Source organism: Asparagus officinalis, chromosome 2, assembly GCF_001876935.1.
Source record: "Asparagus officinalis chromosome 2, Aspof.V1, whole genome shotgun sequence".
Classification (NCBI taxonomy): domain Eukaryota; kingdom Viridiplantae; phylum Streptophyta; class Magnoliopsida; order Asparagales; family Asparagaceae; genus Asparagus; species Asparagus officinalis.
This window is the reverse complement of record NC_033795.1, coordinates 48,676,727-48,748,815: the sequence shown is the minus strand read 5'-3', so window position 1 is coordinate 48,748,815 and position 72,089 is coordinate 48,676,727. Positions and strand designations below refer to the sequence as shown.

General features: G+C 35.7%; 2 protein-coding genes and 1 pseudogene across 2 annotated transcripts; 2 read left to right on the top strand and 1 right to left on the bottom strand.

Moving 5' to 3' along the window:
* On the top strand, positions 37,226 to 49,805 carry LOC109831237 (serine carboxypeptidase 1). The gene is made up of 14 exons (XM_020398572.1): positions 37,226 to 37,438; positions 37,551 to 37,696; positions 37,810 to 37,886; positions 38,021 to 38,143; positions 38,233 to 38,335; positions 38,415 to 38,452; positions 38,567 to 38,668; positions 38,769 to 38,849; positions 38,931 to 39,170; positions 39,298 to 39,363; positions 39,450 to 39,571; positions 39,993 to 40,106; positions 40,359 to 40,404; positions 49,490 to 49,805. The coding sequence occupies exons 1-14, from the start codon at positions 37,290 to 37,292 to the stop codon at positions 49,571 to 49,573; spliced, it is 1,491 nt and encodes a 496-aa protein (XP_020254161.1). The 5' UTR covers positions 37,226 to 37,289; the 3' UTR covers positions 49,574 to 49,805.
* LOC109831230 (probable protein phosphatase 2C 33) lies at positions 56,927 to 69,211 on the bottom strand. Its single transcript, XM_020398567.1, has 5 exons — positions 69,084 to 69,211; positions 68,124 to 68,510; positions 67,859 to 67,976; positions 58,993 to 59,216; positions 56,927 to 57,946 (listed from the first exon to the last, which is right to left on the bottom strand). The coding sequence occupies exons 1-5, from the start codon at positions 69,192 to 69,194 to the stop codon at positions 57,482 to 57,484; spliced, it is 1,305 nt and encodes a 434-aa protein (XP_020254156.1). The 5' UTR covers positions 69,195 to 69,211; the 3' UTR covers positions 56,927 to 57,481.
* LOC109831231 lies at positions 62,870 to 66,361 on the top strand (annotated as a pseudogene).

The window sequence follows — 72,089 nt, the reverse complement described above, 5'->3', positions numbered from 1 at the left end:
ATTTTCTTTTTTAATCAACCATTGTTTTTGGACTCAAATCTTGATTTATGATTACATTTGAGTGATTTGTTTTCATTTGAAAACTTTTTTCATGGTTCTCATGTTTTCCTCATTCCTTTGTTTTTATAAATTTATTCATACATGGTTTATATGTTTGAGTAATGAGACATTATTCGTAATGACATTTTAATATATGTTCTCATTGTTTTGTTTGTATGTGAGTTATATTTAACATATCTTTCATTTATGCTTACTCATATGTTTTTGCCTTAGCATTCATTTCATATATCCATTAAGGCATTTTGATAGGGGGAGCAATCTCTATACTTATTTTATACTCACCCATGCTTATTTGTAGGGGGAGCTTTCGCTCTCTTCATCTTTTGTTTCCTTTTTGATGTTGTCAAAGAGGGAGAAATATTATGAGTATAGCATTTCTTGTTTATATGCATGATAATTATAAAATTGTATATTCATTTCCTTTCATGCATATATCCTTTTTGTAAGTTGTTTGAATATTGTGAGTATAGCATTTCTTGTTTATATGCATGATAATTATAATATTGTATATTCATTTCCTTTCATACATATATTCTTTTTGTAAATTGTTTGTCATCATCAAAAGGGGGAGATAGTTGGTCTCTTTGTTTTGATGATGTTTAACAAACAATTTATCACTAATGTAGTTTGTCTAGTATTTGTATTTTTTTATTTATTGTAGACAAACAACATATTAGAGGATGGATAGAATTACGCTATAACGATCATATCAAAAGGAGGTTGGTGGAATAGTCGGTGAAGCCTATGCAATTCAAGTTAAAGATCCAAGTTTTAGCTTCATCCGCAATGTGTACCAAATCAAGCTTATTGAAGATCAAGATCAAGTTTGGGTAACATTATTTTAGGTTTATATTATGTGTGTTGGTACTTTAAGCTCAATCATATATACACACACATTATATTGGTGTCCTTGTATATATATAGTTATATATACATACATACATATTTTAGTTTTTGGTTTCTATGTATATGTAGTCATACATATACATATATGTTTCTATGTATATATATAGTTATATTTACATACATAGTTTTAAGTTTTCATGCTTATAAATACGAGATTACATATTTATTATTATGTTTTGGTTTAACTATATAGACATGAAACAAATTTACATTCATATACATAATCATATGGTTCATACTCTATTTTGTTTTAGAATATTGCATAGTATATTCAATTTTTAGAAAATATTATTTTCATGGTTTATCGACTTAACAATCATTATACACATCTTTTATTAAGTCTACAAAATTATTTTGTAATGTTTCAAAACATGGTTAAGCTAAAATATCAAAACTCATGTGTTCACATTTTCATATTTTGAATTATTTTACAAAATGATGATATTTCTCATTTCGGAGGTCTTTATTTTTGTAGTATGTTTATTATCATGTCTACAATCATCTCCCTAAGTTTCATAATTTTTGGAATTTATTTGATATTTTTAAACATGGTTTAAAGTTAAGTTTTTCTGTGCATTTCAGATCTGTGCACGTTTAGTCGACTCATAAGTCGACTTACGAAGTGCAGCGGAGTTGTGATTTTTTGTCTGCTGAATCGACTCATATAAGTTGACTCATAAGTCGACTCATAAGTCGACTTATCAGAGAGTCGTTGTATAGTAACGGCTAGTTTCCAGATTTGATTATTTTAATATTTTTATGGGATTTTGTTGGATTCTTGGGCTGGTTTCTTCAAGCCTATATATACCCCTTTACATTAACTATTTTATCTATCCAAGAGAATGTTTTAACAAAGTTTGAGCAAGGGTTTAAGTTTTGTTTAGTGGTTGTTTAAAAAAGCTTTTAATTAATTGAGGGTTTGAGTTTGTGAAATCAATTCCACAAGAGCTTGAGGAGATTATCTATTGGAGTTTGAGCAATCAACTATTCTCCCTCCATCTCTTACGTATTTAAATAATTTTTCTAGTATTTAAAATGTTAATTTTTATCTTATTAATATTTTTCCCAATTTGGGAATTTTATGAGTTTTTAAAAAATAAATAAATAAATAAAATATATAGTCCTGAAATTATTAATTCTGTGAACTATTAAGAAGTTTTCTAAACTCTTTTCTAGCTTTATATTTATTTGTTTGATTATCATCTTATTAAAGCCAGTTTTATATTGAGTTTAGATTTGATTAATCTCATTGTTACGCACACCCACTTGAGCTATTGTATTTGCATTCATAATATATTTGGGGTTGTGAGAGATAGTAACATTGAGTTGAGCCTAATTGAGTTCTCACCTTGTTTAGAGAACAATCATTTGTTGTGTGCCTAATTGTGAAGTTCACTTTGTAATACACTTGTACACCAAGAGGAGTGTGTGGTGAGGACGGAGTCAATACCGAGAGGAGTGGTGTCGGTGACCTAGTAGAGGTGATAATTCCGAGTACTTGAGGGAGTCGATACGTGAGGACCAACACTTGAGGTTATAGCTTGTGTATGTACTTTGTGAGGATTTGTGAGAGTTGTCGGTTGACTTGATAACCTAGTGTGTAGAGTTTTCGGTTAACTAGAAAACCGAGTGTGCAGAGAAGTTCCGGCTTCCAAACCGGGTTGTGTAGTGGATTCTCCCCGGGAGTGGGGAGCGGAGACGTAGGACGGAAAGTCCGAACTCCGTGATCATTTTCTTGTGTTTGGGTTTGGTATTGGCTTTTTTATTATTACATATTGTTATATCACCATTGTTGCGTGATCATATTATTTACCCTTGTTTATATTGTATATCCTTGCACATATCTTGTAGCATATAATACTTGCTAGGATATATTTGTTAATTGATTTTAATTAGTATAAAATTTGATTAGATTTGCATAAAACCCTAATCACCCCCCCCCCCCACCCCCCCCCTCTAGGGTCTAACAATTGGTATCAGAGCTTGGTGCTGTTTGATTTATGGTCTAATCGCCTTGAGTTAAAGATCCAAGTTATCTTTTTTGCTAATCTTATTTTGATTGCATTTGTCTTGCTTGCACATATATATATATTTATCATGGACATGAATTGTGCACCTTTGTTAGGCTATGAATCAAATGTTTCTCCTAAATTCATTAATTTTTCCTATGCACAATGGGCTTCTAGATTTAAACTATTTGTGCAATCTAAAAATATTGATTTATGGGGAGTTATTGATAATGCTTATATTGTACCCACTATAGAGCAATCCAAGTGGAGTAAAAATGACAAAAGATTGTTTACCATAAACAAGATTGTGTTAGAATATATGCTTAATGCACTTGATTCTTCTATTTCTAACAAGCTTGCTCATTTTGATAGTGCTTACAAATTGTAGATATTCATAAAAGCACATCATGGTAACTTGGAGGAGATCCAAAGGATTCCGGCGGATTCTTCCTCAAGTAATATTGGAGCTTCATCATGCACACGACCACTAGGCGATACCCCTAGTGTGGTAAGCGATTCGGAATCCGATAATGATATATCTATTAATGAACTCGCTTGTACATATGATAGATTAGCGCATGCCTACAAGAAATTGCAAAATAATTTTATTGATTTAAAAAGCAAGCATGATAATTTGAAATCTGATCATGAGTTGCTAGTGTCCAATTTTAATGTCATTGCAAAAGAAAATACTATGCTTAAAGAAAAAATGATATGTTAAATTTGGAAAATGAAAAATTAACCTCATCCATCACTAGCTTATCTCATGCTAAAAATAATGCTATGTTAGAAGTAGAGAACATACAAAATGATACTGCTTCTTTCATAAATGACTATTTATGTTCTACTTCTAATGTTAGTGCATATGTGCCTAATAATGAGTTGAATGATGTTAAAAAATGTATTATCTCTTTAGATTCAACTCTTAATTCATGCATTATTAATCATAAGAAACTTGTGGATATGTGTGCCAAGTCTAAATCATCCACTCATTATGCGCACATATATAGCAAAGTTTACAAGTGTTTAATTTACGGTCGAAAATATCATATTGCTAAATTTTTCTATGATGCACATAAACATAAGAATATTAATGCTTATTGTGCATCTCATCAAGTTTCTTCATCATATGTACACGCACATGCACATAAAGTACATCATAAGCATGCTCATGTGTATCAATGTGATCTTTATGGTCATTTTGGTCATTTGGCCAAATATTGTTTTGATTTAAAAAGAAAATCTTGTTTTCCAAATGCTTCTAGTAGACCACATATTTTTAAATGTGATGTTTGTGGTAGGTTTGGACATCTTGCTAAATTTTGTTTTGATGTGCAAAAAACTCCTATTTTGTAAAATGTTCCAAAGAGACCACCTTTGTTTAATGAGGTTTCCCATTTGCAAAATGAATTTAAAAGACAATCTTTATTTGCAAATGATTTTCATGCACGCTCACTTTGTCAACACAAATCTTTTCACTATTTCCATTATACGAATTGCAATCGAAAGGGTCATTTGAATGAATATTGTTTTGACCGTGTTAGTGCACCACATGCGCCCAAATGGGGTCATAACCCAAGAGCTTTGAGCTTTATTGATAGGGGTCATGTCCCTAAACCCTTTGGTACCAAGAATACTTGGGTACCAAAATATGTTTACTTTTTTTTAAACCAAGAATTTTAATGTTTTTATTTTTTTTATGTCTTGGTCTTGAAAAATGTTTTGGAATTCTTGTAAATGAAAACAAATTTTTTTGGTCAATTCTTTTGTTTTCATTTTATTAACTTTGATTTTGATGGGAGGTTTATATTTATATAACCCCCGGGTTTATTAGGTGTTTATTTCCAAATCATGTTTACCAGATGCTAGAATGATTATATGGGTTAGAACAAGCTTAAGAGCTTGATATATTATTGCCTCTCTTGAAATTTTTTTGTCAAAGATTTGTTTTGATTTGTTGCTTTGAATTCATTATATTTTACTTTTATGATGATATTTATATGTTTGTGTTCATGGATCATCTATTCGTGCCTTATAATATATTCTATGAGTGGTTTGATCAAGTTATACAAAGAAAATTTTCTTTTTTAATCAACCATTGTTTTTGGACTCAAATCTTGATTTATGATTTCATATGAGTGATTTGTTTTCATTTGAAAACTTTTTTCATGGTTCTTATGTTTTTCTCATTCCTTTGTTTTCATAAATTTATTCATACATGGTTTATATGTTTGAGTAATGAGACATTATTTCGTAATAACATTTTAATATGTGTTCTTATTGTTTTGTTTGTATGTGAGTTATATTTAGTATATCTTTCATTTATTCTTACTCACATGTTTTTGTCTTAGCATTCATTTCATATATCCATTAAGGCATTTTGATAGGGGAAGCAATCCCTATACTTATTTTATACTCACCATGCTTATTTGTTGGGGGGGAGGGGGGCGCTTTCACTCTCTTCATCTTTTGTCCCCTTTTTGATGTTGTCAAAGGGGAAGAAATATTATGAGTATAACATTTCTTGTTTATATGAATGATAATTATAATATTGTATATTCATTTCCTTTCATGCATATATCCTTTTTGTAAATTTTTTGTCATCATCAAAAGGGGGAGATTGTTGGTCTCTTTGTTTTGATGATGTTTAACAAACAATTTACCACTAATGTAGTTTGTCTAGTATTTATATTTTTTTATTTATTATAGACAAACAACATATTAAAAGATGGATAGAATTACGCCATAATGATCATATCAAATAGAGGTTGGTGGAATAGTGGGTGAAACATATGCAATTCAAGTTGAATATCCAAGTTCTAGCTTCTTCCGCAATATGTACCAAGCCAAGCTTATTGAAGATCAAGATCAAGCTTGGGTAACATTAGTTTAGGTTTATATTATGTGTATTGGTACTTTAAGCTCAATCATATATACACACACATTATATTGGTTTCCTTGTATATATATAGTTATATATATATACAACACAAGTTTTGGTTTTCATATATATATATATATATATATATATATATTAGTTTTTGGTTTCTATGTATATGTAGTCATACATATACATATATGTTTCTATGTATATATATAGTTATATTTACATACATAGTTTTAAGTTTTCATGCTTATAAATATGAGATTACATATTTATTATTATGTTTTGGTTTAACTATATAAACATGAAACAAATGTACATTCATATACATAATCATATGGTTCATACTCTATTTTGTTTTAGAATATTGCATAGTATATGAAATTTTGTGAAAATATTATTTTCATGGTTTATCAACTTAACAATCATCATACACATCATTTATTAACTCTACAAAATTATTTTGTAATGTTTCAAAATATGGTTAAACTAAAATATCAAAACGCATGTGTTCACATTTTCATATTTTGAACTATTTTGCAAAATAATGATATTTCTTATTTCGGAGGTCATTGTTTTTGTAGCATGTTTATTATCATGTCTAAAACCATGTAAAACCCCATAAATTTAAATATTTTATGATAAATAATGATAAATATGTTATATGGTAAAAAATAATATATTTTGATGTTTGGATATGATAAGAATTGATTTGAGATCAATTCAATGTATATTTGTGAAAATATGAGTGCAAATGCACAAAATATGTAAAAAGGTCAAAAGAGTGAAAATATGGGAATAATGACTAGTTATGATTTTTTATGTTTTGCACACCAATGTAGTTAGAATTTGGAAAAATGTAAAAAACCAAAGTTGTAGGTCTCTTTTAACAGCTTTCCAAAAAGTCTTAGATCACCTCATTCCGAGGTCGGATGAGAAAGTTACAGCCAAAATACAGAAGGTTATTTTCCTAGTCAGACTAGGTTTCCTAGTTCGGGTCTAACATGTTTGTTTCGGGTTTGCCTCTATAAATACATGTATCTTTCACGAAAATTCCTTTCTTTTATCATATCTAAGAACCCTAACAGCCACCAAAACCCCATAAACCCTATTTTGAATTCTTGGAGAAGATTGGAGGCTTTCAAGTTGGGTTTTTGTTGATTTTTAGCTTTTGGAGTGGAGATCTCCTTCGACGTTGCTTCTAACAAGTTTTTCCTTCAACCCCAGGCGAGTATCATCTCTACTAATCCCCCTCCCAGTTTTTTAAATATTTTTGAAGAGTTTTTAATGAGTTTTATAGAGCCTAATCAATTAATTTGTGTATAAAAATTGGATCTTTTGTATATATGTATAAAGACTAGGTCTTTTCATGTTAAAGAGATTAAGCACGAATTTACAAAAGTATTTTAAGATCTAAAAATAATTTAAAATATTATTTATTTGAATTTAGATGTCTTATTCTTTGTTTTAAAGTTTCGTGCATGATTGAAGGTTTACATATGATTTCTTGTGCAAATAATCATGCTTGTTATGTTCTGCTGAAAATCTTTTGCACATATATACTATTGAACTAGAAATTTGAAATAACAAATGAAATCCAAATTAAACCAAACTAATTCCAATTGAAATATATGTGAATCTAGTTTTCAAAACAGAAAACCATACCTAAAGATAGTTTTCTTAGAGAAAGATATGCTCAATTTACTGATGATATATTCTGCAGAAAATCTGCTGCACATATAAAATGTTTAACTGGAAATTAGAAATATCATATGAACTCCAAACTGAACCAAATCAGTGTCAAATGATAGCTATGTGAGTCTAGTTTCCAAAACGAAAAACTATTCTTAAAAGAGTTTGTCCAGAGAAAGATATTCTCAAATTACTAATGATATGTTCTGCAGAAAACTGCAGATGTGCTGATTTAAAATAAATTGATATATTACGTAAAGGTTTCTTGAGTTTCGCTCTTGTTTGTTATTTCTGAGAGAGTTTCTCGATCTTGTACTGTTATATTATAATGATTAAGAGTTGTTTTAATACCTGGGATGATGGTGGACTTTAGATGTGGACACGCACACCAAGATTTATGCATGTATGCTATATTGCATTAGATTGACACACTTTTGACATGAGTTAAATTGATAAACACATATGAATAATGATGTTCTATACGTATCCGGAAATAGGAAGATGAAACATATTTGCCGTAGAACGATTGAGTAAAAGTAATACAATAGTATCGTTATTACATGTATCCGAAATAGGAAAATAATAAACTTTATTGTCGCAGAACGATTGAGTAAGAGTATTACAATAGTATCATTATTACATGTATCCAAAATAAAAAAATAATAAACCCTATTGCCGCAGAACTATTGAGTAAGAGTATTACAATAGTATCGTTATTATATGTATCCTGAATAGAAAAATAATAAACCCTATTGCCGAAGAGCGATTAAGTAACGAGCATTACAAAAGTATCGCTATAGTACAAGATGATGCACACATAGATAATTGATCAGTTGTAAGTTTTATTTCCCAGATAGATTGCCCGCGAGTAGGGTATTTCCTTTGAGAATTTGATACACACGTTATGGACGGCAGATATATTTGTTTTAGCTTAGTTGGTATCCTTTTATATTAGAGCAGGTCACTCGGACGTAATTCGAGATGAGATGATTATTCTTTATGTTGGAGATTGGAGTATTTATCATTGATTATTTGTTTTTTATTCATAGAGAGTTATATGAATGATTTGATATATGTATGTACTGATTCTATTTTCTTACATACTCCTACCCCTTCCCCTGGGGAGAGGTAGTGATGATCTCGCTAGCGCTTTGACGTTCGTTGTTTTCCCCCTTTCAGGCAGCGAGTCTGGCGCACGGAGAGTTGCAGGTTGATGGGACTTCTTAGTTGTCCATTTAGTTACTTATCATATTTTGTAGTTATTGTAGAACTCCACATGTAGTTGATTATTTTCAGAATCTAGATTGGTATTTTGTTTCATAGAGTTGAGAGCTATTGTGAGACTTTGTTTATATGACTCATTGTATTTGAGATTCAGTTCAGACTCAGAGATATGTTTATTTTATTCCAGTTAGGCTCATTATTGATTTTTCATATACTTCTTCTGTGTACATTCGGTGTTGTTCTATTTATATTTTTGCTTGTCCGTACCTTCACCTATTTATTGTTTACTCTAGAGAGATAGTGATTGTGATGGTGAAACATGTCGTAGCATGGTGTTTGGTGCTTGGCAGGTTTGACAATCCGGGTTTCACCTGGGACAACAGCCTTGTGTGAACCTTGGGGCATCACAGTTGATATCAGAGCTCTAGTTCCAGCATCCTTAGGATCATTCATGTGTCAAATTGTGGAGCTAGGATAGAGTTTCTTAGGATTCACGTATAGAGTCCATTAGGAATTCCTAGAATGAGTGAGGACGATATGTGCGTATATCTCAAAATTTTAAAAAAAAATTATGACAATTATTTTATGTTGATTTAAAGTATTTGTGTGAATACTATATGTTATGAATACGTATTGTGATATGTTATATATATGTATATATGTTTGCGATCTCATTTACTGTGATTATAAGCTCTCCACTCGATATTATAAATGTTGGAGAGAGGATGCAGTCGAGATAAAACTCATACTCGGAGAGCTGGGCAAGCAGAGTCCGAGCCGCAGCAAGCTCCATAGTATTTGATCGACTTTATGGTACCGTTTGTAGAAACAGAGACTAGCAACACTCGAGGAGGGAGTAGCGAGCCACATTACATTTTCTGGAGTTCCACCACCCGTTGTACTAATTGTGCTAATTGAAGAGGTAATACTAATGATTATATTATCACAACCATTTGTTGATAGAGATACAGAGCAGGAGGCTTGGTTCTGTAAGAATAAGAAAGATGTAGGACACTAAGAACACTATAGTGTAGGGCACATTGGATTCATATGCAGCTTATAAATAAAAAGGAATATGTGAAAATTCCTTAACGTAGACTCAGTACCAAACCAGAGGTTAAATATATTCAGCACAGAGGATATCACCGGAGAATAGCAGCAAAGAATAGCTATGATTTCAAATTTTCGTCGGGACAGTGAATAGCACTTATTTGGAAAAATTTTGTTTACTTCTTCGACAAGCAGTTAGAGCTAGTTTGCTTAAAACAGTGAGATATGCCTCTAGTTAATTATGAAATTAAGACTAGCATGATGGCAATGACAAGGGCAAGAGGCCTATTATGGGATCTAGAGGACCCCAACAGCGGGGTAAGTATTTTTACTATCAGCAATTACAACAAGATAGCATAACATGATTTGATAACACCGCAGCAGCGCATGATTCGGGACATATGATACAATTATAATAAGATCGGACATAGAGCGAAGAATTATCGTAGTACACCAGCAGCAGACTAGCATGATAGAGATCAGGGCCAATAATCTTAGGGCAACAGTTACGGCTAGCATCGGAGGATAGATGTGCTACCGGTTATTCTGAGGATGTAGGGGCCTATAGGCTAAAATTACGCTATTTAGAGTATTCATCAGTGTCAGATGGACCCATATGTTTCACCGCCAGCAGCGTAGCAGGCGTCGGCCACTAGCAGAGTTTATAAAGTCACGCCACGTGATCATAGTGCGAGCAGAGTTTTCGTAGTAAATTCTTATCCAGCTCGAATCTTGTTGATTCAGAAGCTTCGCATTTTTTTGTCTATCATGATGTCATGATTAGACATCAGCTTGTAGCGCAGCGTTTAGGTGTTCCATAATCAGTTTGTACTCCTCTAGGAGAGGTGTCCCTATTAGAGAGTATATGTAGGAGATGTGTCATAAGTATAAATGAGTTTGAGTTCATCTTTGACCTTGTCGTTTTGTGGATGTCGAACTTCGACGTCATTCTTGGTATGAAATGGTTATCATCCTACAATATCAGTATCGACTGTTTTGCTAAAATAGTACGCTTGTGAGCATTCGTTGGGATTGTATAGATAGTAGCAACCACATAGGGTAACCAGAATGCGGAGTCATTTCTGGCATACGTCGAAGAGGTGATGATACAGGATCGGGGTGCAGTTTTGAGCGAGACCGGAGTTGTCTCAGTATATCAGGATGTCTTTCAGGACATACCTATGTTTTCTCCAGTGAGAGAGGTTGTTTCCCTGCATCGAATTGCAGCAGGCACCGTACCAATTTTTCGAGCACCCTATCATATCTTATGGCACCCGCTGAGAGGAGGGAGCTACAGACTCAGGTAGATGAGTTGTTAACTCAGGGCTTTATTTGTCAGAGTCATTTTCATGGGAGCACAGGTCTTCTTCGTGGGGAAGAAGGACTATAGCATGCGATTGTGTATCGATTATCGTGAGTTGAACAAGGTTATTTTCCGGATCACGGATCCACTATCAAGGATTTATGACTTGTTTGACTAGCTGTGGGGAGTGCAGCATTTCTCGAATATTGATCTTCATTCTAGTTATTTCCAGTTGTGATTGCGATAAATGGATATTTCCAAAACCGCATTTTCTGACTCGATATGGGTCTTTTGAGTTCTTGTCATGCCATTTAGGCTGACCAATGCACCCGCGGTATTCATAGATTTGATGGACCGGGTTTTTCGTCCATGTTAGGACTAGTTCATAGTCATTTTATTAACGACATCATTATCTCTTCGAGATCAGAGTCAGAGCACGAGCGGCATCCTCTATTGGCATTGCGGGGATAGCGGACAGTCGAGATTAGAGGCATCGGCATCCTCTATTGGCATTGCGGGGATAGCGGACAGTCGAGATTAGAGGCATCAGTGATACACTGAGTTTACCAAATACGAGTTTTGGCTATAAGAGATCAGATTTTTAGGCCACGTCATCAGCAGGTGGGGCATAACAGTGGATCCAGCCATTGTTGAGATTGTACTTGATTGGGATCCACTAAGAACCATTACGAAGATTCCTAGTTTTGGTATGGCAAGAGAGAAAGTTCATTCAGGACTTTTTGAAGATTGTGATACCACTTACATACCTTACAAAGAAGGGTGTATAGTTTGCTTTGGACACGGGGTGCCAGGAAACCTTTAAGACTATTAAGACTAGATAGACTACAATAACAATTTTGACTATTCTAAACAGTGATACGACATTTGTCATTTACATGGACACATCATTAGCAGGACTACGAGGTGTTTTGATGCAGACCCGGAGGGTATGGCTTATTTTGTGACAGTTTAGGTGCATCGTAACAGATATACAGTACATCCATGCACAAGAAAAATGTACAAGGATCTGAAGAGGCATTTTTGGTGGAGTGGTATGCGCAAAGGGATTGCAGATTATGTAGCTAAGTGTTATACCTGCCAACAAATTAAGGCAGAACATCAGAAACATGCAGGAACCCTACAGCTTTTACCCATTCCTGAGTAGAAGTGGGCAGATATTTCCATGGATTTCATAGTGGAGTTGCCTAAGTCAAAGAAAGAAAATGATTCTATTTGGGTTATAGTGGACAAATTGACTTAAGTCTACACATTTCTTACCTGTGAGGATGACTTATACGGCAGATATGTATGCGAGGATCTTCGTTCGAGAGATTGTTAGATTGCATGGAGTTTCGGAGACGATTGTATCAGATCGGGGCTCAGGCTTCACATCTCATTTTTGGAGGAGTTTCCAGGATGCTTTTGGCAATCAGTTGTCATTTAGCAGTGTTTTTCACCCCCAGACAGATGGTCAGACCGAGAGGGTGAATCAGATCTTAGAAGACATGCTGAGAACATGCATTATGGATTTTCAGGGTAGCTGGGAGGATCACATCCCACTGATTGAATTTACATATAATAATAGTTATCAAGCTACCATCAGGATGGCACCGTATGAAGCTTTGTATGGGAGACCTTACAGATCGCCTATATGTTGGGCAGAGCCAGATGATAGTTTATTGATTGGTTCAGAGTTAGTTAGATAGACCACAAAGTAGGTGGCATTGATTCGAGAACGCATTCTTACGGCGTAGAGTCGGCAAAAGAGCTATGCAGATCAGAGGAGACGACCTTTAGAGTTCCAGGTTGGAGACTCAGATATGTTGAAAATATCACCGATGAAGGGCGTTCAGCGATTCGGTAGACGGAGGAAGCTTGCCCCAAGATATGTTAGTCCTTTCAGGATCATCAAGCGCATTGGAGCTATTTCTTATAAGTTAGATCTTCCAGCATCGATGTCGAGTATACACGATGTCTTTCATATTTTGATACTTAAGAAGCATCTGCGAGATGATGAGAAACAGAGAGTGATTGATTCACCAGAGATTGAGATTCAGGATGACTTGACTACCGTAGAGATTTCGGTATGCATACTTGCTAGAGAGAATAAAAAGCTTAGGAATAAAGTCATTCCATTAATGAAAGTTTAGTGGAACCGGCAAGGAGGCTAGAGAGAATAAAAAGCTTAGGAATAAAGTCATTCCATTAATGAAAGTTTAGTGGAACCGGCAAGGAGTCGAAGAGATTTTTTTTGGAGCACGAGGAGGATGTTCATCGCAACTACCCACACCAGTTTGGACATGTATGATGTTGACAAATTCTTATGCTTATATGCTTTGATAGTAGTCTTTATCTATGTTGTTTAGCCATATTTATATTTATCTTTAGCACTAGAATGGAGATATTGTCACCTGATCCTTAATCATTTGAAACATATGGTATATACATGAGGGTTTTCTTGTTTGGATTATTTCGCTCGACGTACCAATTTCGTTTAATTAGGGATTTAGGGGAGAATGTTTGCATTCTAGGTTGTTAACTTTAAATATCATTGTGCTAATATTATGAGATGGGTGCAGAAGGAATTCTTAATATGAATTACACCTTCTTTTTGTGTTTTCCCAATATTTAAGCTTTGAGATACGATTGTGAAATTTTGGGGACGAAATTCTTTTAAGGGAGGAAGAATGTAAAACCCCATAAATTTGAATATTTTATGATAAATAATGATAAATATGTTATATGATGAAAAATAATATATTTTGATGTTTGGATATGATAAGAATTGATTTGAAATCAATTCAATGTATATTTGTGAAAATATGAGTGCAAATGCACAAAATATGCAAAAAGGTCAAAAGAGTGAAAATCTGGGAATAATGACCAGTTATGAGTTTTTATATTTTACACACTAATATAGTTAGAATTTGGAAAGGTGTAAAGACTAAAGTTGTAGATCTCTTCAACGGCTTTTTAACAAGTCTTAGATCACCTCATTCCAAGGTCGGATGAGAAAGTTACAGCCAAAATACAGAAGGTTATTTTCCTAGTCAGACTAGGTTTCCTGGTTCGGGTCTAACATGTTTGTTTTGGGTTTGCCTCTATAAATACCTGTATTTTTCACGAAAATTCCTTTTTTTTTATCATATCTAAGAACCCTAATAGCAACCAAACCCCCATAAACCCTATTTTGAGTTCTTGGAGAAGATTGGAGGCTTTCAAGTTGGGTTTTTGTTGATTTTTGGCTTTTGGAGTGGAGATCTCCTTCGATGTTGCTTCTAACAAGTTTTTCAACAACCCCAGGTGAGTATCATCCCTACTAATCCCCCTCTCAGTTTTTAAAATATTTTTGAAGAGATTTTAATGAGTTTTATAGAGCCTAATCAATTAATTTGTGTATAAAAATTGAATCTTTGTATATATGTATAAAGACTAGGTCTTTTCATGTTAAAGAGATTAAGCATGAATTTACAGAAGTATTTTAAGATATAAAAATAATTTAAAATATTATTTATCTGAATTTAGATGTCTTATTCTTCGTTTTAAAGTTTCGTGCACGATTGAAGGTTTACATATGATTTATTGTGCAAATAATCATGCTTGTTATGTTCTGCTGAAAATCTGCTGCACATATATACTATTAAACTAGAAATTTAAAATAACAAATGAAATCCAAATTGAACCAAACTAATGCTAATTGAAAGATATGTGAATCTAGTTTTCAAAACAGAAACACATATCTAAAGATAGTTTTCCTAGAGAAAGATATACTCAATTTACTGATGATATATTCTGCAGAAAATCTGCTGCACATATAAAATGTTTAACTGGAAATTAGAAATACCATATGAACTCCAAACTGAACCAAATCAATGTCAAATGATAGCTATGTGAGTCTAGTTTCCAAAATGAAAAACTATTCTTAAAAAGAGTTTGTCCAGGAAAGATATTCTCAAATTACTAATGATATGTTCTGCAGAAAACTGCAGATGTGCTGATTTAAAATAAATTGATATATTACGTAAAGGTTTCTTGAGTTTCGCTCTTGTTTGTTATTTCTGAGAGAGTTTCTCGATCTTGTACTGTTATATTATAATGATTAAGAGTTGTTTTAATACCTGGGATGATGGTGGACTTCAGATGTGGACACGCACACCAAGATTTGTGCATGTATGCTATATTGTGTTAGATTGACACACTTTTGACACGAGTTAAATTGATAAACACATATGAATAATGATGTTCTATACGTATCCGGAAATAGGAAGATGAAACATATTTGCGGCGGAATGATTGAGTAAGAGTATTATAATAGCATCGTTATTACATGTATCCGGAATAGGAAAATAATAAACCCTATTACCGCAGAACGATTGAGTAAGAGTATTACAATAGTATCATTATTACATGTATCCGGAATAGAAAAATAATAAACCCTATTACCGCAGAACAATTGAGTAAGAGTATTACAACAGTATCGTTATTATATATATCCGGAATAGGAAAATAATAAACCCTATTGCCGCAGAGCGATTGAGTAACGAGCATTACAAAAGTATCGCTATAGTACAAGATGATGCACACATAGATAATTGATCAATTATAAGTTTTACTTCCCAGATAGATTGCCCGCGAGTAGGGTATTTCCTTTGAGAATTTGATACACCCGTTATAAACGGCAGATATATTTGTTTTAGCTTAGTTGGTATCCTCTTATATTAGAGCAGGTCACTCGGATGTAATTCGAGATGAGATGATTATTCTTTATATTGGAGATTAGAGTATTTATCATTGATTATTTGTTTTTCATTCATAGAGAGTTATATGAATGATTTGATATATGTATGTACTGACTCTATTTTCTTATATACTCCTACCCCTTCCCCTGGGGAGAGGTAGTGATGATCTCGCTAGCGTTTTGACGCTCGTTGTTTTCCTCCCTTTCAGGAAGCGAGTCTGGCGCACAGAGAGTCACAGGTTGATGGGACTTCTTAGTTGTCCATTTAGTTACTTATCATATTTTGTAGTTATTGTAGAACTCCACATGTAGTTGATTATTTTCAGAATCTAGATTGGTATTTTGTTTCATAGAGTTGAGAGCTATTGTGAGACTTTGTTTATGTGACTCATTGTATTTGAGATTCAGTTCAGACTCAGAGATATGTCTATTTTATTCCAGTTGGGCTCATTATTGATTTTTCATATACTTCTTCTGTGTACATTCAGTGTTGTTCTATTTATATTTTTGCTTGTCCGTACCTTCACCTATTTATTGTTTCCTCTAGAGAGATAGTGATTGTGATTGTGAAACATATCGTAGCATGGTGTTTGGTGCTTGACAGGTTTGATAATCCGGGTTTCACCTGGGACTGCAGTCTTGTGTGAACCTTGGGGTGTCACAAATCATCTCCCAAAGTTTCGTAATTTTTGGAATTTATTCGATATTTTTAAACATGGTTTAAAGTTGAGTTTTTCTGTGCATTTCAGATCTGTGCATGTTTAGTCGACTCATTAGTCGACTCATAAGTTGACTCACGAAGTACAGCGGAGTTGTGATTTTTTGTCTGCTGAGTCGACTCATAAGTTGACTCATAAGTCGACTTATCAGAGAGTCGTTGCACAGTAACGGCTAGTTTCCAGATTTGATTATTTTAATATTTTTATGGGATTTTGTTGGATTTTTGGGTTGGTTTCTTCAAGCCTATATATACCCCTTTACACTAACTATTTTACCTATCCAAGAGAATGTTTTAACAAAGTTTTAATAAGGGTTTAAGTTTTGTTTAGTGGTTGTTTAAATAAGCTTTTAAGCAATTGAGGGTTTGAGTTTGTGAAATCAATTCCACAAGAGCTTGAGGAGATCATCTATTGGAGTTTGAGCAATCAACTATTCTCCCTCCATCTCTTGTCATCTATTGAGAAGTTTTCTAAACTATTTTCTAGCTTTATATTTATTTGCTTGATTATCATCTTATTAAAGCTAGTTTTATATTGAGTTTAGATTTGATTAATCTCATTGTTACACACAATTATCATCTTATTAAAGCTAGTTTTATATTGAGTTTAGATTTGATTAATCTCATTGTTACACACACACACACACTTGAGCTTATTGTATTTGTATTCATAATATATTTGGGGTTGTGAGAGATAGTAACATTGAGTTGAGCCTAATTGAGTTCTCACCTTGTTTAGAGAACAATCATTTGTTGTGTACCTAATTGTGAAGTTCACTTTGTAATACACTTATACACCGAGAGGAGTGTGTGGTGAGGATGGAGTCGATACCGAGAGAAGTGACGTCGGTCGCCTAGTGAGAGGTGATAATTCCGAGCACTTGAGGGAGTCGATACATGAGGACTAACACTTGAGGTTGTTGCTTGTGTATATATTTTGTGAGGATTTGTGAGAGTTGTCGATTGACTTGATAACCGAGTGTGTAGAGTTTTCTGTTAGCTAGAAAACCGAGTGTGTAGAGAAGTTTCGGCTTCCAAACCGGGTGGTATAGTGAATTCTCCCTAGGAGTGGGGAGTGGAGACGTAGGACAGAAGGTCCGAACTCCATGATCATTTCCTTGTGTTTGGGTTTGGCATTGGCGCATTTATTCTTGCATATTGTTATATCGCCATTGTTGTATGATCATATTGTTTACCCTTGTTTATATTATATATCATTGCACATATCTTGTAGCATATCATACTTGCTAGGATATATTTCCCCCCAACCCCCTCTAGGGTTCTTTCCTAGTGGCATTAGGGTCTAACAAGAAATAGTTAGCCAAATGAGACGCCGATATGTTCACGAGGTTCGGTCCTCTTGACCTACATTATCGACCACCTCTCCTGATGGTAATTCACTACACAACCTGGTTTGGAAGCTGAAACTTCTTCACAATGATCTCCTCAAGACCTAACTCACCACACAATAATCTCCTCGAGATCAAGCTCACCACACAAAACAAAATTAATGTTGGATCTCTCTTACAACAATCCTATATAAAGGATAAAGAGAGAAACAATTGAAGCTCAAGGATTTGTGGGTTATGAAAGTGAAAACCAAAAACTGGAAACTTGAGAGTAAGATGAAAGTTTAAGCTCACAAACAAAACACAAGTAGAAACTCTTGATATTCTTTGCTTGCTTAGTTACTGGATAAATGAGGGTTGTGAGATATATATAGGAGCTCAAAATAACAGCCCAAAACCAACACAAAATATCAAACCTCGAAAAATCAACAAAATCTAGAAATAGTCGTTATAGTGTCGTCGGTCGACTGATGTACTTTCAGTCGACTTACAAGCTAACAATTAGCTGATTCTAGAAAACTAACGGTCAACTAAAAACACTGCTTAGTCGACTGATGAAGGTCGGTCGACTGAGCATAAACTTTTAGCAATTGCAGAGTAGTTTTTCAGTGACTGATACATAGTGTCAGTCGACTAAAAACACTGTTCAGTCGACTGATGAAGTCGGCTGACTGAGCAGAACCTTTTCAACAATTATAGAGTAGTTTTTCGATCGACTGATGAATAGTGTCAGTCGACTGATGAACAGTGCCGGTCGACCGAAAAACGTGCACAACCCAGTTTTAAACAGAAATTCTGATTTTCAAAGGAGCTTTAAAAATAGTAAATAAATTCTAAAAATTATAAAACTTGGGAAAATAATTATTCTGATGAAAATAAACATGTTAGAAAATGAATTTCTTAAATATCATTTCCTAATTATGAAAACTTATCATTTTGCAAAACATTCAAAAATACGGTTTTAGAAGTGTGTGTATTTGATCCCCAAATGTTTCAAAAGTAATCTACTTTATTTCTTGCCTACATTATGATCTAGAGATAAAATAAAAATACAAATACCGCTCACAAATGTATACAAATCTTGAGACTCGATATTTGGTAATATGTTGATGAAGCTCTTCTTATATATACTATACTTGAAAGTTCTTCTTCATCAACTTGCCTCCACCTCCATGAATATGATCATTGAAGCTTAAATCTATCCATCCTCCTATTATGGCACTATATTGCTTAATAAAATACATCCTGCACAATACCACTTGACAAACAATTAGCACCAATAATAGGGTTTGTAAATCATCATAAAAATACGAGACCTAACAGATGTGTAGCAAATTTTACTTTAAAGTACCTTTTTGTTTCCTATGTAAGTGGTAATGTGATACTGATCTATTGGGTAAGTTGGTAACTTGGTGATTGCTATATTGTTGTAGTTATGTCAAGGATTTTAGACATGTTAAGAGCTTATGAAACTATGTTATTCTTGCTTCATTTTATAGGAATGTTTTTCTAATTATGTGCTACGTTTCCTATTGTAGAAGATATTATTGTGTTTGTGAGTTTTGAGTATAAAAAATACATTACACTGCTTTATTGTATTTTGATTGGTAGAATATAAAATTATATTTTCAAATTATTAGCAAATACATATCGAATATTTGACGAATAATTTGATATCAAAGTTGTAGAATAATGCTAATCGAATATTCGCGAATTTTTTCGAATATCAATACAAATAAACGAAGCGAATTCGAATTTGTATTACTATTCGTGTCGAATTCGAATACAAACATGAATAGCACCATATAAACCAAACTCGAATTTGAACCTTGCACTATTCATTCAAATTCGATTCGATTCCACCCCTACACTTGAGTAACCTTGGTTATGCAAACATGATGATTCCCGCCTAAAAATTCTTATACGACACTCACATACTATTTTTAGAATATTTTAATCCTTATTTATTTTTATTTTTTTTGTTAGATCTACTGCTATCAAAATCTTATTTTAAATCTATCCTAGTTCTATGTTAAAATGAGAATTTGATTGGTTTAGCAATAAATTTTAACAAACAACAAGAGTTAAAATGGTCTACGATTAGAATGTGAGTATCAGATGAGAATTTTCAAGAAGAAGCTCATGTTTACATAACTAAGGTCACTAAAGCGTAACTTTTAAAAACTTCAAGGTATTTAAGTGCAACCAAATATAACTTGGGGTATGTATGTGCATAGTAGGTGAAATTACTGGGCATTCAAGTGCAATTAAGCCTTAAAACTACATATGATAAAATTTTGGACTGAGATAGATGCAACTTTATGAAACAGCATTTAAAAAAGTTACATGTTCAGCTTCATTTCATACAAACAGCTGTAGTATTCCAAAAAAAAAATTGAAAAATCGATGGCAGAAATAGTAATTAAAATCTAGAATTCACGCTCTCTGATCTCCCGAAGAGAAAAACCATGTCCACCAGATTTTGAGTATCGAACCTAATTTTGAAAATATTAACACTTTCATGGGTAGTTATTAATTAAACTTGACTTGGGTCACCTCCTTCCCCAATTAATTTATCAGAAAACATTGTTCCTTCGTCGTAACCATACTGGCTTGCCTCATCTTTCTTCCTTGTCAACTCTTCCATGCTCTCATATTAACTCCCACCATCAACATAGGAACAAAAGGAATATGATAAAACATGGATTCAAATAAATTTAGATGTTCGGTCAAGTTCTTAATTTATAGTATGGGTTGGTTGATTATATACTGAATCTTTTGGCTCTATTGATAACTCGATACATACATATACAAAAACTTATGGGCTCTGTATTATATAAGATCCCATAAGATCCCAATATAGCCTCTGAAGAGTTGATAATGATGTAGATCCCAAAGCAGTGAGGAAGCAGATGAGAGATATTGTATTTACTCTTTGAATAAAAAATTAAGGTCACAGGTAGAACTTTGCAGTTTTCGACAAAATGAAGCAAACGTAAGAGCATCTCCAACCGGGCTGTATTTCTCCAAAATGCAGCCCGGTGATATTCCAACCGAGCTCCAAAAAATGGAGCCCGGTTGTAAAATTCCCCCACATGCTGCATATCTGGAGCTTTTCCTCCAAATATGCAGTCCCCTCCATATCACTATTCACCCAAAAAATCCTTATTTTACCCTTCAAACTAAATAACTACTTTTAGATATTCCACTTGTAGTTATTATTTTATAATTTTATATATTTTTAAAATAAGTAAAAGAATTGTTAAATTAAGAGAAATTGAAATATAAAATAAGTAAAATAATTTTTATATATTTTTATAATTTTCATATTTAAATTAATTAATGTAATTTTAAAATGCAGCCACCCCATCGGAGATGCTCTAAGAAGGTAGAGGCCAAGGAACAATTGTTTGGCGAGAAAAAGGAAAAATAAATTGATAAATTGATAAAATGCAAATATGTCCTTCCTATTTTTTCAGCTTTTTGGAATTAAAATAATTTAAAATTTTATGTTATTGGGGAACGGAAGCAATTCTCAAGCTGTTGATGGTCCATCCCTCTTGAGAATCTTGGTAAACAAGTCTTGATGTGGCCAAGTTGGCTAATGCTTGGAGGGCAGAACTTGAGAGAGACACACAAGGAGAGGCAAAAAAAACATAGTTAAGTGCTTGTAAGAGTATTTTTGGGGTACTTTGAGATGTGTAAGGAGTTGTTAGTTTGAGTCAGTGAGTAACCTAATTGTAATTATCTTTATATTCTCGCAAAGGATTAAAGAACGTAAGTTGTTTTAACGAACTATGTAATTCTCTTGTGTCCGTTCGCATCTGTTTTTTTTCACTAAGGGCATGTTTGGTTCGTTTCCTAGATATAGACAAATTAGAACTAACGAGACATAAATTAGAATTCACATGGCATATATTAGAACTCACGAGACATAAATTAGAACTAATATGGTACAAATTAGAGCTAACATGGTAAAAATTAGAACTAACGAGACATAAATTAGAACTCACATGACATATATTAGAACTAACATGAGCCGCAATAGAACTAACATGGTAAAAATTAGAACTAACAAAGCATAAATTAGAACTCACATGACATATATTATAACTAACATGAGCCACGATAGAGCTAACACGGTATAAATTAGAACTCATGTGGCATAAATTAGAACTCACAAGATATAAATTAGAACTAACATGAGCTACGATAGAACTAACATAGCATAAATTAGGACTAACATAGTACAAATTAGAACTCACATGGCATATATTAGAACTAACACGAGCCGCGATAGAACTAACATGGCATTAATTAGGACTAACATGGTAAAAATTAGAACTCACAAGACATAAATTAGAACTAACATTGTATAAATTAGAACTCATGAGGCATAAACCATGCACACAATTGAAACAAAGGCCAAGCAAGGACTGAAACCAAAGGCCAACCATAGCTGACAAACTAAAGGCCAAACAAGGACTGAAACAAAAGGCCAACCAAAGGACACAACTGAAACCAACTTCATAACCAACCCAGGAGCTAACACCAAGGCCGAGAGCAAGGCTGAAACCATGCTAAAAATTGAAACGAAGGCCAAACAAGGACTGAAACCAAAATTGTAAAACTATAGCTGACCAACCAAAGGAGAAAGAAGGACTGAAACTAAAGCCCAACCAAAGGACACATCTGAAACAAACATCATAACCAACCCAAGAGCTGAAACCAAGGTCGAGAGCAAGACTAAAACCATGCACACAATTGAAACAAAGGCCAAGCAACAAACCATGCAAACATTTCCAACCATGCAGACATTCCCAAGATTCCAAAGTAGGGCAGAGAGATCCATGTCACAAATACAAACTGCCAACAAACCATGCAGACATTTCCAACCCAAATGTCTCAGTTAAGAAAAGCTCAACACTTAAGAAATTCATAACCTGGTACAAATTAGAACTCACATGGTACAAATTAGAACTAACGAGACATAAATTAGAACTCACATGGCATATATTAGAACTAACATGAGCCGCGATAGAACTAACATGGTATAAATTAGTACTTACGTGGTATAAATTAGAACTCACATGACATAAATTAGAACTAACATGGCATAAATTAGAACTCACATGGTATAAATTAGAACTAATATGAGTTACGCTATAACTAACATGACATAAATTAGGACTAACATGGTACAAATTAGAACTCATGAGGCATACATTAGAACTCATATGGCATATATTAGAACTAACATGAGTCGCGATAGAACTTAAATAACATAAATTAGGACTAACATTGTATAAATTAGAACTCACGAGGCATAAATTAGAACTAATATGGTATAAATTAGAGAACTCATGAGGCATAAACCATGCACACAATTGAAATTTTGCATACACATGAAACAATCATGCAAAAGACAAGTTTTTACCTTACCTAATAATCAGAAATTTGCATATGCACGAAAGAATCATGCAAACCAGTTTCTCCTTACATAATAATCAGAAATTAATCAAATTAAAAAATCTCAAAAAAAAGACCACCCTCCCCCAATTTCTCAAAAAACATCAGATCTGCCAAACATCAGACCCCCTCTCCCAATTTCTCAAAAAATCCGACCCCCTCCCCTAATTTCTCTAAAATCTCAAAGATCAGATTTGAATAGCGTCGCGTAAATATTAATCAAATACAAAGCTCAGATCTGAATAGCATCAGCAAAGATCAGAGACCCCCCCCCCCCATTTCTCAGAAACTTGCTGTAAATTAAACTAATAATCCGAAAAAAAAAAAAGCATTATTACCTTGATTTTGGAAGCAACGGTGTCGGCAAAGATCAGATTTGAATAGCATTGAAAAGATTAGCCCCCCCCAGATTTCTTCGAATACAAGCGACAAAGAAGGCCGGGGGAGTTTCTGGTGGGAGGAGAGCAAGGAGGTAACGATAGCTCACCAAAGAAATCAACGAGGAAGAAAAAAATCCGACGTGGCTAGGGTTTTCGTCGATTTCACTCGATTGGAGAAGGAAATCGGAGAGGGAAAAAATTCCAAGCTGACGGCGATTTCAACAGAGTTTTCCCTCTTTCACCCGAGCGAACCAAAGCGGCACAAAGAAATGGACGGAAACAAAAAACCAACGTGGAGGGGGTGTCTTGCACAGAAAAGTGTTTCCACGGGCATTTTAAGCAAACCAAACAACCCCTAAATTGAGTTTTGCACCAAGTTGATTTCACTGTTGTTTCCGCATAGGATGTTGGGAAGGGGGAGCTTGTGATCTCGCGGGCTTGGTCTCGGTAGGAAGGGAGGTTAGACCATCTCCAACCACCCTCCATATCTCCAAAATCTTCAAAATTGGAGAGTGAAACCTCTCCAACCACTCTCCAAATTTGGAGATCTCCAAAGACCCTCCAAATTTGAAGGGTGAGGAGAAAAAATGGAGGGTCTCTCCATAACACTATTCATGATTTATTAATTATAATTTTGTTATTTTTAACTATTTGATTTCTTAAAAATTACCACTTTGTCATCCTTCTTAGTAATTTAAATTAGATGTTTAATTTTAAATAAATATAGTTAAAAATTATTAATCTAATATTTGAAATCATTATATATTTGGAAAGGGCTCGTTGAGATCTTTAAAATAAAACTAAGATTAATTTATTTTAGTATTATTATAAAAGTATTAATTTTTAAATTAAATAAATAAGTATCAGACATAAAATTTTAAATACGGGAATCTATTTAACTTGCTCCATAAGAAAATACAAGCATAAATTACAATATTTAAATTACATTCATTCGTTATTGTGCTTCTGCCATAAATGTTCAATTAGTGCGTTTCGAAGCATAAAATGAGCTTCCCTATCTTAAATCTTCCTATGTCGATCAAGGAATCGTTGGAATCATTCGGCATCATCAATATCTATCTCTTCAGGTCTTGAAATTTCATCATGAACAATAATCTCTGGTTCTGCATCGCGTTCATCCTCCACAGTCATGTTATGTAGTATAATACAAGTAGTCATTATGTCGTGTAGTCTCCGCTTGTTGCAAAAACGTGATGGTCCCTTGATAATGGCAAATCGTGACTGAAGAACACCAAAAGCCCGCTCTACATCTTTTCGATATCCTTCTTGCATAGCAGCAAAGAGCTGCCTCTTAGGCCCTTGTCGTTGGGATATTGTTTGTACAAGAGTAGACCATTTGGGGTATATCCCATCGGTCAAGTAGTAACCTGTATCATAATTCTTTCCTAAAATACTATAATTAGCAGGAGGAGAAATACCTTGTGCTAGTTAGTCAAACAAATTTGAAGATTGCAGTACGTTAATATCATATTATGAATAGAAAGGAATATAGAGCTCCATCATTCGACTATGGATTTTCCTCCAGAGGGCCAAGAGGATTTTCTGATCTTCTTAGAGGAGCTGTAGGAGGACAAAACGAATATGAATTTCCTGTTAGACCCTAGAGGGGGGTGATTAGGGTCTTATGCTAATTTAATCCGATTATATGCCAATTAAAATTAATTAACAAGATATCCTAGCAAGTATGAAATATAACAATATATATGAACTAGGATAAGCAATATGAACAATGAGATATATCCTATATGATGAATATATATATATGCAAGGATATATAAACTAACACAAGATGATATATCCTACCAAAGAGATATACAATATGTTATATGCAAGGATATGAAACTAACACAAGGGTAAACAATATGAAATAGATAGTGCATCATATGAATAAAGAGCTAATGACAATGGCGACAAGAAATATAAACACAAGTATAAATAAACGCCAAAGCACACTCAAACACAAGATATGATCACGGAGTTCGGACCTTCCGTCCTACGTCTCCGCTCCCCACTCCCGGGGAGAAATCCACTATCACAACCGGGTTTTCTACGCTCACTCGAATAACGTTTACACCTCACAGTGTCGGTTTTCAACGCTCACCGAACAACGTTCACTCCTCACACTCGTTTTTCTAGTTCACCGAAAACTTCAAAATACACTCGGTTTTTTAGCTCACCGAAAACCTTACACCACTCACAATGTAACAAATATAAATTTGTTCTCTACAATAGATGAGAACACAATTAAGTACAACTCAATGTTACAATCTCTCACAACCCTAATATACTATATATGCAAATACAATAAGCTCAAGTGGGTGTGTGTAACAATGAGATAATATAATCAAATCTAAACTCAATATAAAAACTAGCTTTAAAGAATGATAATCAAATAACTAAGCAAATGTAAAGCTAGATAGAGTTTAGAAAACTTCTCCAATAGATGACAAGATGGAGAGATGGAGATTGGAGCCCAAACAAGAAGATGATCTCCTCCACTTGTGAAAACAATCTTCAAACCAAACAAACACTAAAACACACTTAAACCCTTGTTTAAAACTCTTTAAACTTGTTTAAAACATTTCTTGAGTACCCTTAGAAGTATGAGGGCATGGAGTATATATAGGCTCATGAAACAAGCCCAAAAACCCAAGAAAACCAATCAAAAATACAAAAAAACGGATATATCAAAATCTGGAAAATATAGCCGTTATGCTACAGTAACCACGTCCAGAGAGTTTGGCGGTCGATCGTACCGGTCGACCGCGGGTACTATAGCACTGCGTTTCAGTTTTGTAAAATCAATTAAAAATAGTAAAACAGCTTCAAAAAATATGAAATTTTGTGGTATGGTTCTAGACATGTAGAGTGACATGTTAAAGAAAGAATTTCTGAAAAAGAATTTCCCAGTTGAGAGAAATAAATGTTTGAACACAGATTTATAGTTTCTAAAAAACTGCAGACATACACGATTTTGTAAAATCAATTGGGCACAGTAAATCAACTCCAAAAATAGTAAAATTTTGAGGGAAGTTTCTAAATATATAGATAAACATGTCAAAGAAAGAATTTCTTGAATATCACTTCCCATTTATAAAAACTCATCTGTTTTGTAAAACATGCACGAACATGCACGAACGAAAAACATGATTTTGTAAATTCCATTAAACATAACAAATCAATTCCAAACTTGATGAAACTTTACGAAATGTTTATAAACATGAAAACAAACATGTTAGAAAAAGAATTTCTCAAATTGAATTTCCATTTGTGAAAACTCATGTATTTTGCAAGTATGTCCAAAACATGAAAACCTAAAACCATGCATGTATATATATAACTATATATATACATAGAAACCAAATACGTGTGTGTATATGATATTGAGCTTAACGTATTAAACACACATAATATAAACCCTAAACTAAATTACCCAAGCTAGATCTTGATCTTCAATAAGCTCTTCTTGGTAATCTCACGGATGAAGCTTGAACTTGATCTTTAACTTTGAATTGCAAGGCTTCAACCCGACATTCCGCCAACCTCCATTTGATATCGTCGTTATGGCGCAATCCATCCAACCTCCAAGTAGTTGTTTGTCTACAATGAATAGATAACACAAGCACTAGACAAACAACATTAGTTATAAATTATTTGTTAAACATCATCAAAACAAGAAGGCCAACAATCTCCCCCTTTTTGATGATGACAAACAATTTACAAAAAGAAATATATGCATGAAGGAAATGAATATATAATAGATAATACACATGCATATAAACAAGGAATTGTATACTCACAATATTTCTCCCCCTTTGACAACATCAAAAAGGGGATAAAAGAATTAAGAGAGCGAAAGCTCCCCCTACAAATAAGCATGGGTGAGTATAAAACAAGTATAGGGATTGCTCCCCCTATCAAAATGTCTTAATGAATATATGCAATAAATGCTAAGGCATACATATGTGAGAAAGCATAGATTAAAAACATGCTAAACATAACTCACATACAAAGAGACAAATGAGAACATATATAAATATGTTAATATGAAAATAGTGTCTCATTAACAAAAAAACATAAAAATTATGTATAAAAGTAGATTTATGAAATCAAAAGAGAAATAATATGAGAATCAAGTAAAAAGTTTTCAAAAGAAAATAAATCACTCAAATGAAATCATAAATCAACCACAATCACATAAAACCAAACCATCATTGATTTTTAAAAATCAAGAGAGGCAACTATATCTAGCTCTTGAGCTAGTATCAACCCATATTAATATTTTAGCACCCGGTAAACAAGATTTGGGAATAAACACCCAATAATCCGGAGGGTTATATAAACATAGTCCTCTCATCAAAACAAAAATAATAATCATGAAAACAAAAGATTTGATACAAGAAAGATTGTTTTCATAACCAAAAGATTTTAAAGCATAATTTTCAAAACCAAGAAAAAGAAAGATAAAAACATTAAAATTCTTGGTTTAAAAAAATCAAATTTGTTTTGGTACCCAAGAACTCTTGGTACCAAAAGATTTAGGGACATGACCCCTATCATTTAAGCTCAAAGTCCTTGGGTTATGAACTCATTTGGGCGCATTTAGTGCACGGGTCCGGTCATAGCAATAATTATGCAAATGACTCATTCGATTGTAATAAGTGCAATGAAGAGGATACATTTGGTTATGTTGACCATGTGGATGTGCACGAGGAACATTTGCAAATAAAGATGGTTTTTTAAGATCATTTTACAAATGAGAAACATTTTGAAACAATGTTGGTCTACTTGAAACATTTTGCGATTTAGAAACTTTTCGCAAATCAAAACAAAACTTAGCTAAGTGACCAACTCTACCACAAAAATCACAATGATACACATGAGCATGCTTATGACGAGATATAGGTGCATGTGTGTGTACATGTGATGAAGAAACTTGATGAGATGCACAAGTAGGATTAATATTCTTATGTTTTTGTGCATCATAGCAAAATTTAGCTAAATGGCCTTTACGACTACAAAAGGAGCACTTGTAAACTTTGCTATACAAGTGTGCATAGTGTGTAGGTGATTTTGTAGCATTAAATTTAGCACACTTGTCCATAAGTTTCTTATGGTTATCAATGCATATTTTTAAAGTTGAACCTAAGCATTATATGCGTTCCTTAACAAGATTCAAATCATCATTTTGCACAACATCATTGATAATAGAAGTAGAGCATGTATGGTTATCAAAATCATTTCTAATAGCTACTACTTCTAGCATGACATTTTCTCTTTCATGAGTTAACTTAGTAATGTTTGAAAGCAAAGAATCATGATCCAATTTTAATTTTTTATTGTTTTCTTTAAGGATCATATTTTCATTAGAAATAGTATCAAACTTAGATGCTAACAACTCATGATCGGATTTCAAATCCTCATGCTTTCTTTTTAAATCAATAAAATTTTTATGCAATAAGTTATAGGCATGCAACAATTTTTCACTAGCACAAGCAAGTTCATCACTAGATAAATCATTAGTGGTTTCAAACTCGCAAACCTCACTAGGGCTATCGCCTAGTGGCCGTGTGCATGATGCTCCGTATGAACTTGAAGCCGGATCCTCCAAAGCTTGTTGGATCGCTTCCAAGTCCCCTTGATGTGCTTCTATAAATTTCCAAAGTTTGTAAGCACTATCAAAATGAACAAACTTGTTAGACATAGATGAATTAAAAAAATTTAGCAAATATTCTAACAAAATATTATTCATTGTAAACATACGATGATCATTCTTATTCCACTTGGATTTCTCCAAAGTGGGCACAATATAAACTGTTGGCCTTCTTGTTTTGATGATGTTTAACAAACAATTTACCACTAATGTTGTTTGTCTAGTATTTGTGTTTTCTTATTTATTATAGACAAACAACGTTGTTGGAGGTTGGATGGATTGCGCCATAACGATCATATCAAATGGAGGTTGGCGGAATTATGGAGTGAAGCATCGTACAATTCAAGTTCAAGATCTAAGTTTAGCTTCATCCATAACGTGTACCAAGTTGAGCTCAATGAAGATCAAGATCAAGCTTGGGTAATTTAGTTTAGGATTTATATTATGTGTGTTAAGTACGTTAAGCTTAATTATTTATACACACACATTTATTGGTTTCTTCGTATATATATATAGTTATATATATATATACATAAGTTTTGGTTTCTATGCATATATACAGTTTTATATATATACATACATATGTTTTGGGTTTTCATGTTTATAAATATGAAATCACATATTTTATATTTACTATTGTGTTTTCGAAAACATTGCATAGAATATGCAATTTTGTGAAAATATTATATTCTTAGTTTTTGGACTTAACAATAATCATATATATACTTTATTAAGTCTATATAATCATTGTGCAAAGTCTCAAAACATGGTTTAGCCAAAATGTCAAAATTCACATGTTTTTTCATGTTTTGGACTATTTTGCAAAATGATGATTTTTCACAAATGGGAAATGCAATTTGGAAAATTCTTTTTGTAGCATGTTTGTTTTCATGTTTATATACATTTCCCAAAGTTTCATTATTTTTGGACTTCATTTGTTATTTTTAACATATTTTCTAAAGTGTCAAAATCAGCTTCCAAAAACTGTTTTTCTGTCATATATGTTTTCGGTCGACCGCACCGGTCGACCGATCATTTGATCTTTCATCACTGGGCGACAGAGAGTCTGTCAGCCGACCGGTCCGGTTGACCAAAAGCTCCATCGGTCGACCGCACCGGTCGACCGATGATAGTCCAGAATTGTTTCTTCGTGTTTTTGCTCTCCATCGGTCGACCGACAGAATTTCCGGTCGACCGACAATAGATCCGTTGGACTTCAACGGCTATTTTCCTGAGCTGTTTGCTGGGGCTGTTTTTGTTTTTTGGCTTAGGGTTTTTGACTGAGATTTAGAGTGGGTATAAATACCCTATTGCTGTTCTTTTTCAACTAAGCTAAGAAGTTTTTAAACAAGGGTTTTAAAAAGAGTTTAAGCTTGTTTAAGCTTGTTTAAGAATTTGGTTTAAAGCAGTTTTAGCTTTCACAAGTGGAGGAGATTATCTTATTGTTTGGGCCTTAAATTTCCATCTCTCCATCTTGATCTAGAGAAGTTTTCCTAAACTCAACTCTAGCTTTTACTTATAATTATTTATTAATTATCATTTCTATTAAAGCTAGTTTTATATTGAGTTTAGATTTGTTTTTATATTACTCATTGTTACACACACCCACATTGAGCTTTTAGTATTTACATACATAGTATAGTTGGGTGGTGAGAGATTGTAACTTTGAGTTGTGCTTTAATTGAGTTCTCATCTATTGTAGAGAACAAATTTATATTTGTTACATTGTGAGTGTTGTAAGGTTTTCGGTGAGCTAGAAAACCGAGTGTGTTGTGAAGTTTTTGGTGAACTAGAAAACCGAGTGTGAGGAGTGAACGTTGTTCGGTGAGCGTTGAAAACCGACATAGTGTGGTTGTAAACGTTATTCGGGTGAGCGTAGAAAACCCGGTTGTGATAGTGGATTTCTCCCCGGGAGTGGGGAGCGGAGACGTAGGACGGAAGGTCCGAACTCCGTGATCATATTGCTTGTTTGAGTGTGCTTTGGCGTTCATTCATATTTATGTTCATATCTTATATCGCCATTGTCATTAGCTCATTATCTATATCATCCACTATCTTGTTTAGATTATTTACCCTTGTGTTGTTTATATATCCTTGCATATATCTCTATCATATAGGATATATCTCATTGTTCATATTGCTTATCCTAGCTTATATTCTTGTTGTATTTCATACTTGCTAGGATAACTTATTAATAAGTTTTCATACGATGATCATTCTTATTCCACTTGGATTTCTCCAAAGTGGGCACAATATAAGCATCATCTATAATTTCCCATAAATCAAAGTGTTTAGATTGAACAAAAAGTTTAAATCTAACACACCATTGGGCATAGGGGAAATTATCTAATCTAGGAGCAATATTAATGGCATAACCTAAACCATGCATATCCATAATATAAAAGGCAAGCAAGATACAAATAAAGCTCAAAATTAGATTAGCACAATAAGCTAACTTGGATCTTTAACTCAAGGCGATTAGACCTTAAATCAAAGAGCACCAAGCTCTGATACCAATTGTTAGACCCTAGAGGGGGGGTGATTAGGGTCTTATGCTAATCTAATCCGATTAAATGCTAATTAAAATTAATTAACAAGTTATCCTAGCAAGTATGAAATATAACAACTATATAAGCTAGGATAAGCAATATGAACAATGAGATATATTCTATATGATGAATATATATATGCAAGGATATATAAACTAACACAAGATGATATATCCTACCAAAGAGATATACAATATGATATATGCAAGGATATGAAACTAACACAAGGGTAAATAATATGAAATAGATAGTGCATCATATGAATAAAGAGCTAATGACAATGGCGATAAGAAATATAAACACAAGTATAAATAAACGCCAAAGCACAATCAAACACAAGATATGATCACGGAGTTCGGACCTTCCGTCCTACGTCTCCGCTCCCCACTCCCGGGGAGAAATCCACTATCACAACCGGGTTTTCTACGCTCACCCGAATAACGTTTACACCTCACAGTGTCGGTTTTTAACGCTCACCGAACAACGTTCACTCCTCACACTCGGTTTCTAGTTCACCGAAAACTTCACAACACACTCGGTTTCTAGCTCACCGAAAACCTAACAACACTCACAATGTAACAAATATAAATTTGTTCTCTACAATAGATGAGAACACAATGAAGCACAACTCAATGTTACAATCTCTCACAACCCTAATATACTATGTATGCAAATACAATAAGCTCAAGTGGGTGTGTGTAACAATGAGATAATATAATCAAATCTAAACTCAATATAAAAACTAGCTTTAAAGAATGATAATTAAATAACTAAGCAAATGTAAAGCTAAATAGAGTTTAGAAAACTTCTCCAATAGATGACAAGATGGAGAGATGGAGATTGGAGCCCAAACAAGAAGATGATCTCCTCCACTTGTGAAAACAATCTTCAAACCAAACAAACACTAAAACACACTTAAACCCTTGTTTAAAACTCTTTAAACTTGTTTAAAATATTTCTTGAGTACCCTTAGAAGTATGAGGGCATGGAGTATATATAGGCTCATGAAACAGGCCCAAAAACCCAAGAAAATCAAGCAAAAATACAAAAAAAAACGAATATATCAAAATCTGGAAAATATAGCCGTTATGCTACAGTAACCACGTCCAGAGAGTTTGGCGGTCGACCGTACCGGTCGACCGCGGGTACTGTAGCACTGCGTTTCAGTTTTGTAAAATCAATTAAAAATAGTAAAATAGCTCCAAAAAATATGAAATTTTTTGGGATGGTTCTAGACATGTAGAGTGACATGTTAGAGAAAGAATTTCTGAAAAAGAATTTCCCTGTTGAGAGAAATAAATGTTTGAACACAGATTTATAGTTTCTAAAAAACTGCAGACATACACGATTTTGTAAAATCAATTGGGCACAGTAAATCAACTCCAAAAATAGTAAAATTTTGAGGAACGTTTCTAAATATATAGATAAACATGTCAAAGAAAGAATTTCTTGAATATCACTTCCCATTTATGAAAACTCATCTGTTTTGTAAAACATGCACGAACATGCACGAATGAAAAACATGATTTTGTAAATTCCATTAAACATAACAAATCAATTCCAAACTTGATGAAACTTTGCAAAATGTTTATTAACATGAAAACAAACATGTTACAAAAATAAATTTTCAATTTTCATTTCTCAATTGTGAAAACTCATTATTTTGTAAAAACATGCATGAATATGAATTTGTTAAGAACATGTTTTTGACAAAAAGAGTTTAAACGCATATTGAAACTTTATGAAATGTCTTCATAAACATTATAACACATGAATATAAAGTAAACATGGTCAATAAAACAATATCATAAAGTTTTCTCAAAATAACTCATTTTGTGAGAAAATCCAATATTGTGTGTGTATATGATATTGAGCTTAGAGTATTAAACACACATAATATAAACCTATACTAAATTTACCCAAGTTTGATCTTGATCTTCATTGTAGCTTAACTTGGTATACATGCAGATGAAGCTTGAACTTGATCTTTAACTTTGAATTGCAAGGCTTCAACCCGACATTCCGCCAGCCTCCATTTGATATGATCGTTATGGCGCAATCCATCCAACCTCCAAGTAGTTGTTTGTCTACAATGAATAGATAACACAAGCACTAGACAAACAGCATTGGTTGTAAATTGTTTGTTAAACATCATCAAAACAAGAAGGCCAACATTTCCCACTAGAAATCAAGGAGGATTTTCTCAATTTACAGGAGAAGCTGGTTCTATAGGAAGAAATGAATACGATGGTTCTTCGAGAGATCGGGATGGAACCGGTAGTTATAACGATAATGACTTGCCAGAATTTTAATTGTCTCTTATCATATTTTATGTTTGAGGTTTGTGTTTGCGACCTATGATATGTTGTATTAGATGTTAATATTTGCTTTCTTGTTCTATCGATGTATGCTTTCACTGTTATTTCAGAATTTCTACTTTTTTAATAAGTTCTATTGCAGTATTAATATTGGGTTCATTTTAAAGCTCTCATCGACACCTTTATAGTGTTATAATTTTTTTCCTAAATAAATTATTAACAATAAAATTATTAACGTAAACTATATCCAACATTATTTAATTTATATGACTTTTTTGAAAAAAAAAATAAAAAGAAAAACATTTAGAGAGTGTGGGTTAGACCATCTCCAACCACCCTCCAAAACTCCAAAATCTCCAAATTTGGAGAGTGGAACCTCTCCAACCACTCTCCAAATTTGGAGATCTCCAAATTTGACCCTCCAAATTTAGAGGGTGAGGAGAAATTTTGGAGGGTCTCTCCATAACCCTATTCATGATTTTTTTTATTTACAATTTTGCCATTTTTAACTATTTGATTTCTTAAAATTTACCACTTTGCCATCCTTCTTAGTAATTTAAATTAGATGTTTAATTTCAAATAAATATAGTTAAAAAATTATTAATCTAATATTTGAAATCATTATATATTTGGAAAGGGCTCGTTGAGATCTTTAAAATGAAACTAAGATTAATTTATTTTAGTATTATTATAAAATTATTAATTTTTAAATTAAATAAATAAGTATCAGACATGAAATTTTAAATACGGGGATCTATTTAACTTGCTCCATAAGAAAATACAAGCATAAATTATAATATTTTAATTACATTCATTCGTTGCCGTGCTTCTGCCATAAATGTTCAATTAGTGCGTTTCGAAGCATAAAATGAGCTTCCCTATCTTGAATCTTCCTATGTCGATCAAGGAATCGTTGGAATCGTTCGGCATCATCAATATCTATCTCTTCAGGTTTTGAAATTTCATCATGAACAATAATCTATGGTTCTGCATCGCGTTCATCCTCCACAGTCATGTTATGTAGTATAATACAAGCAGTCATTATGTCGTGTAGTCTCCGCTTGTCCCAAAAACGTGATGGTCCCTTGATAATGGCAAATTATGTTGACTGATCTCAGTAAGATCATTGATCAAAGTGAACGTGCTTACTATCAACAAAAAAAAAGGAAATTATGAATAGAAAGGAATATAGAGCTCCATCATTCGACTATGGATTTTCCTCCAGAGGGCCAAGAGGATTTTCTGATCTTCTTAGAGGAGCTGTAGGAGGACAAAACGAATATGAATTTCCCACTGGAAATCAATGAGGATTTTCTCAATTTGCGGAAGAAGCTGGTTCTGTAGGAAGAAATGAATATGGTGGTTCTTCGAGAGATCGGGATGGAACCAGTAGTTATAACGATAATGACCTGCCAGAATTTTAATTGTCTCTTATCATATTTTATGTTTGAGGTTTATGTTTGCGACTTATGGTATGTTGTATTAGAGGTTAATATTTGCTTTCTTATTCTATCGATGTATGCTTTCACTGTTATTTCAGAATTTCTTCTTTTATGATATGTTGTATTGCAGTATTAATATTGAGTTCATTTTAAAGCTCTCATCGACACCTTTATAATGTTATAATTTTTTTTCCCAAATAAATTATAAACAATGAAATTATTAACGTAAACTATATCCAACATTCTTTAATTTATATGGCTTTTTTTACAAAAAAAATAAAAAGAAAAACATTTAGAGAGTGTGGGTTGGAGCAACCCTCCAAATTTTACCCTCCAAATTAGAATATTCTTAGAATATTCCAATTTTGAGGGCCAAATTTGGAGGGTATGGTTGGAGATGCTCTTAGAGCAACCCTCCAAATTTCACCCTTCAAATTAGAATATTCCTAGAATATTCTAATTTGAAGTGCCAAATTTGGGCTAAATACCCATATTGGTATTTTAATTCAACCCCATTTGCCAAGAAGGTATTTTAAATAAAAAAATCGGCGTTAAGGCATTTTAATTGATTAAAATTATCAATTAGGTCCTTTTTCTCGTCGGCGACCACTTTTCCGGCGAGAACTTGTCACGTGCGTGACACGTGATGACTTAATCTGTGTTTTAGCTGATGATGTGGCTCGGTTTGCTGATGTGGCTCGGTTTTAGCTGCTGATGTGGCTTAATCACAATTTAAGTCCAAAACGAACCAACCTGAACCCTAAAAATTTCAAAACAAAGATCAAACTTCCACGCATTCACTCCAGATCTCAGATCCAACTCAATTATCTTACCTTTACCGCTAACAGAAGCAGCCAAAACCCCCGATTCCAGGAACTTCTAGAAGAAAACGCCATGGGAATTCGGTGAGAAGAGAGTGAGAAGACGGAGATCACTGCAGACTAGATTGCCGCCGACGCGGCCATGGATCGATGCAAGAGAAAGAGGTTCTATTTATACGGTAATTTCACCACTAATTTTTCGCTAATTTTTTTACCAATTTTAGAAATGGGGGATTTTAAAATGCATCGACTCTTATTCTTCCTGCCACTGCCACGTCAGAAAACCGGTTGAATTAAAATGCACGTGACGAGTTCTCGCCGGAAATGGTCGCCGACGAGAAAAATGACCTAATTGGTAATTTTAATCAATTAAAATGCCTTAACGCCGATTTTTTTATTTAAAATACCTTCTTGACAAATGGGGTTGAATTAAAATACCAATATGGGTATTTAGCCGCCAAATTTGAAAGGTATGGTTGGAAATGCCCTTATCCCCGGTGCAAACTTCAAAGTTTTGCTGTCTGTCAGTGGGCCGCCATCATTTCATTTTTTCTTCCCTTTCCCTTCACTCTTCACCCATCTTCCTTTATTTTTTTTTTTTTTTTTTTTTTTTTTTGTCCTTTTTTTTTTTTTTTTTTTTTTCTTTTTTATGCTAGACTCATTTTATAAGATACCACTACGCTCGAGCCCAGTTTCATTCTAAATGGCCTCTTCCTCGTCCTCCGCTTTCTTCTCTCTTCTGCTTCTGTTCCTCTTGAGCTCTGCTTCACTTATCTCTGCGGCCCCGGAGAGCGCTCTCGTCACCAGCCTCCCCGGCTTCAATGGGTCTTTCCCTTCAAAGCACTACGCTGGGTGCCTCTCCATCTGTCGACCCATCTCTTTATTTTTACATAATTCAATCATCTGCGTCCTGATTTTTATTTATTTTTTTAATTGGTTTTTTTTTTTTTGCCCGCCTTTAAAGATATGTGAGCGTTCATGAGAGTCATGGGAGGAATCTGTTCTACTACTTTGTGGTATCTGAAGGGAACGCATCAAAGGATCCTGTTGTTCTTTGGCTCAATGGTGGCCCCGGCTGCTCTAGCTTCGATGGATTCATTTATGAGCATGGTGGCTTTCTTTCTTTCTTGAAATCTTGATCCAACTCAACGAATGAAATGAAAAGTATGAGAAACATATATTTGTTGGTTAGTGGGGGTTCATATCTTTGTTCGTATGTTCAGGTCCATTCAATTTCGAGGCCGGAGAAACGCCGGGCTCAATGCCAAAGCTGCATCTCAATCCTTACAGTTGGTCTAAGGTAAAGGGGAAATCTTCTTCTTGTTGTTTGTTGTTGTTGTTGTTGTTGTTGTTAACTTTTCTTTTCTTTTCTTTTCCCTCCTTTTAATAAATCTGTGGCTAACTGAGAGGTGGATTGCGAATTGCATTTCCTAGGTTTCAAATATTATATATTTGGATTCTCCTGCTGGTGTTGGGCTTTCTTACTCGAACGATACATCCGATTACGCTACGGGAGATCTTAAGACAGCTTCCGATACACACAAATTTCTTCTGAAGGTGAGATGAACAAGAATTAGTTTGATGCAGCGCACTCCTTAGGTTCAAAAAAAGTCTTTATTCAATTCTGCATCCTTGTTGGATATCAGTGGTTTCAATTGTACCCCGAGTTTCTTGGGAATCCTTTCTATATTGCTGGCGAGTCGTATGCCGGGGTGTATGTACCGACTCTTGCAGCTGAAGTGGCAAACGGTATGCACTCGTTAAGTACCCTTCCAATATAATTCGGTTACCATTTTCTTAACCGTTACATTGTTGGATCTCATTACAGGAATAATCGCTGGTGTAAAGCCTACACTGAACTTCAAGGTGAAATATTAAAAAAACATTATGAAAACACACCAGACCTTTTGAATTTTGAACCTATAAGGAGAAAATGAATAGGGGTCTTCTTGGTTAGAACTTTGCTTATATTTGATGCAGGGCTATATGGTGGGAAATGGGGTTACTGACGAGCAATTCGATGGGGATGCCCTTGTGCCATTTGCACATGGAATGGGTCTCATATCAAATGATCTGTTTCAGGTTTGTGACTTTCCTTTCTGCTGAGATAGGATTACAAGCTGTGTGTGTACTGTCCTGTACCTTCTTTACGCTGCGAGTCCTTACATGTTGCTAATTGCAGGAAGTTAATACTGCTTGTCAAGGAAGTTATTGGAATCCCGTAAATGAAAGCTGTGAAGAGAAGTTGAACAAAGTTGACTGGGTAAATCCAGCTGTTTATGTACTGATATCTACAGCCTTGAAGTTTCATCTAATTAATTTTTTGAAAAATTACCATTTCCAGGAACTTAAAAACATAAATATCTATGATATTATTGAGCCATGCTACCATGCTCCCGAAATAAGATACCCATTAGCTGATAAGAGCAGGCTACCTGCCAGTTTTAGAAGGCTCGGAGAGACTGAGAGGCCACTTCATGTGAGGAAAAGAATGTTTGGCCGGTCATGGCCTTTGAGAGCTCCAGTCAGAGCTGGACGTGTTCCCACATGGCCAGAGCTTGGAAGCACTTCAGTTCCATGCACAGTAAGCACAAGAAACATTTTTTTTTCTAGTTTTATAATCTTCTTCTGTTCTTTTGTCTTCTTAAAATGACAGCTAGCATAAATTCCTTCCTCATCAAAGTCACAGTAACCTGGTTATGTGATTGCAGGATGACCAAGTTGCTACTGTATGGTTGAACAATAAAGATGTGAGAACTGCAATTCATGCACAGCCGGTAAACTAGATATGTATATGACTTTCTTTATTTGTGCTTTACTTTAGCTGACAAAAATTGATTGGTACCTATCATCTGATGAATAGGAAAATGCAATTGGTGAATGGATATTATGTACTGATAATATAAATTTTAATCATGACGCTGGAAGCATGATCAAGTATCACAAGAACCTAACTTCCCTAGGATACCGTGCAGTTATTTTCAGGTATGTCCTGTAATTCATTCCTCTAGATGTAATGCAATATTTATTATGTTATGCAAAGCATTCATTTTAAAAATGCTGATCACATTTAGAATATCATGTCAGAGTCCTGCGGAGAAGACATGTCCCTTGCTACTGAACCCAATCACCCATCACATATACATAGCGCAATCTATTCTCATTTACAGCAATATAATCTTCTCTATAGTTAGATATATCGGTGTTTGTAGAGATAATTTTATGTGTTTAAAGGTTAATTTTGGTTTCCTTCTCCATAAAACGAAGTTTTTGGACAATTTTATGTGGTCATATTTGCAGGATTGTATATTTGAAAGCTAATGAGTTATCAATTGAGAATGTAATTCAGATTTATTTAGAATGTATACTATCAGATGGTCATCATTTCATGCTTGCATTTTGACAGTGGTGACCATGATATGTGTGTGCCTTTTACTGGAAGTGAAGCATGGACAAGATCACTGGGATATAAAGTTGTAGATTTATGGAGGCCATGGTATTTTAATGACCAAGTTGCAGGGTATTTTACCTAACCTTTTTGCTTATCACCCTTTCAGTGTACCTTTGCAAATAATTTTGCATAAATCTTTATCCTTAACTACATTCCCCATGGAATCTTTCTTTAATATACTGATATGGCAGTCACTTCTTCCAAATCCACTTTCTCTACTAGCCACACTCCTCATATTCTCCTCTGGTCTCTGGATCTCATACTTCACTCATAAACCTCAAATTTTTACTATTTACTTGTGAACTTCTATATTTGTTGCAGGTATACTCAAGGCTATGAGCATGACTTCAGATTTCTTACCATAAAGGTATGTTGCTTTCTCATTATATTCTCCTTGAAGTTCTATAATAGACGTACAAGTGATTCCAACTGTTAAAATTGGTCTGCTACCACCTTCAGTGTTGGTGTTCTAGATAGGATTGTTAGCACCTCTTATCCTTTTGCTGTTAAGGGTAGTATATTAACATTATAAAACACTTTTCTGAAAGAAAGAAACTTGGAAGCACATCCAGCGAGTTGTAACAGGCCATAGTTAATGGGGACCAGGCGGAGGGCTTCAATTCGGAGGTGAGAAATCACCAATAGTTTGGCGGAATGACGTGGGAATCCAAATGAACACTAACTGTTTGTACTCTTTGCCTGCGAACAGTAGCTGGTACAGCTGTTTACCCATGAACGATGATCCAATTTTGGGGGGTTTAGTGTTTCTCAGATATTTTGGCTTGAGTTGGATATTGTGGATTCCTTTGGATGGAGTGATCGAGAAAGATAATTGAAAGGAGAGAGGATTATGATACATTCTAGGCCTCACAACTAGGGTCACACCCTAAACGCGTGCCGTAGAACAAGCAATTCACATGCTTACAGAAATTTCTCATACTTAGTTTTTTTATTCATCAATGCATATTCTTCATGGAGGATTACAACTTTATTTATAGGAAAAAGTAAATCTAGAAAACGAATCAAATCCTAATAAAAGGGAAACAAAGATAAAACTCTCCGAAAAAATAAAATGTTGAAGATCCTAAAAATCACAAATCCTAAGGAAATGTTGCTTAAAAATAGAGATTACATCAAATATTATTCCAATAAAAACATTCTAGTAAATCATAAAATCTTTTGATTAAAAGACCACGATCGTCCTGCATCAAATCTCCACTTGTCAGAGAAAACTTGACCTCAAATTTTATAGTGGGAGAGTGTAATGTTTAGTTTGTCTAGTGGAAAACATTTTGTTGCTGTTGAAATTAATCCTGAGTGAAACTAGAGACTCTATCAAGAGCTCTGTTGGCCTCTTAAATTTATACTAAGAGCAAATAAACTTGTGTTACATATTATTAGGAATATGCTAAGAATATGCTAAACATATTCTTAGCATATTCCTTTATTGAAACTATTTTGTTGTTAAAAACATTTTGTTGTTGTTGAAATTAATTCTGAGGGAAAGCAGAAACTCTATCTAGAGAGAGCTCCGTTGATCTCTTATAATTATACTAAGAGCAAATAAACTTAGGGTACATATTATTAGGAATATGTTTGTTCGCGTCGGAAATCGGTTTCATTGCTTTTGAGTCCATTACTACTTCAGGCGTAACAAGGATTCAAAATAAAAGAAAATTTAAGTCTTTTTATAAGACTTTCTTGCACAATGAAAATAAAACAGAGAGATTTCCTAAGAACGCACGCAGAGATCGTTTATCGGTCTTCTGCTTGCGCGTGATCTTTACTTATGCCGGGGTTAATCTGTGGACCACCGAACGATCAGATCTAGATGTAGATTTCGTTGCCTCATGAAGGAGACAAGAAACTAAAGTAATTATCTCGGCAACAGCGAGATAATTATTCTTCTCGAGATCACAACAACGGTGCAATCTCAAGGAAAGAACTGGGTTGTGGATCTGTTGAACTCCTCCTCTTTATGCTGATGAACTCGTCTAGATCTCTTCCTCCTCTCTGAAATTATTGGCTCTTGACTCTCCAATTCGGCAAGGTTTCACCGAGGCTCTCGAATTCCAGATCCCTGCAAATGAAGGCCTTAGGGTCATATTTATAGGCTTCAGAAACCCTGTTTTCGGATAAGAACGGCCGATTCCCTCTTATCTTCGGTTACAACCACTTTTCTACGTTCTAGAATAGCTTCAGATTATTTGGAACAATATCCCAGCGAATCACGACGGTTAACGGGCAAAACAACCTCAAAACAATATTTTTAGGCCTGGGAGGCTGTCATACTGTCTCGGCCTTGGCCTAGACAGTGGGACTGTCTCGGCCTTGGCCTGGGGCACTGTTCAGGCATGTCCTGGTCATTTCCGTTGTATTTTACTCGTCCGATCTCGGAATTACATGATTCAAGGTGTGTCAAAAAGCTGACGAGGAGCTCTACAACCTCCCATGGGTGGATCACATATAGGGAGAACGAGACACAATGGGCGCTTCGTCTCTTGTAAACGAAGTGTAACTCCCGATCGGATCGTATCTTTGTTATTCCACTATTTCGCTGTTCCGTACGGTTCGTTGACTCACTTCATGCGCTTGTCGACGTCGGATAATCCTCTTTGATTCAGATAATGACGTTCATCGTCTTCTTGCTGCTTCGAGCTGCGTACGGGAACCCATAGGTAATTTTTAATGCCTACAGATACCCCCTCCAAAGTGTTTCAGTCTCGTTTCTTTTATAAAAGAGCCTGAAATACTTCGGATGTGATAGGCCCCACCTTCAGTAGGTGTACAAGGACCTGTAGTTAACTTCGGTTCATGACTTCTTTAATTCCCAGTCTATTCAGTGCCTTGTTGAATAGCTGAAATTTTTCTAGCATTGCGTTTATCGTCTGGCCGTTGTTGAAGTCTCAAATTGAAACTGATGAGTTGGTTTTAGCTCGTGTCGTTGAGTTGATTTTGAACTATCTTCATCGGAAATTCATATCTAAACTTTGGAGTTGATCGGAGGCTGCGCGTTGACCGTTATTGCCATGCGTTGACCGGAGTTGACCGGAGGCGCGTTAGCATCATTACAACGTGTTGACCGGTATTGACCTGAGGCTAACTCTCATCATAACGCGTTGACCGACGTTGAATTTCATTGTAACGCGTTGACTGACTTTGACTTGAGGCTACGCGTTGACTATCATTGCAACGCATTGACCGGCGTTGACTTGAGGCTAACTCTCATCAGAACGTGTTGACCGGCGTTGACTGGAGTCTACACAGTTTAGGCTCTTAAGGCATTAGAGCGGGGAGGACCAGTTTATACTTGTGTGCTCCTGGGAGTTCCGGGACTCAGTTTAACCTCATGTACCCATTAGAGGTTCAAGAAGACGCAGTTTATACTCATATACTTATCGGAGTGCACACCGCTCTCATTTGGCTTGTTTTGCCATTATGATGCCGAAGTCAATTAAGGCTTGGATTTTATTTTTAAGACCAAAACAACCATTTGTGGGATGAAGAACCCTCATGTGGTACGCACAGTAATTTGGATCCGTAATCCTCTTAGCTTCCTCCTGATCTTTAATAGGTGGTAGCTCGATTTTATCGTTGGCGACAAGGTACTTGAAGATAGTTTGAACTTCCTCATACTGGAAGGAGTACTCTTTTTGGAGTCTCGGATCCGAAGTCCTTCGTTGTTTCTGAGGTTGCCGTTGTGACATTTGATTTGCATCGACAGTAGCTTCAGGTGTGTTAACCGTCGACTGGCCTTTCTCGAGCTTCTTTCTTCTGAGGAAGCGCTCGACCTGTTCTCCACGTAGTTTTAATTCTTTCCAGGTGGTTGATGGGGCAACCCCCATGACTTCGAGGACATTGAGGGAGAGATTGTGATGGCAGGTCTGGAGTATGAACTCCTCTGTGATCAGATCTCGGCAATTCATCGCCTTATTCCGGAAGCATTTGACGAAGGTGTCAACTGACTCTCCGTCCTTTTGCTTTTCATCCAGAAGAGCTCCGATCGACACTTCGGTGTCATCGTCGAAGAAGTTGTTGAGGAACGAGCTTTCCATATCATCCTAGTAGTTGATGCTCCCTGGCTTGAGATGTCGATATCAATCGAAGGTCGTCCCGCGAAGGGTGCCCACGAATGACCGAATTATCAGGGGTTCATTCCCGGAGATCACTCTTAGGTGGGATCTGAAATAAATTAGGTGCTGAGTGGGTGAACATTTCTCGTCAAATGACGTGAAGTTAATCGGGTTGTACTTCGTCGGGTACAGGATTGAATCCCACTCTCTTGGATATGAGTACGGAATGCCCGTTCTCCTTACTTCTTAAGCGGACATTAAGGCATTGACCTTATTCTCTAGCTCTTTCATCATCTCGTCGTCGTCTATATCTTTCTTCGAAGGATGTTGAGGAGAATGAGTTGGACCACCTCCAGCGTTATTATTGTCGATGGGACCACCCCCAGCATTTTTTGTTGTCGGGAGGGGTAACTATATTGATATTCTCCTCCACTTTTGAATCATTGTCTACTTGATTAGTAGTGTAACGACGACTGGATTCACCGCACTGGTTTGATAACTCTTGGAGTTGTTGGACATGTAAATCCTTGACCCGTTGCACGACCTTCTCCATTTCGATTTTAAAATCTTCTTTCTGTTTGGCCAAGGCTTCTTGAAAAAGTTAAGTCACTTGTTCGGTAGTGATCATGAATACTTCTCGAGCTCGCCCCATGCTAGACATTTTATTGTTGGAGGCGATTGCGGAGCAAGTATCTGAAAATTTATCTTCTGAAGACAGTCATTCGTGCATCCTCGGGTAATCCTCATTTCCGACGGCTTCTAGCTGGAGCCAAGACATTCGTTGGGCTATTCCTGAATTGACTTTTCTTCTCGGAGAAAAGTCGAGATTAGTGTCACTCAAAGCGAACACTGATTTTCCTTTGTCAGCCATGTTGATGGTGATTTCTGGGAGTTCGTCTTCTCGAATGGCCGATCTTCTTTTGCGAGAGCGTCTTGATTTGGGTTTTGACGTTTCAGCGGAAAGCTTTCGGTATACCGAGACTCTTTATGGAGCTGTCTTGGGGCATCTACATTCTGATAATACTACCATGATTAACCTCTCACAAGGACAGTGAGAGTCCGTTTTTGGGGTATTTTTCTTTCGAGACTTACCCCCAACCCGATAGTACAACTCATCGGCGTTGTGGTCGGAGCAACCTATTGGCTGTTTATCAGGTATAACGTCGTCTTTTGCCAGACATATTTTATTCTGAATAAGCAACGTCTTGTTGGCGTTTGCAGAAGTCACACGTTTGGAATCACACATTTGTGAGGGTGAAACCCTAACGGGCTCTTGGCCTTCTGTACGCACTCCCAAACGGACGGTTACAGGAATAGTCTTGTTGGGAGGTCGTGTACAACCCCCAGCCTGAAGAGTCGCTCGAGATTTGTTCATCGGTCCTAAGCGTTCTTTAACAGGAGTTTTGCCTCGATCTTCGTGTAGAGGATCCAGACGATTCTTCAATAGAATTCTGAATTTGGAGAGATCCACACTGTCGTAGGGCTTTGTCGGAGGTGCGCGAGCAGGAGGAGCGGGATCTGAAGTTGACGAAGGCTTGGGAGCAGCCCTAGAGTTGGAATTGAATGAGAGACACGAGTGGTGTCTCTTGTCGGATAGAGGCGATGTTTTGGTCTTCGGCACCCAAACCTGCTTAGGTCTTGGTGGCTCTTTGACCATCTCTTCTTTTTATAACTCTTGTATTTTTCGCACAAGGATCCGGGCATGCGTAAGAACTGTGCAGCGTTTTTGGATGCGCTCCTCGAGAGTAGAACGGGTTCGTTTGTCATGAACCCATTTGTTAGTCAGCGGTTAGGAGGAGGATCTCAGTGCTTGTTGTGGCGACGGCTTAGCCACTTGGCGTTTTTTGTACTTTAAATCCGTTTGGTAGTGGATTCCATCCATCTGCTCCAAAGCTTTGACGAATTGACGGGCAAAACGTTGGCAGCTCCTCTGGCGAGCCCTCTTCGTCAGCACTAGTGCGCCCTCGACAGGCAACTCCTTGACCTTTGAGGAGTTATCACGAATGTCAGATCCGGATTTTCTGGAGGCCGGAGAGGAGGTTTCAGCAGCATTCGGGTGAAAATTATCACCCTGGGTCTTCAGATCTGAAGACCAACGAACCTTTTTCAGGGAAGTGGTCCTCCTACGCTTGCAGGGAGAGGAAGATATAGAGGAGGAGGAGACGTACTCCTCAAACTTCTGTTGGTTGAATTCATACTCGACCTCTTCATCCACAGGGATCTTGATCAGCAGCTGCAACATGACAGCCTTGGTAGCAAGGTTGTTGGCTCCTACTATGGTTGTCAGCGTATTCGCGTCGGAAATCGGTTTCATTACTTTTGAGTCTATTACAACTTCAGGCGTTATATGGATTCAAAATAAAAAAAATTAAGTCTTTGTATAGACTTTCTTACACAATGAAAATAAAACAGAGAGATTTCCTAAGAACGCATGCAGAGATCGTTTATCGGTCTTCTGCTTGTGCGGGATCTTTGCCTGTGCCGAGGTTTATCCGTGAACCACCAACGATCAGATCTAGATGTAGATTTTGTTGCCTCACGAAGGAGACAAGAAACGAAGCAATAATCTCGGCAACAGCGAGATAATCATTCTTCTCGAGATCACAACAACGATGCAATCTCAAGGGAAGAATTGGGCTATAGATCTGTCGAACTCCTCTTCTTTATGCTGATGAACTTGCCTAGATCTCTTCCTTCTCTCTGAAATTCGTGGCTCTTGACTGTCCAATTCAGCAGGGCTTTACCGAGACTCTCGAATTCCGAATCCCTGCAAATGAATGCCCTATGGGCCATATTTATAGACTTCAGAAGCCCTGTTTTCGGATAAGAACGACCGATTCCCTCTTATCTTCGGTTACGACCACTTTTCTACGTTCTAGGATAGCGTCAGATCATTTGGAACAAATCCCAGCGAATCACGGTGGTTAACGGGCGAAACAACCTCAAAACAACATTTTTAGGCCTGGGAGACAGTCATACTGTCTTGGCCTGTGGCACTGTTCAGGCATGCCCCGGTCATATCCGTTGTATTTTCCTCGTCCGATCTCTGAATTGCGCGATTCAAGGTGCGTCGGAAAGCTGACGAGGAGCTCTACAACCTCCCATGGGTGGATCACATATAGGGAGAACGAGACACGATGGGCGCTTCATCTTTTGTAAGCGAAGCGTAACTCCCGATCGGATCGTATCTTCGTTATTCCGCTATTTTGTTGTTCCGTACGGTTCGTTGACTCAGTTCATGTGTTTGTCGACGTCGGATAGTCCTCTTTGATTCAGATAATGACGTTCATCGTCTTCTCTCTGTTTCAAGCTGCGTACGGGAACCCATAGGCAATTTTTGACGCCTATAATGTTAAACATATTCTTAGCATATTTGTTTATTCTCTCAATCATATCTCTAATATCTCTCAACCATATATTCCTAATATAACTATAACATCATAAATCTCCATAATGTACTTATTAACACATCCCCTCAATCTGGAGCATGTATAATATACATGTCCAGCTTGTTATAAACAAGATCTACTCAATCCAATTTGTAATATGACTTCAAAGGTTGAAATCTTGTGGTTGACATTTCTCATCAAAATTGTCATCATCTTCTAGTCTTCTACTTAAATGTCTTCCGCCACAAACAACCTCAACCAAACTCACCAAATGTGATGCGTCGATCTTCCTCATGGATCGACCAAACAAAACAATCATTTTCAGGGAACTACCGGACAAACGATCCTCAACAAGGACCCACCAAGAAAACCATCCTCTTTAGGAATCTATCGAACAAATAATGCTCAAAGATTCATCAAACAAATTATCCTCCGCGGGATCTAACAAATGATCTTTCTTTAAGGATCTACTAAACAAATGATCCTCTCAAGGATCTAAAAAACAAATGATTCTTCTCGTGGATCCAACAAACAAACGGCTCTATTTAGGAATCAACTAAGCAAACAATCATCTTCACGGATCAATCAAACAATCCTCTTCATAGATTAACCAAAAAAAACTCCTTATCGGTGGTCACCATCTTGATGTCTATGTGCACGCCCTCATCAGACAATGCTACAATCTTGACTATAACAAACACCTACCCGCTAGTATATCATTGTACCCACTTTTTCTTCTGGGAAACTACTTTTAGTAATACTAAAAAATAGTTTGCGAGGGGTTGTTAATTATTGGTGTTAATTCATTTTTTTAGTCCCACGGCACTTGGAATACTAGAACTACTCTTCCTTTTGTATAAGCACATCAATACAATGAAAGATATAAGCCCTTTTCTTTTGACGAAATTACGAAATCAGCATTTAAAATAGACCCTCTTTACCAATAAGGTATGTAAAAAAATTCCATCTTCCATAGGATATTTTATTTTGGCCCCCTTTATCAATAAGACATTTTCTTGCTACCAGCGAGAATTTAGGCAAGTTAATTTCTTCCATCCCCGTAACCCCTCAAAATTATTAAATCTGTATCCAAAATTATTGACATTCAAACAATAATCCTCTCATTCTTGCTCTCTTCACTTCCATCATCACAACTATAACTATTGCAACATTCTAACATTAAACCCTCTGAAAAACTGACCATGTCTTTAATCTTCGGAAAGCTATGGATTTTGGACAACATAATGAGTTGGGTTTCAGTAAAGACATCAAAAGCCTTGAGCTTTTGCATTACAGAACGAAATTTTTCAAGCTACAAGCTATCACTGAGCAGGTCATCGATGATCATTCTCCCGACGTTTTTGGGCAAGAGAGAGCAACTCCTTGTTGGGCCTTAAAACGGGCTTTGAGGATGTGATGAGAGATGCGTGGAGATTGAGGGAAGTTGAGAGAGCAATGAGGGCAAACCCTTCCTCCTCTCACCTTTTCATCAGATTGATACTTTAGTGTGCCGTTTCAATAGCTTTGAGAGGTACGGGGTTGGAAGAAATTTCCTCCTTGGAATTCTCACCTCCGGTGAGAAAAATGATCTTATTGTTAAAGGGGACCGAAATAAAATACCCTACATTGCCGGAGTTTTTCCTAGATGGGCTATCAGTAAATGGGGTCTATTTTATATACCAATGTGGTAATTTACCACTTTTCTTCCAAATGCTCTAAATTTAATACAAGCTTTGAAATTTCATTAAAGATGAATAAAACAAACGCATTAATGTCTCCAAGTCCAAATTTAAACTACTTAATGCATAGCATAACGTTTGATTTTGGTTCATACATACTGTTTTCTACTGGTTGATGCATTTAATTCAACATTGCTTAATATACACACTTGAGACGTGGTCATCTGCATATTTTCATTTAGATAGTCATTGTCAGTCTGCATATATACTTCCTTTTATTTTTTCATGGACTTGGGTATGATGGTATACAGGGATCAGGCCATACCGTTCCTGAGTACAAGCCGAAAGAGGCATTGGCTTTCTACAGCCGTTGGCTTTCTGGAAAAGCCATTTGAATGATATAAAAGATACACAAGTAATAATTTTTAATTATCAGTCCTGAAGGTTACGCAATCATGTTTAGGTGGTCTGATAGTTGTCATGGAGAATGAATAAGCTCAAAGCTTAACTGTTTTTGAATATGATGTCTAGGTTATTGTATGGAATTGTATATGAGACAAAATTTGACAAGGTTTAATGTTTTATTGCACCATTCTAATACTGTTGGTAATGTTCTTCTTTTAGTGCTTTTTGACACTGCCGACTTTCTTTTTTCATCCCACTGTTAATGAATTTTATTAAAGTAGTAGTGGGGTAAAGGTTCTACAATCTTTTTATATTTCTTTTGATAGTAGTATTAATGTTCATACTATTGTTTTGGGGTTGTTTAGAGCAAAGGAACACATTCACGAGTTTCTTACAATGGCAAGGTTTCAAGGATAGCATTCTCCTGGGAGTTGAAATTCCCTTGTATCCCAAGTAAAACAAGCTTAAAATGATATGCTACGCTATTATTCCATGACTATAAAGTGTACATAAATAAACAATCTTAATCCAATACATTTCTCTGAAGAAAATAATATTGTACAGAGTCCTACGAATATCGATCCTATACATCATCATCGGCCTGTTACAACACGGACTGTTAAATCCTTAATGCTATACAACTCTTTCTCAAGTGAGGAAGAACTTAGTTCAGATGAGCCTCTTGTGGATGAGAAGCCAGGTTTTTCTGGCTGAGGGAGTGATAAATCAGAGCTATCAATCATAAAAACAAACAGATTGCATGGGCAGTCTTGAACACATAAAAGTCCAATATTTATGCATCTCAAAATTTGGGTTTGGAAGAGAAAGGAATCAATTGTTTGATCAACCAATTTAAGGTATCTTCCTTCATTGCATAGCTTCCATATCTGAAGAAAACATGCAGAAGTAACTTACCTTAATCATGTATACAAACAACTTGCATAAAATCGATCTTTGATACTTGCATTTCCTAAGAGAGGTGGGATTGAGAGAGGAATAGGGCCCTATTCTTTTCGCCAATTATAGTTTCAAGTACCAAAACCCCATAACTGTATACGTCAGATTTCACTGAAAACATACCATCCATCACATACTCAGGTGACAGGTATCCACTGCATACCTTTTTTCAATAATATATGCGAACTGAAAATAAAGTATGTTTTCCTCAATTGTGTTTGTGTTTTAGCTTACTAAGTACCAAACGCTCTTATCTTAGTCATCATCTGATCACCTCCTAAAATCCTTGCCATCACAAAATCGGAGATTTCAGGATTCTCATTTCTTTATCAAGAAAAGTTACTTGCTTTAAGATCCCTGTGGATGACTCTAAATCTGGAATTTTGGTGAAGATAAAGAAGTCCCCAAGCAATGTCTGCGATAATATGAAAGCGTGTTTTCCAATCCAGCAATGATGCTTCACCTCTATGTGATTCAGTTCTCATGTGTCAGTAATTTACGGTTAAATACTTCCAAATTTATATCTAAGTATCTATTGTATTACATGGATATAATGAAATAAAAAAGATAGGGTAAACAACATATTGAATAAAAAAGCATCCAGACCTTTGTTGGGCATGTATTCATTCATACATGAGCAATGTTTCTTGACCGTGAATGCAGTAGGAAAGAAGGTGAACGAGATTCCTATGCTGGAGTTTGGCAATGAGCACAACCTCATTCTCAAACTCTTCAAATACCTGTAAAGAGTTTTAAGAAAGCTTCTTTACGGCAATTTCTAGCCCTACACCAAGTTTACCCTAGTAATCAAATCATTAAAAAAACTAACTTAATTAAGAGGAATATCAGAAATAATCAACTTGTACAAATTCACTGTTTTGTAAAGTTACCTTGTAAACAGGACCAAATCAACTCTTTCCAAGCAGGTTTTCAGCGAAAAGTTGTTGGTTGCGACCATCAGACTAGCAAAGTCGGTCATCGGATGCTCTCCATCCTCCGTTCCTCTAGTATTTTCTGAAAATATCACACAGAAGAAGCTGCATCTTTGCTGAGGTAGAAGTTTCTGATTTCTGTAGATATGATAATTATCAAGACACCTGGTGTTAGGCGTGTCCATCCGGGTCGGCCCGGCTCGAAAAACCGGGCCCGGGCCGGGCAAAACCGAAGCCCGGGCCTGGACCCGAGCCTGAGCGGGCTAAGCTCTGGGTCGGCCCGGATTTTTAAACTTTTATTTTTATTTTAAAATCTCTTTAAATTTTAAAATATACATAAAAATTACAGAAAATGCTAATAAAAAACAATAATATTATTAATAACTTGAAATGACATAAATTACAAATACAAAAAATTATAAAAATGAAAGATGATAAAATAACTTCTTTATTAATAATCGGTAAATCCTTTACAAGTATAAATTTATTTCGGAATTCGTCGCATCACAATAGATGAGTACATCCCAACTATAAATCCTTTACAAGTATAAATTTATTTCGGAATTCGTCGCATCACAATAGATGAGTACATCCCAACTAAGTTGGCACCTACACACCTATATCACTATCATTTGCAACTGTTTTTAAAATAATTCATTATAAATTTAAAGTTAAGAAATAAAAATTACAATTTGATGAATATTGTTTAATCTTTATATCTATCTGCTAGTCCCAACTCTTTAAATTTATCTCTGATTCCAGCCATCCGATCGATGCCTGCGTTCTCTTCTCGTACATCCACCAATCTTGTAAGCACGTCACCGCTTGTACAGTATACGGATCTAAGCATGTCCTGTGGTCGTCGATCAAACGTCCTGCTATACTGAAGGCGGATTCCGAAGTTACCGCCTGCACTGTTAGTAAGTCACGAACCATGGTGAAAAGTATAGGATATGAAACTGATCCATATACTCTCCACCATTACAAAATATCTAAAGCATTTCCTTGACATTTAACTAAAAAAACAGATAAATATTCATCTATTTCAGAAACTTCTAATGATGATCCAAGTTCAGATCCACCTGTTAGCTCAGCTACCATTGCGTACCTATCAAAACTAACACTTTTACCTAGGTCTGAGCTCGAAGGCGTCGAAGCTATAGACTGTTGTGCAGCTACACCATGTTTAGTTGTATACTCATCATATAAGGTTTGAAAATAATTTCTAATAGCTAAATGATGAGAAATAGCAGTAAGGATGGATCCATCATCTAAGTCTATAATCTGTCCATCATATAATGATTGTAACAAACTTCGAATGCTAATATCCTTCAAACATAGATCAATAAGAACCCCCAAACCAAAAATATGAGGAATAGGCCTAAAATACTTATTAAATTTGTTCTCCATTTGAAAAATTATAGCTCCAAAAGTATCATTCATACGATATTTGTTAAAAATTTTTAAATATTTAAAATTTGTAAAGTAGCTAAAGTAATAGTTGGATAATAACAACCAGATAATAACATTGTAGCATCATAAAAAAACTTGTAACATCTCATTTAAATTACATATAATTGTCAATTCTGTTGATGCTCGTAAACAAATAGTCGATGGAAGTTGCAGAGTTGTTGGATCGTTGAGAGGGATGGAGGGTTGCTTTCCTTCTTCGACTTTATGCCTGGTTCTCAGAGCTCGGGGTGGGCGGATCACCTGCACACACAAGAATCACGGGAGTACGGGGCATGTTTCTCCCATGGTACCTCCGACTATCAAATCAGCTGGTGTACTTGATCCGAGGATAGAGGAATAGTATCTTGTCGGCGACATGGGGAATCAGTAGCCGTTGCGGCCTGTCAGCGAGTGACGCGGAGTCATTTCTATGTTATGGAAGGTTAAATAATACTAAGAAATAATATTCCGAGTTGCCCTTGGGAAAAGTGTCGGTTGATCGATGGGTAATCATCTTTTGCTCGACTGAGTCCGTCATTCGAGTCGTCTTGGCATGAAATCAACTCAACCGAACCTACTCTCGGGATAGCATATTTGTGGGGGAATAGGAAACACCCCATAACACATTCATTTTCAGTTATTCCATAAGTGCTACCAGAACTAGAACTAGAAGCATAATAGTTTATAAAATTATTTATAATTTTTTTATTTTCTATTGTCATACTTAACATTGCATATGTGAAATTTCACCTATGGTCAACATCTTTTGGAATTAGTCTGGGCTTATAATTTTTTTTTGCAAAATTATTTCCATCTTTTAATTCTTTGTTCAGAAGCATTATGCATATTAGCAAATGTTCTAACCTTTTCTATCATGGGTTTAATTTCAGTAAATACACTTTGAACAATTAAATTTAAATATGACAGGTACATTTAATATGAAAAAGATCACCATGACATGGCAATGACAGAGTTATTTTGATAAAATCAAAAGCTACATTGTTATTACTTGCATTATCTAGTGAAAAAGAAAATATTTTTTGATCAATTTCTAGTTTCATAAGTTCTTCAATTATTAAATTTATAATATTAATACCAGTATGTGACTCTTTAATTACAATAAAGGAAACAATTCTTTTAAATATTTGCCAATTTTCATCAATCTAGTGTACTGTGATACATAAATAACCAGTTTGTGCTCTAGATGTTCAAATATCAAAAGTTAAAGAAAATTTACAGTTTAAATTTTTAAAATAAGAAATTATTTTTCCTTGTTCCTCTTGATAATATTTTAAAATATCACGTTGACAGGTTTGACGAGAAAATTTTGTAAATACGGGAAAAAAAATCATCTCTAAACATATCTTCAAATTCATCATCTTCTACTAATTTAAAAGGAAGGTTTTTAAGAATGATAAACCTGATTACGTATTTCCTGGCTCGGACAGCGTCATAATTCCAACTACCGAGACTATCATAAGAGGAGGATTGGGAAATCATAGATTGTCGGATATCACATTGAGGATTCTGGCCTTTATTGTGCTTTTCTATATGGCGTTTGAGGTGGTTGGTGCCGTTCTTATGATGAGCTTGGAAAGTCTGGCCGCACAACGCACATTTAGCCTTCTAGGTGAGGATCCTACCGTGTTCATCCTTGGTAATGTCTATCTTTTCAAAAAAAAATCCACACATCGGATCTCGGCCTTTTAGGAGCTCTTGGTGCAGATTCGTCGCCACCGGATTCGGGATTAACACCGGTAGGATCGGTAGGAGTAGCTGTTGTAGGAGGACTCATTTTAAGATCGGTAGGAGATAGATTTTGCTCTTCATAATCAGATTCGGAAGCCATTTGATAGAAGGATTAGAAAGTATAAGAGATTATTAGAGAGTATAAGATTGTATAAGAGAGTATTAGAGAGAAGTAGATGAGTTTAGGTATGAGGAGAAGAAGTAAAAACTCCCCTCTATTTATAGAGGCAGCCTCCTAGTCAAATAACCAAAAAACCCTCGCAAGATAACCGTTTTTTGACCGTTTTTAGGGGCAAAACGGTCAAAATGGCCGTTTTGACCGGGCCCAGCCTTTTCGCCAAACGGTCACCTCTGGTGATCGTTGGCACCGGGCCGGGCCGGGCTCCGGGTCCGGGCTGCCCGGCCCGGTTTTCTGTGGGGTCGGGCCCGGGCCCGGGCCCTGACCCGGGTCTGGCCCGGGTTTCCGGGCCAACCCTAGGCCGGGCCGAGTTCCGGGGCTTTTTGGACAGCCCTACCTGGTGTTATTCTCTTTTGCTTCTTCTTCTTGATGAATATGCAATATCTGATACGCAATCTTACAATTATCATAGATGATTCATGTTTGTTGGACTCAACTTCTGTTGGTAGCAAAGCAATAGAGTTTTACAATTCAAAAAGATAAGAAAGGGATAAAATGACAAGATAATAAGCAATCTTGATATATTGTTCCCAAAAATTATCTGGAGTTGAGTTAAAATATACTATTATTCCTAAATTTGTAGAACGCAATGTTCCAGTACGAAAAACCATACCTTAATATTCCCTAAGCAAACCTCTTTTAAATGCGCCTTCTGTTATTCTAATCATCAGGAAGAGAAACAACAGCATACACTTTGAATAATTTGTTGTTATCTATTATAAAGGTCCATACCTTTTTTTTTCCCCCTTCCGTATTTTTTTTAATATGTTGACAAGAAGCCTCTTGGCCGGTGACATGATCATACCTAAATAAACTGTACCTATGTCTTGGGTGGCCACACGAACATAAAAATCTTGCCTCCATATCCATAAAACCTAAACAAACTAAGATCCGCAATCTCATTGGTCCAAATAATGCACCCGCTTCCACCACCATGCTCATCAGCATTCGAATAACCTGTGCACAAACAATTCATCAGGCACTGTGCACGACACTGATCGAGGCTAATTCTCCAGCTCGCAGTCACCTTCGACGTGCTGGGTAACATTGCTGTGAATCACACATCAGAAACGCCATCAGTCACCTTGAGCAACCCAGCCCACCCCCCCCCCTCCCCCCCCTTCCTCACGCAGCCCCCTTTTCAAATTCGCCGCAAATTCCAACCTGAGCTCGATCTTGGCTTGAACCCCTGCAGATATTCGCAAATTGGGCTCCCATTAGGATTGCATGAGCTGTAGGAACCACATGTTGCATTCTCACAAGCATCATTAAGTATGGACCCGAACAATCTCCAGGCTTGGGCAAGGCAGACAGAATCCCAACCACACTGCCCAAATTGTCGATTGTTACCCTTGTAACAAGAGTGGACTTGTTGGCTAAAGCTGCAACCCTACTAGACTTCATTCTTCGTTACTAAACTTCATTCTTGGTATTGACAAAGCTGAAGGTAAAGCCACCGTAAGTGTGCATTTCAGGACCAGGGACCGGACCACCATTTCTTGACGGACCCGAAAGAGCCATGACCTGCGTGTCACCGTGGATGTCCATGATAAACGTCAGGGAACAGGTGTCACCGTGGATGTCCATGATAAACGTCAGGGAACAGATCGATATCGGACTTTCAGGCAGTCAGGTTGCGATTAAGCCTGGTCTATAGGTCTCACCCAACTCTCATGCCCGGTAGCATTGTATCCGTCAGATGATCGAAGCTTTTCCATGAAAAAAATATATAAAGAAATATCGTCAGAATCTGTAACAACGAAATTGCGCGTCTAGTAGTCATGGAACAGGGCTAGGTGTCGCAAGCAACAAAGGCGTCCATGACCACAATATCGTCGTCAAGTTTGAATCTAAAATGCTAAGAGCTCCATTGCTGGTGATCAGTAGGCTTGCATTTGGGCTTGTGATTGGGGTGTAGCGGTTAGGATAGTGAAAAGAGGACTATCAAGAAGAATGACAACAAGGTGGATTGCTGCAACATTGCAGACAAAAAAATACACGAAGAAGCAATCTCACAAAAATGTTCAGCACTATGTACAAATTAATTATTAATTAAATGAATAAATAAATAGATATACATGTTTGAACATAGATTGCAAGAGTCTTTCAGGTAACAAAAGGATACAAAATCAGAAGTTGAAAATAATTTATTTGCCATAATGACAATTATCAACATAACAGCAACTAACAATGACAACAATAATCAACAGCAAATCAAGCTAACCCGAGTTGGATTTTTACAAAAACTCCAATCCTACTCACGCTGGGGACAAAGAAGAGCCAATAAATATAAATGAACAAACGGAGAGAGAACACTCGGACATGCTAATAAAAAGCCCTGCTATGTTCCCAATCATATATATATATATATATATATAGAGAGAGAGAGAGAGAGAGAGCGAGAGAGAGAGAGATGAATATGCTTGGTACCAAGCACAAGTTTTTATGCTTTGTAGTGAGGTAATATATTCTCCTCCACTCATTGAAATCGGGTTCACATTCACATGGGTTGGCGAGCGGTTGGAAATTAGAATTAGTGAATGGGAATAGGACACCTCACTACCTAGCACAAAATTTGTGCTTGGTACCGAACATACTCATTTTTCTCATATATATATATATGTCGACAATCAGACTGATTTCTTAGACTTGGACTTCCCTGCTGCAGTATTAAACCTTGGCAGAGTCAACATGGTGTTCACCCGAGAAACTCCCTCTAAAGCAGACCACTCATCTCCCTCCATTAACTGATCCTTTAAGAATTCCTTCTCCCCTTTCCCTTTACCTGTTCTCTTACTGTCTTCTACAAGGTTTTCAGGTATCTTCTTGCTATTGTTGATGCTAGCATCTTCTACATGATTTTCATTATTTGCGATACTAGAAGAGATGTCATTAGCTGATGCAGAAGCAGCATTAAATTCAGAGTTGTTGGTAAGAAAGAGGCATACTACTGCACAGTCGTCGATTTTGGAGGTCGGATATTTGTGCCTCCAGCAATGAACAGCTGACTCCACAAGGGAACGAGCAGCAGATGAACGACTGGAAGCTGACGCTACTATGTCTACCACTTCTTTGTTTGAAAGTACATCCCATACCTGAGATACCACATGAAATTTTTGTCTCATTATTCAAAACTTTGATTACTCAAGGTTAAGAATAAATATTATTAAAATATCCACTACACGTCCCTCCAATGTTATTTTGGAAAGGGTATTTTGCATATTTGCCCTAAAAATTTACCCAAAACTTGGTATTTCCATAAATACCATCCAAATCTCCAACTTAACTAAATATACTCCAAATTGCGGACAATGTTAAACGTGATGGGTGGCTTTTTGTAAAAATACCCCCCTCCCTCACTCAATCATCCCTGTTAGTATTGTGCAATTAATGTACCACATACCACATTACCTCCAACCTATATTAATTTGGCATACCATCTCATCAAACCCAGTGTGCTCTCCAACTCCTCCATCAAACAGAGGCTACACAAAAATTCTTCCTATTCAACTTAAGGCATCCATTGCAACTTCAATTCTCACCAACAAAATGTGGTTGATTTGAGAGGAAATTAGCAACATCTGATTTTGAATTTTCCAGAACTGAAGGTAACCATTCTTTGCCAATGTTCTAAATAAGGGAGAAGAGGAAAGCTGGAAAGTGGAACTGGGGGTTAGGTTTTAAGGTCTGCAAAGAAGAAAAGTGTTTTAATTAAGAACATAATCGGGAACACTTGGCGAGCAAAAGGTAAAATAGTCATTCTAAAAAAAGCCATCAAATAATGGGAATATTCCCTGTTATTCCTAACAAAGTATATAGAGGTAATTTTTCCAAAGTCGAAGATTTGGGGGTATTTTTAGAATATTAATACTGAGTATATATTTCAAAATATGATAGATTTCAGGAGTAAATTTGAAGGGAGGGTAGGAGGGGTGGGTAAATATACACAAAAGGCCCTTTTAAAAACTATGCTTTAAATGTGTGAATGATTGGATGTGAACCTAACTTGACCTTGTATCACTTGAAGTCCCTACACAACATTGAAACTTCGAAGTTAACAGGATTGAGGGCTATTATCTTATACTCTGGCAATAACAAAAAGTATAAATCAACTGCAGAGACTTATATCACCCTCTCTTACCCCATCGGTAGCTAACACAATGAACTCATCTTTTTCAGTGAGCCGTCTATAAGAGACTTCTGGCACCGAAATCAGTCCATAGTCCTTGAGACAAAAATCTCCAAGTGCCCGAGCCATAGCCAGGCCAGGGGAATCATTGTGCGGTAGCCAAACCCGAGCCACATCAGGTTCATCTCGAAGAGCAAAAACTCGACCTCTACACTGCTTGATTCTTTCTTCTTCCTCTGTTCACGAATAATGAGGGTATATCAGATAACATAGATGTATTTTGATAGCTATTAAAGTGTTGAAGAATTTCCACATGAACCGGCAAGAACACTTTTATAATACAGCTACAATCGCTCAACAAAATGCATCAAACTGATGAAAAAGGCAAAATGATGATCATCTCACAGTATTATCTACCTCAATGTGCACTGAAAAGAAGAAACATATTGATGCTACACCCTTCACCTTACCAGTCAACATACCAGTGTGCCATTAACCTATTCCCTCTCAACTAATTGATAAAGTTAAGATTAATAAAATTAACTATTCTGCTTCATAGATAGAATTTTACAGAAGATCAAAGGCAGAGAAGAAACAGATATAAAAAGATAAATCAAATGCCTATGTAATACCTAGCATTACATGTGTGAAAAAAACAATATTTTCCACCCTTGAATTGTAATTTGCAAAATCACCACAACTATGCAAACAGAAAAACATCAGCTTAAGAAGAACCTACCACCCAGATAAAAGACTGCCATTAAAGACTTATGTACCGGATATCATGCAAGTTTTTGCAATGACTGTCTCATCATATAGGTCCATGCTTAAGGAGACAAGGTCGTCTCTTTATATAAACACTCGAGGGTGTAAACTGAAAAACGGAAATGATGTTCATCAGGAAGTGTCATACTTTCAGTACGTCAGGTGTTTTGCTTTCTTCATAATGCTGGTGAAAGTGAAATGCAAAAAATAATAATAATAATAATAATAATAATAAAATAAAGTAAAATAAAAAATAGGTCCACGGCGGATTCAATTTAATGCATATTCATCTTTCTCCAAAAAAAGTGCCCAAGTCATCCAGAAAGTGGAATAAGTAGGTAACATACTTAACTAAAGTAGTAAAACTTTAATATGATTTTAAATAATTAATTAAAATAGTAATGCCACATTACCTTCACTTTCTAGTTTCAAGTATAAATTTTTTTTTAAAACAAACTCTATAGTTCACTTACATGTTGACATGGATGCACTTTAACATTTTTTTTTTAAAAAGTGGCTATCACACTTTCAATTCACTTTCATATTGCCAACCACCCCTTTACATGTCAGAAACTTGCACATCCATACATGATGGCAAGCATGTAGTTATCCTGTTCCTGGTGGAACCCAATTCAGAAGGACAAACTCTAAATACACTAGCGTACTAGACTGAGTTAGTGAGCAAGAAACTAGGTGTGCAGTGCAGAAAAGCAGATAAGTCCATTTCTCGATCTACTTACATGCAAAGTGATTGCATGGAGATGACATTTCGGAATTATCATTTTGCTCAATTGACACTAATCAACAAATATTACTTAGTTGGGAGTAAGTAAAAACCTGTGATACCCCAACACGGGAAATTTGATTTCGTACCCGCACGGGGTACGTATTGGGTGCGGATCCGCACCCAAACTGCAGGGACACGGAAGAATTCCAATCACCACACGTGGGAGTTTTTCCGACTCGAAAAAAACTGCTTTGGCTAATCGGGTCTGTTTTTGGGACCCAATAACCCAAACCGCTATTAATTCTGTCTTTATTGGAAAGCGATACCTCAAATCCCATTTCATTCTCTCGTTTTCCACATCAAGAGACCTCAACCAAAGCAAGGAAACCCTACGCCCTCCACAGATGTTCGCCGGTCTTTCGAGGATAGCAAGATCTCCAGGAACAAAGGTACGTAGCTTTTGTGAATTTTGACTAATTTATGGCTTTTTTGGGTTTCGAAATTCTATTTTTGGGTTTGTATGAATTCTTCTTGGGGTTTTTGAGTTCTTTTTCCTTTTTGTTTTATGAATCTTCTTCCCCCTTTTTATAATCTACATTTACATAATAAAAATTATATATATATATATATATATATAGTATATATTATAATTATATATATATATATATATATATATATATATATATATATATATATATATTCAGTCGTGTCCTCGTACCCTACATTTTACAAAGTTCCGTGTCCGTACTCATACCAGTGCAACCTAGGTAAAACTGATATCTATTTGAGTCAAGTGAGAACATCTTGATCGTACCCAAACTAGAATTTTTTATTTCTTTCTTTATTTTCTTCTTCTTTTTCTCCCTTTTTTGTTTGTTTGTTTGTTTGTTTGTTGTATTTGTGGTGTTGGGGGTGAGGGTGGGGGGTTGGGGGTGGGGTCGTGGGTATGAACTCTCACTCCTCACCTCCTCATACCCTTAACTGGTCTGTACTAATCACAGAAAGGGAAAAGACCAACTGACAATGCTGTGAGGGCACTGTGTAAAGCATGCCATGGAAACAAAAACGTCCCGCTACAAGTAACAGTGATGTATGCAAACCAACCATCTGCGCAAATCAATGGATACGATAAATCAATTATTCACTCGTAGTCCTGGAACATCAATCTGATATTGCTAATAGGTCAATGCCAATTAGGACTCAAGTGAAGGAATGGTGCGAGACAAGAAAAAAGTGATGTGCTCATCCAAGATGAGATTCATAGAAAATCTATTGTAATGCCAGGTTAGTCCTATATCCTATATTTTTACGTGATGGCCCATAGGATTCGGGACAAATTTTTGGCTCAAAGTACGTGAGTTTGTTACGACTAGCTTCTAGATATGGACCCACATGTACAAATGCAACAGTGTGTGTTTGCAGATATGTCCCCGTTTGATACATGTCCTACAAATACATGCAAAGTATTTGGGAGTATCAATCCAACATAGTTCTACGGAGAAGAAACTTAAGATACACGCTATGTAGTATTAAAAAATGTTAAGTATCTCCAATTTTATAGAAAATCTAGTAAACTGATTGCAAGTAAGATCTACCAACTTCCAACATCAAATCATAGCCATCAATAGTATAGCAAGAAACAGGAGTTATGATGCAATCAACAGTAGAACGGAGCAAAATTCGCGTGAAGTCAATCGAGATCTACCAAGGTAATTTGAGAGTCAGAGGTTTGAGAGTTTCAGCCATTTGAGGAACATAATTCTTGATGATTAAGTACATTCAATGTTTAAGTATTGCTCGATGCTTTAGATTTGTACTGTACATACATGATCAGATATAAGTAGAACGGGTACCTATTTGCATTTCAAATGTATAAGATACACATGCTATAGACATTACAGATTTCTGTTAATCAGAATGCCTCCAACAATAAATAATTTTGCATAGCAGTCGGATACAATGTTGTAGAGTAAATAACATGGAATTTTTATGTTTTTTTGCTAAGCACAGATCAGTTATCACATCTAAAACATTAGAATCCCTTTAGGCTGCGTTTGGTAAGAGGATAAATAAAGGATTAAGGAGATTTAACCCTTCATTAGCCTGCCAAACAGAAAATAATGACAAAGGGATAGCAAACCCTCACGTGACCTTAACAGCCCATTTATCCCGTCTATTGACGGGTTAACAATTCCTCGTCAGAAGGCGGAACAACGCTTGTTCCGCCTTCTCACGCGAGGGTAGGCAGCGGAATTTAGGATAAAATCTCATATGGATCTTGTGCGGGTAGGCAGCGGAGTTCGACATCGGGGAATTAGGCAGCGAAATTTGGAGCGAAATTTTTATAGGAAAATTTGGCTGGACTAGGCAGCTGAATTAGGGTAAATCCCCCCCCCCCCAAATTGCTTTCAGGGTCCATGGAGCCAAGAGAGGAAGAAGGAGATCGAGCGTCGATCGAGGCGATGACCGACATCGAGTTCCCGAAGCGAGCGTGGAGGAACGAGAAGGCAGCGCCCGAGATCCTCAACTTCGAATCAGAACTCGTCTAGAGATCAGAGAGCAGATCCAGCTACTCGTAAGAAATCAAAATCCTAATCTAAACCTTAGATCTTGATTACTGCTGAGGAAGCTAATTTAAACCCTAGATTTTGCTCCTTGTATCCTGAGGGAGGATTCAGTAAATTGTGAGAATCCTAAGCCCTATAAATTTGAATAGATTGCTCTAGCATTTGTGGTTCTTGCTTAATTGACTACTAATCGAACATAAAGATCCTTTTTTTAACCTTCAAGGGAAGGGGAAGCTCAAGCTACTTAAAGTCCTTGAACTCTAACATAATTCGGAACAATATCTGTATTTTTATGTATAATTGTTAATTTGAGAGGATTTTGATAGAAGATCTTTCAGTGTATTCTCGCATAATGTACTTACAAAACCTTGAGATAATTTTCAAGTCTTCCATGTATTCTCACTTCATGTATTTCATCTTTTTTACCCCTTCCGTAAATTCGTGTTTTCTAGCTTAATTACAAATCAAGATTTCACATCCATTTGGTTATGAAAACTAAGAAAACCCAATGACTACTTTACTTGAACGAACTAACACAGAACTACTTGGATCCAGAGTAGCTAAGGAGCTTGCCCCAACATCCTTTGGTGGAAGAAATGAGTTTAGATGGACATTAGTTGTTCAGGGCTTTAGCGAGTAGAATTAGAGTGACAAATGTGCCCTTGGCAAATGTGCCCTTGGCTTATTTTTGTTTAACTATATTAGAGTAAGATTTAAGACCATTATGTATTATTATTTTTGAAATTACATTAAATGCTGCTGTTGTAGTTCTAATGAAATATTATCCTTCACCAATGTGCAGTTTCTGCTTATTTTTATTTAACTAGAATGGAGTAAGATTGAGGAAATTTATATTTATCATTTTTGTAATTTTGTTATTTATTGTTCCCCTTTGAGGGGAAAAAAGACTAATATATATGTGTGGCAGTCTAACGAAATAATATCCTCCCCCGATTGACAATTCCCATTTTAGGGGATGTTTTTCTGGCTGAAGTGCTTTAAATTTGGCAGGATATGTGAGTTATAGAATAAGGACTCAAATGTAACTTCCTTCTCCATGAGGTTTATCTTTGAGGTCAAATCTCATACAGTGATGATTATGCTAGCTAAAGAGGCTACTTTATATGTTATTTATACATGTTATTGTTCTTTGCACATTTTAGGTCATCTAAAATGTGAAATATTGAGATTTTTGGTATTATTGAGTTCGGAGAACCAAAGTTCTTAGCATTTGGTTATGAGGGACTACATAGAGTTATGGTCGAGTCAGATTTGTGCCATCCGGTCTCATAAATCTGGAATTAAATCTCTAGAAACCTACGTAAAATCAATTTTATTAAACTTTACAACACTGCCTGACTTCATCTCCATATCCCTTCTCATCCTCTCTCAAAGTAGTGAATTTATCATTATAAGAAAATTTGATTGCTCTATACAAATTTTATTTATAATATATATTCATATTCAATAAGTTGCCAATTTTTGGCAGTTTTGATGTTTTCCTTGGAAATTTAGGTGGATTAATCTCAAGGGAGCATATAGACAAGAATATTTCGTCGTGGAAGCAAGTATTTAATCTTTGTAGTGGTTTCTTTGTGCATGAGGGAACATAGCCTGGATATTCTTAGGGTTGATGGTAGTTCCTAGTTTTACTTAAATTTTGAATGAGGTTTTTTTTTATAGTGGTTCTGCATGATAACCTACCATTCTGATGGGAACAGTCTAGATGATAACCATGATGACAATGCAACTCTGTACCCAACTTGCAACTCTGAACTCAAGTTGATTTCAGTCTATGAAGCTCTGAGGTGCCTTTAAGTTGGTGTGTTTTGTGATGTAGTAAGCCTGAAAGGAGTGAAGCAGTAAATGTCAGTACAGCAACTGTTTAGTATTTGACATAATTTTCTATCAAGTTTTACTAGTAGTATGAGGCAATAGTATGATACAAGACTGGATTTTTTTGGTTTTATGATATATTCATCTTGTGAACGTTTGAATTGACATGCAATAACTTTTAAGCTTAATGCGATTCATTTTCTTCTCAGTTTACATCTTGTTTAGTGTTAACATGAATTGTTGTGGCTAATATGTGAAAGGATTTATGAAAATATATTGCATCACGTAACTTGGTTTTCAATTGCATCTGTTAGTCATATATTTTTGTGCTCTTGCAGCTTGTGTTTTATTAAATTGTCGACATTTATCTGCACCCTTCCTCTTTCGATTATGTGAATTGCGAAGGGAGCGTAAAGGCCCCTTTCCGCTGTCTTTTGAACTCTGCCTCTTGTAATACCCTTTTCTTGGTCCTTAAATTTCCGTAGTTCTGTTACACTAGTATTCTCAAAATCACATGCTGATGAGCCTGATCTTTTCTTATTTCTGCATGCCTTCTTCAGTTTCAAAATGGGTGCACTGGAAAAACCACACCTTTTATTTTCTTAGTATGCAACAATGGAAGATACCATGGATGACATTGATGAAGAGATGATGGATTCTGAATCCGAAAGCGAAGATGAAGAGGTTCCTCTCACTGAACCTTCAAAAGCTGCCATCCACAACAAAGAAGGCCTTCTCAAAAAGCTTGAAGACATAGTCTGGCCTGAGAATGCAGATTGGATCCATAGACTCACCACTGACTATGATTTGCCTGCAGATATCGATGTGAATAATGATGACTTGGCACGTGAAATGTCATTTTACACTCAAGCTCTAGATGGTACTCGACAAGCGTTTGGGAAGTTGCAAGCATTGGGACTGCCGTTTCTTAGGCCACCAGATTACTACGCTAAGATGGTCAAGTCAGATTCTCACATGTTAAAGATCAAAGGAAAACGTTTAGAGGAGAAGAAGATTGAGGAAGCAGAAGAGAGGAAGAAGGCGAGAGAGTCCAAAATAATTGCTAAAGAGGTCCAAACTCAGAATAATAAAGAGAGGGCTAAGCGCAAGAAAGAGGATATTGAGTCTGTTAAGAAATGGATGAAGTAGAGGCAACAGAGAGATAATTTATTAAAGGAAAAGGCGAGGAAATGGATTTTGATTTGGATGGTGAGAAAAATTTTGGATCGAAGAAGGGGAGGCTAGGAGTTGCTCCTGGAGATCGATCTGGAGGAGTTCGTAGACACGGGAGTAATAAGAAGAGGGAGAAGAGGGAGACTAAGTTTGGTCATGGTGGTTGAAAGGGGATGAAGAAGCAAAAAAATGTTGATACTACTAATGATTTGAGGGGTTTTAACAAAGGTGAGTTTCCAGGGAATAAGAGAAGAAAGAGAGAATTTGTTTATCATTTTGCATTGTGTCTTATTCAGAAAATCTAGTGGAAGCTTTAGTTGTGGCCTTGCTTTCCATTTGTTTTTGCTAATGGGATTTTCATTTGAAGCTCTCGCTATTGTATTTAGTTGTGGCCTTGCTTTCCATTTGTTTTTGCTAATGGGATTTTCATTTGAAGCTCTCGCTATTGTACCTTTTGTTTTGGTAATGAAGTTTAATAGTTTTATCCTCTTGTTGTTTATTGTTCTCTGAGCAAATTGAGTAAGCTGAAGCAGGGTTTGTTTTGTAGTGTGTATGTTTGTTGTTGGGTACCGCTCTTGTTCTTTAAGTATCGGGAGCATCTCAAGTTGCAAGTTTTTGAACTAAATTTTTTGATGCTTTGAGGGACCAATCTTCTAGCTTTATGGTTTGCTCACACCCATTTATTATGGAGATTTCCTTTATTATTGTGATCTTGGGTGTCGTTCATCGCTTTAACTAGCCTTCTAATGAAGGTATCAATGACTTAGCTGAATTACATATTAGCGCTTCAAATCTTTGAAATTGCTCAGAAGGTAAATAACGAGAAAATGATATTAATGGAGGCAATTAGTTATATTTTTTAGTAAGGGCGAAAGTGGTATTTTTTAAAAAAATAATGAGATTATTCTCCTGCAATTAGTTATATTTTTTAGTAAGGGCGAAAGTGGTATTTTTTAAAAAAATAATGAGATTATTCTCCTTATCCCTTCTTCATTTGCCAAACACAAAAGACTTAACCCCTTGTCTTAACTATCGAATCCAAACGGAATAAGAATATTTTTATCCCTTCACGATGGATTAACTAAGTTAACCCTTCTCCTTAATCCCTCTTCCTTATCCCTTTGCCAAACGGGGCCTTAGTGTGTAAACCTGCCTATAATTGTGTTAGAAATTAACACATATTATATTGAAGAGCTAAGAGACTAAAACTTATAATTATGTCAGTATTGATGCAAGGGGCCAAGAAAATGATAATTTTACTTTTTGATTATTATTATTATTATTATTATCTTTTTTCTTTTTTTTCCCTGCTACTTAAAACACAAAATATGTGTTCACTAAGACATGTTAAAGAGAGCAAAATCTAAAGAAGAGAAATGTTGGGGGAAAAAATAGATTTTGAGAGCATAAAAATCCAAGATAATTGTAACAATCATAGCTGCAGTAACATGTAATACTCACAGAAAATGAGAAGAAAATAATAATATGAGAAAATCATAGTACTAAAGAAGAGTCCCCGTTTTGCCAGTTACAGCAAATTGTTAGCAAAGGAAAACATGCCAAAAATTGCCACCAACACAGGCAGAGGTTTGGTACATGAAGGCCTGTACAGAAAACTAGTCAATTTAAGCATATTAGTTTCAACAAAAATCAGACATCAATTGCAATAGCCACAGGTTACAAGTGGTGGACTCTTGCACTGAATTAGGCAGTAAAGAATCAAACATCATCTGTGCCAGTATGCCAAACAATAATAATTGCAAAATAGAAGAATTATAAGCTCAAAAAACTATAAGAAGGAAGTTCATACTGGGAAGATTCGGTTTGAGGTCCACAGTCAACTGAACGGCAATCAGACAGTCATTTTGATCTCTAGTCCCAAGTACTGCTCTTGAATCTCCAACATTTCCAATTACAAGATCTTGACCCTGCAGATGAAGCAAGCACATGCATATCAATTTCAGAAAAGCTTTGCATTGAGCATTGGACCTTTCTTGTTCTTTCCTGATAGATAAACTAGAAGTTTATAGAGTTAAAAAGATCTAAGAAATATCTATGATTGCCAGGGGTTATACCTGCTTGATCAAGGTGACAGCAGTTGTACCACTGCAAAAGCAATCAATATTTGGGTGGAGTTTTAGTTCTTTGTCCATCACTTTAAAAGCCTTCAGAAATGACTCCTTCAGTATTGAGAATAAGTCTGGATCCCTATCCTCATCTAGATCAGCAGAATTCCTTGATTCCTCATCTAAGCAAATAGACAATGTTTCTTCTGAAGTTAAGTTTCCTATTGTGCTGATGCTGTTCTCACTCACAAAGTAGTGGTTCCGAGAATTTGATTCCAAGTGTGCGCTAAGCTTCAAAGGAAGAGAATCTCTCACCCTTCTTGCAACCATATGGCCAAATGGTCCATGCCCATCAAAAACCCCACAAAAAATCGTATCCGTTCTGGAACAAAAATTCTGAAGAGAGAAAACCAATATTCGGAAAAGTTAATAGAGCGGGACTCACTTGTGAAGCGTTTGAAATAATACGTAGGTGAAATAAACTACAAGGAAACTTGGTTCTCAATAAATCCAATTCATTCCAGCGTGAGGAAACCATAAGATCACCTTTTGCCAGAATGATGATTATATTCTCAAGCTAAAAATTTTATTGCACTTTACTAAGAAATAAAAATTAAAAGATGACACAACCTAATTTTATGCATTAGTCTGTACATCCAAATATCTGTGTTTAAAAAAAAAATCTACCCATGGTCATCAATAATCAAAGACTAATCAAGAAAGAAGCAGAACAATAACAAACAAATAAATGAACCGAATTATCTATCTAGATCATAAAAAAGATATCAAACCACTGATTATCATGACACCACGCAATTGTATGTAACAACCCAACATATCATGGACCCAAAAAAAAAGGGCGAGGGGGTGTACATTTTGGAAACGAACAGATTATTAATCTCAAACGAACAACAGCAGCACTGATAAGCATATATAGCGAAAAATTGATGAGATTTCCGAAGGTCGAACCTCCCAAACAATCATAGCATCCTGGTTTGTTCCCTTCCTGCCCTGCTGAGTAAACAGAGAAGCAACAGAGCTTGCCCCATTAAGGAACCTCCTCCCAGGGATCTTCTGCATGAGCTGCTAGTGCTAAGCAGGACCCCATTTTCAGGGCCCTGATAAAGCCCAGTAAGCACTCCAGGCCAGCAACGCAGCCCAATTCCCCAGCGCTGCTTCTCCCGCTGCTGCTGCTGCTGACGATTATTCCCCGTTGTGGATCCGTCGGTGACGTCTTTTGAATTCTCTCTTGCCCTGATCCCTATTTTTTAACCCCCTTTTTTCCTCCAACTTCTCAGGGAAAATGGGGTGGTCAAAGCATTTGCAGAGCAGGGGGAGGAAAGAATTAATCGGTAATTCAGAAGGGCCTCAAATGAGATGGAATTGGATTGATAAATTAGGTGGGGGGGAATTTTGAGATGAGTAAAGAAATCTAGAGAAAATGAATTGAAGGAGAGAAGGAAGAATGAAGAATCAAAATCAATTTTTCTTCTTCAAACAAGATACAGGAAAAGGGGAATTACTTTCTAGCTCTTTCTTCTTCTTTTTTCTTCTTTTTTTTTTTTGTTTTGTTTTGTTTTGTTTTGTCTTCCCCTTTTTCTTTTTTAGCCTTCTTTCCTACAAATTGCAACTTGACCCAATCCACCCTCAGATTCTATTCTTCTCTCTCTCCTCTCCTTTTTTCTCGTTTCAATTCTTCTTCCTTCTGCTTCTCTCTCCTTCTTGTATATCAAAGCTAATTTCTAATATCTTTTCTAAATAGATGGCTTTTATTTATTTGATTAAGGGCTATTTGCATTTTACCACCTTAAAGTTTACATATTTATGACTTCGACCCTCCAAAGTTATTTTCAACACTTTGGTACGCTCAAAATGTACAACTTTTTAGATTTTATGCTCTTAATTTTTTTTTCCAACCCTTGGCATCTAAGCTTCCACCTTACTTAACTTTGGTAACCAGAAATTTTATTTTTGACACTTTGATACCTAACAGTATGAGAAAATGTGCAACTTTAGGATAGCAAAGTTAAGAAAAATATATATGTAAACTTTAAGGTATCAAGATATGGGTGAGGGGAAATAAGAGGTGTAGAAGACAAAATAAAAGTGTAAACTTTGGAGTGTCAAAATGTTACGTAAAATTTTTTGGTTATTAAATTTAAAAAAGATTAAAACTCTAGGATGTCAAATTGCAAATAACCTTGCAATTAATATTCTGTGTAACTTACTTATCTTATCCTGAAAACGGCAATCCCCTTGCTTTTCGATCCCCGATGCAATTCTTATCCTGCCAAACTCTCATATTTATTTATTTACTAGTTTTTATGCATGTGCGTTTTGCACGTGGTTAAATATCATAATTATTCATTTTTAGTTTATTTTCTTACTAAAATTTGTTCTTCGATTTTGATTTTTTTCTCACTTATGTCTCTAAAATTTAATATTGTGATTATTTATTTTCTTTAATATTTGTTTGAGTGAGCTACATGAAAAAACTAATGTTTGTTTGAATGGGCTACACAAAAACAACGTGAGGCCAATTTGAATATTCATGTTATTTAAATCGACATGAAATGATGCTTCACCTAAGAAAGTATAATGTTGTAAAAGTAGAAAATATTTGAAAAAATAGCATTATAATAGCAAGAGAAATAATTAAAGCCAATGAGCCTAGACAATTGATTAGAAGTGGCTACATGACACAAAAGAGAATATGGATTTCATTCATAATCATTGATAGACTTCATTGAAAACCATAAACTAAATATTAATGCTAACTCTAATAAAATTTTATATGATATAAAAACAAAAGAGAATATGGATTTCATTCATAATCATTGATAGACTTCATTGAAAACCATAAACTAAATATTAATGCTAACTCTAATATAATTTTATATGATATAAAAACATCCACAGAATAAGTATATAAATATATACTTATTTTGGCATTGATAAATTCTAGGAAGGTCGAGATTTAGATCGTCAACTTTTTGGCATTATTATTCTAACTATCTAGATTACAATTAGACTACAAAATCTGCAATTGGTAAATAACTAAAATGTTTTTAAGAAAAAAAAAACAAGGTTGTTCTTTCATTTATTTGACACTACAATATTCTTTCCTAACATAGAATTTGAATACATAGAACATATCATTATGTAATACTTCCTGATATATGTAAACGGGAAAAAAGAGTAGCAAAATCATAGACAATACTCGAGGAACAAACCGAGCAGAATAGAATCTTCACAAAAAACTTCTGTAAGTAATAGCAACAAATAAGCACTAAAACATATCTAAAAATATCATTTTTCTCTATAATTTATTTTAGATATTTTCAACAGTTTCTGCGGCTGTGCTTAGCACAAATAAAACCATAGTACTAAAGAATCAACAAATCCCCGAATTCATATAAAAATAGAGGTCCATTAAAAGTTTTCTACAACAAACTTCATGCATCTTATCAATTTTCTTGTTGAGTCGAGACTTTTCAAGTACGAAGAAAGACATGGAACAACTTCATTTAGGATTGGAGTGCAAGTATCATGCTCAAAGTCATGACTACATAATCTGCTTGAATAGTTCCCGTAATTATGGTACTCGAACAGAATTTTGCCATCAGCGATACTAATAACTTTAGGTAATTATGGTGAACCTAAGCAGCTCTCTCGGCAATTTTCGGTACAGATGCTTGTAGACAATAAAAATTGCCTTTATCCCTATTAGAGAAGTTCAGAACAAGACTGCTAAAACCTCGTCCGAAATAGCTGAAAAGGGAAAAACACTGATATCTCTCAAACCGGAAGGAATTTGGCGAAACGGACAAAAGCAAACCAAACCCAATAGGGTTGGTTTGGTTGGTTCCGTCTCGTCGAGATAGTCGATCTTCATATATAATTCGTTAAATTCTGACTTACGGTTTGAAAGTTATGACCTGTTCTTCATGGCATGTTCTGAAGCTCACCTGAAGA

Coding starts and splice junctions, on each gene's coding strand:
- LOC109831237 (XM_020398572.1), top strand. CDS start 37,290: ATGGCCTCTTCCTCGTCCTCCGCTTTCTTCTCTCTTCTGCTTCTGTTC. Junction 37,887..38,020: donor ATCCTTACAGTTGGTCTAAG/GTAAAGGGGAAA, acceptor TGCATTTCCTAG/GTTTCAAATATTATATATTT. Junction 40,405..49,489: donor TCAGATTTCTTACCATAAAG/GTATGTTGCTTT, acceptor GATGGTATACAG/GGATCAGGCCATACCGTTCC.
- LOC109831230 (XM_020398567.1), bottom strand. CDS start 69,194: ATGCAGAAGATCCCTGGGAGGAGGTTCCTTAATGGGGCAAGCTCTGTT. Junction 68,511..69,083: donor ATGCTATGATTGTTTGGGAG/GTTCGACCTTCG, acceptor TTCTCTCTTCAG/AATTTTTGTTCCAGAACGGA. Junction 67,977..68,123: donor CTGTCACCTTGATCAAGCAG/GTATAACCCCTG, acceptor CTTCATCTGCAG/GGTCAAGATCTTGTAATTGG.